The 67,040-nt window shown below is 34.6% G+C and overlaps 4 protein-coding genes across 9 annotated transcripts in view; 3 read left to right on the top strand and 1 right to left on the bottom strand.

Moving 5' to 3' along the window:
- Positions 1-9,844: 9,844 nt before the first annotated feature.
- On the top strand, positions 9,845-13,360 carry LOC132311739 (uncharacterized). Of its 4 annotated transcripts, none has more exons than XM_059809805.1 (5): positions 9,845-10,076; positions 10,290-10,377; positions 10,477-10,637; positions 11,746-12,116; positions 12,248-13,360. In XM_059809805.1, exons 1-5 carry the CDS (start codon positions 10,070-10,072, stop codon positions 13,190-13,192), a joined length of 1,572 nt encoding a protein of 523 aa, XP_059665788.1. In that variant the 5' UTR covers positions 9,845-10,069; the 3' UTR covers positions 13,193-13,360. The 4 variants fall into 4 exon arrangements, with proteins under 4 accessions (XP_059665788.1, XP_059665787.1, XP_059665790.1 ...); XM_059809804.1 differs by having other exon boundaries at positions 9,851-10,076; positions 11,746-12,143; XM_059809807.1 differs by lacking the exon at positions 9,845-10,076 and having other exon boundaries at positions 10,536-10,637; positions 11,746-12,143.
- A 3,859-nt stretch (positions 13,361-17,219) lies between these two features.
- LOC132311738 (uncharacterized) lies at positions 17,220-21,441 on the top strand. 2 transcript variants are annotated; one of them, XM_059809803.1, is made up of 5 exons: positions 17,220-18,157; positions 18,366-18,471; positions 18,598-18,728; positions 19,877-20,274; positions 20,401-21,441. In XM_059809803.1, the coding sequence occupies exons 1-5, from the start codon at positions 17,995-17,997 to the stop codon at positions 21,367-21,369; spliced, it is 1,767 nt and encodes a 588-aa protein (XP_059665786.1). In that variant the 5' UTR covers positions 17,220-17,994; the 3' UTR covers positions 21,370-21,441. The 2 variants fall into 2 exon arrangements, with proteins under 2 accessions (XP_059665786.1, XP_059665785.1); XM_059809802.1 differs by having other exon boundaries at positions 17,221-18,157; positions 18,568-18,728.
- A 25,630-nt stretch (positions 21,442-47,071) lies between these two features.
- Positions 47,072-49,093, bottom strand: LOC132314203 (uncharacterized). The gene is made up of 3 exons (XM_059813094.1): positions 48,975-49,093; positions 47,829-48,863; positions 47,072-47,699 (listed from the first exon to the last, which is right to left on the bottom strand). Exons 1-3 carry the CDS (start codon positions 49,091-49,093, stop codon positions 47,072-47,074), a joined length of 1,782 nt encoding a protein of 593 aa, XP_059669077.1.
- A 15,219-nt stretch (positions 49,094-64,312) lies between these two features.
- Positions 64,313-67,040, top strand: part of LOC132311736 (MATH domain and coiled-coil domain-containing protein At3g58220-like) — a 9,410-nt gene continuing 6,682 nt past the window's right edge. The window contains exons 1-3 of one of the 2 annotated variants that reach the window (XM_059809800.1): positions 64,313-64,539; positions 64,823-64,940; positions 65,029-65,186. In XM_059809800.1, the coding sequence (XP_059665783.1) occupies positions 64,533-64,539; positions 64,823-64,940; positions 65,029-65,186 (283 nt within the window). In that variant the 5' untranslated portion in view covers positions 64,313-64,532. The remainder of the gene's footprint in view (positions 64,540-64,822; positions 64,941-65,028; positions 65,187-67,040) is intronic. The other variant, XM_059809801.1, reaches the window with a different exon arrangement.

The following is a 67,040-nucleotide window of genomic DNA, read 5'->3' as shown; positions in this document are numbered from 1 at the left end:
GGAGGTCGCAGCCCATTGCTCGTATAGTGTGTTTATTCATCAAAAGCGGTCAATCTCAGGCCTTTGATGATGTTCCCAAAGATGAAGAAGCAAACTAATGAGCTCGGGGCCAAAATGGAGCTAAATAGGGCTTAAAGGAAATTTCCAACTCTGGGGGGATCGATCCCCCAGGGTGGGGGATCGATCCCCCAGGATTTGGCAACATTACAGATTTTTTTTTATTGTTTGGGCTTATTTTGTGAACTGTTGGGCTTTAATAGGGTTGTTACTTAAGGCCCAATGAGCCATTAGATTAGGGTTAGTATTTATTTTATTTAGGTGAATATTATAATTTTTATTAAGTTTGATATTATTTTTTATTCTGTACCGTGATATTACGTTCTTTCTGAGGGAAAAAGGAAAAGCTAGGATTTGAAGAACATTTTTACAGAAGCTTTGTCTACAATTGAAAGAAGAAGAAGAAGGAGCCAAAAGATGGAGATGGAGCTTGTTGACACTATGATCATCTTCTCCATGAGCTAGTTCTTCACTTAGGGCTTGGATGAGCCCTAAGTTTATGTAACCTAAACCTTGTTTTTCTTTTCTTGGGGAATTATTAAGTTGTAATTAAATATTTGGCCTTGTGATTTATTTATATATACATGCTTGATTTGACAAATTAGGGCTTGTATTGATTAATTCTTCCATTGAAATCTCCAAGTTGATTGTATGTCTATATATGATTAATTAGGGATTTTATTCTTCATTAGATGTTTGAAAATTAATTCTTCCATTGATTCTATATGAAAATTGCATCTCTATGTGTGATTGATTTAGAATTATACTCTACACTAGATATTTCTTTTAGTTGTGTTTAGTGATGGCCATAGCATGAGACTTAGTTGATACAATTGTAAATTAATTTGATAGATAAAGGCTTAATCTTGATGGGTTGTTCTACAAATTAGCCTATTGTCATTAAGTAATTGTAGTAAAGTAGGCAATTTGTGCTTGATTATGTTAATCCATACTTCTAATTACAATTAGTATTATCCTCTTGATTGATGTGTGCTTTTATCGAATACATTTGTGAATGTGTATGGTGGGTTATGACGTAGTCTTGAATGGGTTCTACACTTTAGTTTAATTGTCATTAGGTAAACAATTCATTCTTGATGTTGATAATCTATGCTTACAATTGTGATTTGTGATGATAATGTGACCACATCTATAATTACACTAATGAATTCCCCATTAATTGAAAGCATATGGTTAATTGCATGAGCTTAGTGGTGAATCCTAACCCTAAGATTCTCTTCATATCTCTTTAATTCTTAGTTTAATTTAATTTAATTTACTTGCATTGTCATTTCTATTTCCATGCTTTCGATTTAACTCTAGTTTAATCACTTCACCAAAAATCTTTTTCTCTCTCTCTCTTTCTCTCTCTCACTCTCTTATGCAATCTCATTAGCACTAAAATCACGTTTAATCCCAACACGTGTTCAATCCCTTGGGTTCGATCCCTACTCGCTTTATACTACATAGTATAAGTGTTTAGTGGTTTTATAAATTTTAAAATATGATGCCCACTTGACATTATTTCTAAACCTAAAGTGTTGTACATTATTTTGTGCACACGCTCGGGTCGCATCATAATTTTGGCACCGTTGCCGGGAACCATTGGTTTAATTGGAGTTAAATTAAATATTGGTTTTCATTTGATTATTTGTATATTCTTTTTATTTTCTTATTTTTCTCTCTCTAATGTGCAATTAGGTATTTGATACAAGAAAGGCGAACATTGGAGCTTAAAGCTATCATTGGAATTTAAAGTTGCTTAAGGACCTTTGTGAGCAATTCTTACCCTAATTGTTCATTTTTCTATACTTGCGAGATAGTCCTTGTTAAGGCTTTCATATTACTTAAATATTTTATCCAAGCATAGGTCCTTGTCGAGGCCATTACTTTCGTTGTTATATACATGAGCCATTGTCGAGGCAATTATTTTATGGTTTTTGGATTGTGAATGTGAATGTGAATGGAGACCTTATTTGATCCAAGTTTGGGGGAAAATTTTACCCATTACCCTTACGCATCTCCATCATATCATGATCCTTATGAGAATGAGTCCAATGCATTTCATGAATCATCATCATATAATGGACTTGATCACTCTTATGACTACTACCCTCCCCCATCATTTTATGAAAAACCATCTACATTACCTTACTCTCCCGGATTTGAAAATAAAATGTTAGCTCTAATTGATGAACTTAATGAAAGGAGACAACTTATTAATTCTCATTCTCATAGGCTAGCCATGCTAGAAACTCAAGATGAGGAAATTGCAAGTACTCTTTCTCGTCAAGAGGAAGAGGAAGAAGAGGCAAGTCAATTAATGACTAATCAAAGTGAGCAAAACATGATAATAGAAGAGGGTGAGGCAAGTGAGCTAGTAACTAATCCTATAGAGCATAAATTAAATTATGAGGACATTCCTTGTAATCTTGAGCATGAAGAAATTGATAACTTAGAGAGTGAGAAGTTGTTGACCACTATAGAGGTAGGAGAGGAAAAGGAGGAACTTGTAAAAGAGAACCTTCATTTTATCATCCCCAACGATCCTCTTGAGGCGTGCCTTTTGAAAATGTATGAAGGATGTGGTTTTAACATCGAAAGCTCCACATATGAAGTGAATTCTCTAATGAACTCCGTAGCTAACTTGGAAAGTAAAGAGATAGTGATCAGTGAGGAAGAGAAAATGAATGAAAAGAGTGCATTTCCTAATAATTCAATTGAGTCTTTGAAAAACGTTGCCTTGCCAAGTGCAAGACTGCCCATTATTGATTTCATTTTCAAGACCATTGATGAAAGGAAACAAATTGCATCTTACATCATTTCTTTTCACGTCATTCTTTTGGGAGATGAATTTGTTGTTATGAGAGAGGATCCACTTGGGAAAATAGACAAACGGATTAATGAGGATGTCTCATATCCGGTTTTTGATTCTTTCGACTAGTGAGTCACCCCACCGTCTTGCTAGAGACGTTAAACACTAGTTTTTCGTAGATTTTCCCGACTTTACTTCTCCCTCATTTCTCTTTATTTTATTTCTTGCTTCTTTGTCTAAATAAAATTTTATTTTATTTTCTTCTTTTACTTTATTTTATTTATTGTACAATTCTACTTTTAGAAAAAAACAAAATAATTTTTTTTTTTTTTGTAATGGGTAGTGTAGGGTGTTTGATTTTATTTTCATTATTATTATTATTATTATTATTATTATTATTATGTATATTTCAATTTGGTGTATTTTATATACTTTATTTTATTTTATCTATATTTTATTTTATTTTATTTATATTTTATTTTAGTGAATATATTCTTTTTAGTTTTGTTTTTAAAAAAATAAAAAATTAAATTAAATTAAAAAAATAGAAAGATCGATTCCCAAAATGGGTGGGAGATCGATCCCATTTTCTTGACAAAGAGCAACAAAAAAATAGGCCAAATGAATTGATCCCCGTCCAAAGGGATCGATCCCATTTTACTTATATTTTCCCCTTCTCATTAAACAGGGACATTTTTTTGCCTAAAATTGTCGATCCCTCGTCAAAGCAGATCGATCGCCCCTTAGCCCTTGAAACCACGAATACATTCTCTTCTCTGTTCCTTAAAATTCTGCTTCTTCTCCCAAAAATCTCTAAACCCAATTTCATCGTCCAACCCTCACGGTTCGTTCTTCTCTACCGCGGCATAAAAGGCTACAAATTCCGGCGCCATTGTTCTGAGTTCGTCTTCGGCGGAGCCATGGGTTTCAGTTGGGTGTGATTGGGGAAGTGGGTGCACCGATTTGATTTGGGTCGTCGTTTTTCAAGCGTCGCAACTGGGTCTTTCGGCGACGCGTCTAGACTGGTGCAGCGATTCCGGTTGGATTGTTGTTCTGCCGGCGACTTTGACTGAGTTTTCCTCTAGCAATTCCGGCTGGATTGTTGTTCTTCCGGCGATTCCGGCTTGGCTTAAATTCCGGCGCCGTTTGAGACTCGCCCTTGCAATTGTTCGTTTTTCCGGCGTCGGATCTGGGTTGTTCTCTACGGCGATCGTGGCTTCATCTCTCCGGCGTTGCGGCTGCTTCTTCTTCAGTGATTCCGGCGTCTGGTTCTTCCAACAGCGATCGCGGCTGGGTCGTTCTCCGGCGATCAAGGCTGTTAGTCTTTCTTCGCGTCGCATCTGTTCGTTTTCTGGCGTCGCGTCCCGGTTGTCTTCTCTGGCGAGCTTGTGGTGTTTAAAAAAAAAAAAAAAAAAAGGAAGGAAAAATACGAGAAAAAAATTAAATAAAAAAAAGGAAAAAAAGAAAAGAAAAAAATTAAATAAATATATATATAAAAAAATTAAATAACATAAAAAATAATAATAATAATAAATATAAAAAAATTAATTTAATAATAAATTAAATAAAAAGAAAAATACATAATAAATAATAATAATAAATATAAATAAATAAATACATAAAAAAAAAAATTTATTCTTCTAAAAAAAAAATTTGAATTCATGTTTTCTTTTGCCAAAAAAAAAAAAAAAACCAGTTGAATTGTTGTTAAAAACAATTGCATTGATAATTTAAAAAAAAAAAAAAAAAATTGAATTGATTTATTTTAAATAAAAAAAAATTTCAGTAGCATTCCGTCTTGCTAGAGACGTTAAACTTAGCCCATTTTTTATTTTTTATTTTGTAGGTTGTATATACATATTCTTTTTCTTTGTTTACTAAAAAAAAAAAACAAAAACTTAATTTTCTTTCCATTTATTATTATGTATATATATATTTATTTTATTTTAGTATATTTTTTTCTTTCTAGTTTAGTATATTTTTCTTTGTGTTAAAAATAAATAAATAAATAAATAAATAAATAACCCACATATTTTTGTGTCAAAAATATGTGTTTCCAGTATGCCCTTCTGATTGGTTAGGAATGTTTTCAGATTTTATCAAGGGTTTCATCTCATATCTCATTGCAATGTATTATATATTATTTTGAATTGTATGAATTGCTTATCCTATGTGATATTTGATGTGAGTTTGCTAGTATGGTTATACAGATAGGTTTTTGCATCCAAGTTTGGGGGAGACATCTTTCCTACTGGATCATTACCCGACTTCATACTCTTTACCATCACGGTATACTCTTTCCATTATTTTTCATTATTCTCATTGCACATTGAGGACAATGTACAGTTTAAGTTTGGGGGTAAAGTCATCATGATTCATTCTATTTAAGTTAAGCTTTAAATGCATGATGAGATTTGAGATGTGTTTGGCAATGATTTCGAACTTTTGTAGTATAATTCCTTTGAAAAGCAAGTTGTTAGGGTCTAATACTTCCTGTATGCTCTTGGATGCCATTTAGGGGTTAATTTTTAATTTTTGATATCATGTTTGCTCTTGTGGTACACATCATCTTGTTGGTTGAAAATGCTTTGAGAGTTGATTCTAGAATTCTACACTTGCACTTGCGCACACTAGCATTCAATTTGTGGGGTACATGCTTAGTTGATTATTGTCTCGGTTTATCCCAATTGAGCTAGTATGCTTTGAAAGCTTTCATTCTTGGTAAAATGACCTTGTAAAGAAAAGAAATAAAAGCACTCACCAAAGGTGAGGAATAAAAAAAAAAAAAAAAAAAAAAAACTGCATTCTTTCAACATGTCAACTGATTAAAAAGGAAGACAAGGAAAGAATGTAAGATGTATGATTAGTTTGACTTCGTAGCCTAACTATTCCGAGTCATTACGCCCTTAGGAGTGTCTTTACACTTAACGCCCTAAGACCATCTGGTTTAGGAGTCGTTGGCTCAACGCTTGTTACATAGGGTGATTAGAGAGCTTAAAGAACTTGGACATTGCACATGGTCATACATAAAATAAAATAAACAAAAAAAAAAAAAAAAAATGTTTGTTTGAATAATAAGGTTCATTCAATGTCTTGATGTCTGGTACTATATTTGTATGCTAGTTTGAGGGTAAGGCTACGCCATTACTTTGATTTGCTAGAATAGCAACACATTTTGATATTGGTTCACTCAAAAAGGATGATAGAATTGATTCAATTTGCATGATTAATTCCTTGATGTGTGGAGGACCATTCTTGCTTACATAATGTTGAAATGTTGAGAATAGCTTAGAAATGGCAGAATTTGCATACTTGAGGTAGTCTACTTTCAACACTTGTTTAATATGTGTCGTTGATTCTCAAGTAAGAAAGAGTTTTTGATGTTTGTGGGTATCATTTCTGAAAACCCTCACGAAACTTCACTCGTCCACTAGGGGTAACCTAGGGGTTTAAAAGGCTTGTTGCATATGCTAAATGCAACCGTGATCCCTACGAAAGTGGTGTTATCTCTATTTGTTTTATTAATTCATAGTTGTATATATGTTTATTTCATTTCCATGCAGTAGTTCATTGCTAGGGACTAGCAATATCTAAGTTTGGGGGCGTGATAAGGGCTTAAATGTTGCACATTTCAGCACCTAAGTTAGGGTATTTCAGTCTTTGCATCTATCTTAATTTCATGTTTTAGTCCTAATTTATGTTTATGTGTATTTCAGGGCAATAAAGTTAAAATGAGCTAAGAACGGTTCATTAAAGCCTTTTTAGAGTCAAGCAAAGATATTCAGAAAAAGCTTAAAAAATGGCAAAAAAGATATCGCAGTCCATTGCTCGTATAGTGTGTTTATTCTTCAAAAGCGATCAATCTCAGGCCTTTGATGATGTTCCCAAAGATGAAGAAGCAAACTAATGAGCTCGGGGCCAAAATGGAGCTAAATAGGGCTTAAAGGAAGTCCTGGGGGATCGATCCCCCAGGACTTGGCAACATTACAGATTTTTTTTTTAATTGTTTGGGCTTATTTTGTGAACTATTGGGCTTTAATAGGATTGTTACTTAAGGCCCAGTGAGCCATTAGATTAGGGTTAGTATTTATTTTATTTAGGTGAATATTATAATTTTTATTAAGTTTGATATTATTTTTTATTCTGTACCGTGATATCACGTTCTCTCTGAGGGAAAAAGGAAAAGCTAGGGTTTGAAGAACATTTTTACAGAGGCTTTGTCTATAATTGAAGGAAGAAGAAGAAGGAGCCAAAAGATGGAGATGGAGCTTGTTGACACCATGATCATCTTCTCCATGAGCTAGTTCTTCACTTAGGGCTTGGATGAGCCCTAAGTTCATGTAACCTAAACCTTTGTTTTTCTTTTCTTGGGGAATTATTAAGTTGTAATTAAATATTTGGCCTTGTGATTTATTTATATATACATGCTTGATTTGACAAATTAGGGCTTGTATTGATTAATTCTTCCATTGAAATCTCCAAGTTGATTGTATGTCTATATATGATTAATTAGGGATTTTATTCTTCATTAGATGTTTGAATATTTATTCTTCCATTGATTCTATATGAAAATTGCATGTCTATGTGTGATTGATTTAGAATTATACTCTACACTAGATACTTCTTTTAGTTGTGTTTAGTGATGGCCATAGCATGAGACTTAGTTGATACAATTGTAAATTAATTTGATAGATAAAGGCTTAATCTTGATGGGTTGTTCTACAAATTAGCTTATTGTTGTTAGGTAATTGTAGTAAAGTAGGCAATTTGTGCTTGATTATGTTAATCCATACTTCTAATTACAATTAGTATTATCCTCTTGATTGATGTGTGCTTTTATCGAATACATTTGTGAATGTGTATGGTGGGTTATGACGTAGTCTTGAATGGGTTCTACACTTTAGTTTAATTGTCATTAGGTAAACAATTCATTCTTGATGTTGATAATCTATGCTTACAATTGTGATTTGTGATGATAATGTGACCACATCTATAATTACACTAATGAATTCCCCATTAATTGAAAGCATATGGTTAATTGCATGAGCTTAGTGGTGAATCCTAACCCTAAGATTCTCTTCATATCTCTTTAATTCTTAGTTTAATTTAATTTAATTTACTTGCATTGTCATTTCTATTTCCATGCTTTCGATTTAACTCTAGTTTAATCACTTCACCAAAAATCTTTTTCTCTCTCTCTCTCTTTCTCTCTCTCTCTCTCTCTTATGCAATCTCATTAGCACTAAAATCAAGTTTAATCCCAACACGTGTTCAATCCCTTGGGTTCGATCCCTACTCACTTCATACTACATAGTATAAGTGTTTAGTGGTTTTATAAATTTTAAAATATGATGCCCACTTGACATTATTTCTAAACCTAAAGTGTTGTGCATTATTTTGTGCACACGCTCGGGTCGCATCAGTTGCTGAGCTTATTGATGGTGCTAGTAACCGGTGGCGTATCGAGGTGCTGCGACAATTTTTTTCTCCAGATGAGCTTTTGCGTATATCTCAGATCTCTTTACATCATGGGCCAATAGAGGATGTTCCAATTTGGAATAGTGATGCCTCAAGAAGGTTTTTGGTTAAGTCCGCTTACCAACTGGCTGTTTCTCTTTATTATCCGAATTTGAGGACTGAAAGAAGGGAGAATAAGCATAGGGTGGCTAGTAAGGTTTGGAGTCAGTTATGGCGTTTAGCTGTGCCTTCTAAGGTTAAGCATTTTATTTGGAAGTACTGCTATGATGCTATCCCTACTGGGGCTGCACTAGTTCTGCGAGGTTGCTTGTCGGATCCAATATACCCGAGGTGTGGGTTGGAGGTCGAGGATATTATCCATATTTTTTCCGGTGCGATCACTCTGTTCAGGTATGGAAGCTCTCTCCTCTTCGCTGAGATTTTTCTTAGCATTATCCTTCTTCTTTTATAGGTTGGTGGGAGAGTCTTTCGAGCGATTCTTTGATTTCCAAGGAGAATAGAGAAGTAGCGGGAGGGTTGTCTGCTTTTTGTTTGTGGATGATTTGGAAGGTTAGAAATAAAGTGGTGTTTGAAAAGGAAGTTTGGGATCCTTTCGTGGTGGCTACTCTAGCTACGAATCAGATGTGGGAATTTCTGGATGTGCATTACAAGTGCCAGGAAATTGATTATTCTATGAGTTGTCTTGGGTCCTCTAATAGATGGATATACCCGTCACCTGGTCTAATTAAATGTAATGTGGATGCTAGTTTTTCAAAATCATCTTTGCGAGGAGGTGGAGGGGCAGTTTTTCGGAGTTCTGATGGATCTGTTTGTCAAGCAGTAATTTTTAAACCGGTCTCTTCATTGTCTGTGAGTGAAGCTAAAGCTTTTGCTTTGTCTCGTGCTGTGTTTTAGGCCAAAATGTTTGATTTTCAACATGTCTGCTTTGAGACGGATGCTAAAATGGTGTTGGAAGCTATTGTGGCTGTGCGATATGGTGATGGGGAGTGCTTTCCTTTGGTGTCTGAGCTACGAAATGAGCTGTATGTTTGTTCTTCATTTTCCTTAGCTCATGTTCGAAGGGAAGGTAATAAGGTGGCGCATGTTCTTGTTGGTCTATTGAGGGGTGATATGGAGGAAGATTTGGTGCGTCATTCGTTCCCAGCATTCATCTCTAGGCTTTTGGCAGTTGATGCGGCTGGTTGCATATGAGGGTTGGCTTGTGTTTTTTTGTTGTTTTTGTGTAGTTGTTGCCTAAAAAAAAAAAGAAATAATAATAATAATAATAATAATAATAATTTTAATCAGAATCGAAATATGAGGTAAATAAAAAATGAATTAAAACATTTAATCTGATATTCCTTTAGCAATCCGAATCTAATAATAATAAGTTAACTTAACCCAACGAAGATGAATTTAATCCATCGAATCAGTTGACATGCCTACACTCAACTTGAAAATATGTGTTTTACACGCGTTGGAGGCAAGATACATAATAGGTATCATCCTTTAAAAAGTAGAGGGCGGTAACTACAGTAAAAGTTAGGACTTTCTTTGTATGCAAAAGGTAAAGCATTAACTTTAAAATAAAATATATAAAATTAAAAAAAAAAAAAAAAAAAAAAAAAAAACTGCTTTTTTCCATAATATTTAGGACCCTCTAGATTCCAACCCACTTTACTTTGTTGTTGAAGTCTCAAATTTTCTCATTCTCATTCTAACACAATCAACCCTCACCCCATGGGAGGTATGACCTTTAATCTAATTTTCAAATTTTAGTTTCAGTTCAGTTTCAATTTAACTAATTCAGGGAAAGTCATGTAGATTATGTGCTTGTATCTGTGTCTGTGTGCAGTAGATTTGAATCATTTGATTCCATTGTAGGGTTTTTATTTTTTTGCCCTTTTAATATTTTATTGTTCTTCTAAAATCATTGCTTGTTGCATCACTGATAATACAGTACGGTTAACATGGGCAATTGAGAACTTTACAAGGCTGAATACCAAGTGGGTATGCTCTGAAAGTTTCTATGTTGGAGGATACAAATGGTAATTTTGATCTCTACCCTCTTTCTAGATTTAGATTTTAATCATTATGGTTGATGTTTAAGTTTGTTGTTTTTTTTTCTTCTGCATTGTGTGAAAAAGGCGTGTAATTATATATCCAAAGGGAAACAATGACGCGGACCATTTGGCGATTTATTTAGGTGTTTCGGATTCAGCAACTTTGCCATATGGGTGGACTAAATACGTAAAATACAACTTGTCTGTGATCAATCATATTGATAACAAGTCTACAGTGACTGAAGGTGTGTTCTTTACAGTTTGATGTAGAAATATCTATATATCTTGTATATATGCAAATGTAATTTCAAACATATATACATATATATATATATATATGTATGTATGTATACACACACATAGGCTTATATGTTGTGCGCAAAAATATTATTTATAGTTGCAGAGTTTGTTCTTTTTGATTGTTTTATGTTAGTAGAGGTAATTCTAATCGGTGTGTTACTAGAGGTAATTCTATATGTAGTTTAACTTACAATTATTGAATGCCACAGTTGTTGAACTAATTAGCATAAGCTTTAGGGTGGACATGTACTTGAAAAGCATATTCAATAATTCAATTATATTATATTATTACTTTAAAATAAATTAAAAAGCCTATATTGAATACTATATTACATAAAAACATTATTTTACTTTAGAAAATAAAATAATTAAATAAAATGAATATTTAGCGATGTCCATGTGTCCTTCTGTTTAGAAATCTGACACGTCAAACGCATGGATACATACTCGTATCCGACACACACACCTGAGTCCAGGTAACATAGATTCTATGTTAAATATTTCAGTGTAAGGGGAAGTGAGGCTGCCGAAATTATATTTGGAAAATATTTGTTTATCAATGTATTTATTTTATTTTTGACACGGTCTTTGAAATTGCTTGAGGTTGAATTTTCTTCTTTCATTCTTTAGAAAGGGGTAGACTTAGGAAATTCTATTGAAAACACACTATTTATTTGGTGCTGGAAAGTGTGAATATGGTATTATGTTCTTTTTTGTTCTCGATGCAGTGCATTCTAGTTTCCTGATGGTGATTATTCATGGTCCCTTTACTATTGATAATGTTGTTGTGTTTCTATCAATGTAGTTATTGGGATTAAGAGGGACATATGTTGAAATTTTAATTGGTAAAGAACTTAATTTTGGTGTTTAAAAATAAAAACATTTTATTTACTTTAAATGCCTAGCAGGTTGATATGGCATGTTACTTCATTGAATAATTGACTGATAAGCCCTTCTTAAAAAATAAAAATAAAATAAAAAAAGGAATATCACTGCAGTTCTAGGTGTAGCCTACAGCCTTTGGTGATAGTTGTGACTGTTTTCTTTATGCAGGCGGTGAAGACCAGTTCCATATACAAGCAAGTAATTGGGGTTATACAAAATTCATGCCTCTTAGTGAACTGTATGACCTTGGTAGAGGTTATATTGTGAACGATACATGTTTAGTTGAAGTTGATTTTCCTAGCTTCCGTTCAGTTGAACTTAAGGTTGATGCGGCAAACACTGCCTCGGTCAAAGGTGAAACTCCCAAGTCTACTTCTCAAGGAAATATTGATGGGAACACTAGACAGACTGCTTCTGGTACCGATACAATCCCGCCTCAGACTGATACCTTGGGCCCTCCTCCTGCCAGTAAATCAGCAACCGAAGCAATCAAGACTTTGGTCCCACCAACCACTCCAATTGTTGAAAAGGAATCAAAGGTTAAATCCCCTCAGTCCAAAGATCCGGTCAGCAGCTATGTTTTGTTTTATTTTTATCTTTGAAAGAAAAAACTTTTTGACCTGATGGAGAGTCGGTTTCTAAAAAGAAATTTTCTTTGTAATCTTTGTAGGAAGTTGAGTTGCCGAGGAGTACTCCAACGAGTGCTCCTCCTGAGTCATCTTCATTTGATGACATTGGTGGAATTTGGCATATCTTAACCAAACCCTTCGCATGGGCTCGACGTGCACTTGTCTGGTCGGGAGAGGCTTACTTATCTTATAGTTTAGGTGCTTTAGCGGTTTTTGGTTTAGTTGCTTGTTGCTTTGTCTGGTTCAATAATACCGCTTACCCTAGTGAGTTTTACGGACCCACTAGACCACAAGCTTCTCAACCTCAAGCATTTACTTTTCTAGTTAGAGATGCCTATATCTCCAAGTTGGTGTCTGCAGTAGAGACTGATGCAATCTTTGACTCCACTACCGAAGGATCGGTCACGACCTCCATTCCTCAATCAACTATTGATGAAGCCAAAAAATTCTTTATAGAGATGCTATCTCGGGACCTATCAGAAATTCCTTATTTGGCCGCACGCCTTACAGAATCCATCAGAGTCTTGTCAGAGTACTGTGACCTTACTCCAGCCCAGCTTGCAGAGTTGAACACCTTTAAGGTTGAGTTTCCAACACTTTTCCAAACTTACCAGACTTCCGATCATTTTTTGAAGGAGGTCGAGGAAAAAATGGCAGAAAAGCAAGGAACAAAGAAGTCTTTGGTTGAGCAAATAAAGATTGATGCATTCGCATTCCAAATGCAGAGGGCTATTCACACGGACTTGATATGGAAGGAGGCCAATCTGCAGGCTGAACTGACAAAGATCTCTGAGAAGAAAAGAAGTGCTGAGAAAGAGATGAAGCTACTGCATGAAAAGATGGTTAATCTAGAACAGTCTAGATCCTCTGTTCTTGAGGAGATCTCAACTCTTGAGACCAAGAAGAGGACTGCGGAGAGCTCTCTGTCATCGTACCAACAAAAATGGACCAAGCTCAGGCGTATATTCATGGAACCAAACAATTAATCTCTTTTATTTGCGAGACGATAAACTTGTTGGGTACAGTGATATTGTTTATATAGGTCCTGTCATTCCATGTTTTTGGATTTTTAACTTATTTTTGGTTTGTTGGAATTGATATTCTGCACTTATTTATGGTGATTATCTTTTGCACTTGAATGCATGCAATCACAACCTGAGAGTCAGATACCCATCTTTCCTTTTTCGTCTCTTTTTTGGTTCAGTAATTTATAAATATCAATTCTTTTCGTAGGGTTGGTTTCTCAAGGTACCAGACATTTACGTACATTGAGGGACTTATATTGAATTTAAATGTGTCTCACAACCCAAAAGAGAGGAGATAATTAAGGATATCCACCAAAAAGACTAATTCAATCCATATTGGGGAGGTGTCATTTCGTCTTTGTGAATCTGGTCCAGCATGAATAGGTTCAAGAGATAAGAGAATTAAGAATAACCGCAAGAAAGACTAATTCAATCCATATAACCTACTATTACAAAACGTGGCCAGAATTTCAATTAAGGGGTGCTACAGTGATCAAATAAATCAAAATGATAAGATGACGATGTATATTGCTCAAATCAAGAGGCAAAAGAAAAAAAAAATTATTACAAAATAAGCTGCAAATCAACGAATCATATAATAAAGATAAATACTTTGACAAATATAAGAACCTATTTGTAATATTTTTATTCAATACAATTGTAGATGAATGAAAAAATTTGGAGAGAAATAAAAAGAATGAAAAAAGAGAAAAAAAAAATTATATACTACATATATCATGCATAAGTGCAAGATGAAGAAGAGAAGAAAAATGAGATTACTTTGAAAAAAAATAAAATAAAATAAAATAAAATTTGATTGAAGAAGAGAAATTTAACTTTGTTTTTGGAAGACTAAAAGAGAAATGAAAAAAATAAAAATAAAAAAAGTTAAGAATTAAAGTCGCACACTCACATGCTCCGCACTCTCACTCTCCACACACTCTGGCTCTCCCTCTAACTCCTACTTTTGTAACTTAGTTCTGTTTGTTTAGATGTAAAATATTTTTCATAAAATATATATATATATTTTATTTTTTGGTGTTTGGTTGTTGTAAAAAATTTATGAAAAAAATATTAAAACTTAATAAAAACAAGTTTTTTGACAAATTATTTTATATGCCCACCTCAACCTCAACCTCAACTTACACATTTGCCAAATACCAAAAAAATAAAAATAAAAATAAATATTTTACGAGCAAGAGATAATATTGAAAATTAAAAGTATGGACGGCATAATATAAAAAAATAAAATAAAAAACATATAGCTCCGCCCCTCATCACCCTTTTCCGGATAAACTTTTGTTGGGATTATCTTTTGCACTTGAATGGATGCATCACAACCTGAGAGTCAGAGACACGTCTTTCCTTTTTCTTCTCTTTTTTGGTTCAGTCATTTATCAATATCAATCCTTTTAATAGGGTTGTGAAGGCACCAGAAATTGCTTTCTATATTAAGAAAAAATCTACTACACTTCACACAATCTTCCTCTTTCCATTTCTCTAACTTCTATTAATAGAAGTGTATATTTGCCCTAACATCCATCTCAACATTTTCTAACTTGGGCTGATATCAAGCGGGCCCTATATTCGGGCCATAGTGGATATTGGTCTGACTTGTATTGCTGAAGAGGTTGGGCCTGGGAATGGCTGATTTGATCTTTGGGCCTGGTGGGTAGTCCTTGAAGTGGATCGACAGCCCAATAATGCTCTTGGCCTAGTGGATCGGCCCTAACGAAGCCCAATCCATTTTCTGCTCCTTTAGGTTGGTTTCTTAAGACGAGACATTTATGTATATCGCCATCCACAAGGGGAACAGGATCTCAATTAAGGGGTAGCGCAGTGTAAAAAAAATATAAATGGCTCAAATCAAGAGGCATAAGAAAAAATCATTACAAAATAATATCCTAAGAGCATCTCCAATGGAGTTTCTAAAATTCGGGTCTCCGAATTTGTCACATCAGCAAATTTCAAGTGCTACATTAGCATTTTCAAGAGCCATGTCAGCGATTTGGAATCTCTAAAGTTTAACTATCGCATGTACTCCAATGATGCATTTTCGTTTTCCAAATAATTTTTTAAATTTAAATTTTTTTTTCTTTTAACTTTTTTCTAAAGACTATATTTCTAACGGCTACATCATATACAAAATTAAAACAATACAATATATATTATTGATTATAATAATTAAAACAATACAATACTTAACAATACAATATTTATTAAGGAAAAATTTTCACTTTTTTTCATTTTTTAAAACTTTTTTGGCCCAAAAAAGCTTTTAAGACACCGTTTGTGTCAGCCAAACAGTGCCCTTAACAGCTCTTTAGTTCAATTATGTTGAGGAAAAAAAAAAAGGAAAAAAGAAAAGAAAAGAAGAAGACCAAAATAACCCAAATAACTGATTTCTAGATAATATTTCAACCAAACACGCCATTCAAATAGTAGTATGGGTTAAGCTACGGTAAGTTGGGCCACAATTAAAAACAAAAAAACACAGGCGGTCCTGCATGACAGGCCCGCGATCGCTAACAGAGTCGCTGTTTTTGGTGACCCATTTGGAGACTCCAAAATAATGGCCCACTTTTCAGCTAGTCCAATGGAGTAACATATCTCTATTTTTTGGCCCAAAATTGCTATAAATTATTTTCATTGGATACAATTAGATGAAAGAACAAAAATATGAAGAAGAGAAATAAAAAGAACAAAAAAGAGAGAAAAATAAAGAAGTATATACTACAAACATAAGTGTAAAAACGAAGAAGAATAATTATTTTGAGAAGTAGGAAAAAAAATATAATAAAAAAATTTTAAAAAAGAAAAGAAAAATGAGATAACGTTGAATTTTTTTATTTTTTATTTTGTAAAGTGGCTAGTGAATTTGTAAACTCTTGATAAATTTTAATTATAAAACTTACTTTATGACATTAATTTAATCACAATAATTTAAATTTTTTATATTTTTATGTGAGAGAGACTATGCTAAGCGGGGCCCAATTTATTTTTTTGACCTAAGTCACACAGAGCGGGAGCGAAAGTGTCAAAATCTAAATTTTTTTAGAATTAGGTTTAAATAACATTATATTAGGTAATGACATATATATTTAATATATTTTTATTTATTTAGATCCATATACAAATATATTTATGATTATTTATTCCATTAATGATATGTAATAAATAAGTTAACTTTTCTCACTAATAGATGGCGTGATTTATTTGTAATATTTTTTAATTGGAAAGTTTTTTAATAGTAAATTTTCAAACATATATATATATATATATATATATATATATCAACGCCATAGTCCCACACTGAAATTTAAGTAATTAATGTATATTGGTGTTCTATATCATTGACACTCTAACAGTAAATTCGTATGGAAATCCCGAATTTGAAAGAATTGTGTGACTAAACTCAAAACTTTAGTGTCAACCCTCACCATCTTATATATTAATTATTTTCCACTCTATCTAACTTTACGACTATATATGTAAGTGAATATAATTTTAATCCAACTCAAAATGTAAGCTAAATAAAAAATAAATTAAAATATTTAATCTAATAATTCGTTAACTAATACAATATCGTTGACATGCCTACGTTGGACTTGAAAATATGTGTGTTTTACACGTGTGGAGGCAAGATATGTAGCGGGTATAATCCTTTCAAAGTGGAGGGCGGTGCCCACAGTAAAAAGTTGGGACTTTCTTTGTATGCAAAAGGTACAGCATTAACTGTTAAAAAAATATATATATGGTAAAGCAATAAAAAAAATATTTACATTAAAAAAAAATATACAAATTACATAAATCACCCATCAGGTTTTTAATTTATACTTGAAGATAGAATGTGGACCAGCAACCCTTGTAATTTCGTTGACCTATCAGTATCGCATATCCTTCAATCGCGATGCGTCAAACAGTGGGGATCAAAAAGGTTTTAGACTGAAATTACATAATCAGCCGAACAAAAGAACCCGTCTGCCTAATTGAATCACGTGACCCCACTTTTCCTCTTTCATGGACATCACATTTCGTCTCTCTCTAGTTTCTGTCTGTAACAACAATGGAGTCCCGAGTTCTCTCCGGCGCCAACACAATCTCTCTCCATCGATTTCTATCTCCTCTGCAATGCTTCCACCAATCGCCGCCATCTCCACCAATCGCCGCCACCACTATTCTACACAGACCTCCCCTGAGGTATTCAATCATTCCACTCAACGCTCAAATTCATCTATATTTCTACAAACATATGTGTGTGTATATATATATGTGTGGTTCAACTTATTCTTTCCGTTTTTGTATTTTAATCTTGTGGCTCTGCTTGCTAGTGGGGATGTGTTGGCTTTAGTTTTGTTCTCTGCAATCGGAAGTTTCAGTCATGGTGGTAAACCGGATATCTCTCTCACTCTCAATATAATAATACAGCAGTGGACTGGGTGTGGTGGACCGGAGACGGCGGTGGTGGGTGGTGGTTCGCTCGAGACTCGTCCACTAATCTAGAAATCAACTTCAATCTGGTTGGCTATGATTTCGAATCAGGGATTTTTTTTTTTTTTTTTTTTGCAACAATGCATTAATCTGGTTCCATCATTGTCTTCAAAAATTACTTATCTATATATATATATATATATATATATATATGTATATATTAGATGTATATGCATAGATCTACATCCTATGTGTGAGAGGAGTTAGAAAAGAGAAGGAGACAGTTTTTTCCCACCGATCAAAATGAGCTGCAAGTACAAGTACAAGGAAAAATGGTTTTATGCATTAGGAGGGGCAAAAAAGTAAAAAAAAAAAAAAAAACTGCTTTTTTCCATAATATTCAGGACCCTCTAGATTCCAACCCACTTTACTTTGCTGTTGAAGTCTCAAATTTTCTCGTTCTCATTCTAACAGTCAACCCTCACCCCATGGAAGGTAATACCTTTAATCTAATTTTCAAATTTTAGTTTCAGTTCAGTTTCAATATTAACTAATTCAGGGAAAGTCATGTAGATTATGTGTCTGTGTCTGTGTCTGTGTCAGTGTGTAGTAGATTTAAATCATTTGATTCCATTGTAGGGTTTTGATTTGTTGTCCTTTTAATATTTTATTGTTCTTCTAAAATCTTTGCTTGTTGCATCAGCAAAAACTGGTAATACAGTACGCTTAAGATGGACGATTGAGAAATTTACAAGGCTGAATACCAAGAGGGTATACTCTGAAAGTTTCTATGTTGGAGGATACAAATGGTAATTTTGATCTCTTCCCTCTTTCTAGATTTAGATTTTCATAATTATGGTTGATGTTTAAGTTTTTTTTTTTCCCTACTGCATTGTGTGAAAAAGGCATGTAATTATATATCCAAAGGGAAACAGGGATGCAGACCATTTGGGGATCTATTTAGATGTTGCGGATTCAGAAACTTTGCCATTTGGGTGGACTAAATACGTAAAATACAACTTCTCTGTGATCAATCATATTGATAACAAGTCCACAGTGAATAAAGGTGTGTTCTTTACAGTTTAATTTACAAATATCTATATATCTTGAATATATGCAAATGTAATTTCAAACATATATATATATGTATGCACACACATAGGCTTATATGTTGTGGGGAAAAATACTATTTATAGTTGCAGAATTTGTTCTTTTTGATGGTTTTATGTTACTAGAGGTTATTCTAATTGGTGTGTTACTAGATGTAATTCTATACGTAGTTTAACTTACAATTATTGAATGCCACAGGTATTCTAATTAGCATAAGCTTTAGGGTGGACATCTACTTGAAAAACATATTCAATCATTCAATTATATTATATTAGTACTTTAAAATAAATTTAAAAGCCTGTATTGAACACTATATTAGATAAAACATTACTTTACTCTAGAAAATAAAATAATGAAATAAAATGAATATTTAGCAGTGTCCATGTGTCTTAGAGATCTGACACGTCAAACACATGGATGCATGCCCGTATCCAACACACACACCCGAGTCCAGGTAACATAGATTATATGTTAAATATTTCGGTGTAAGGGGAAGTAAGGCTGCGGAAATTATATTTGGAAAATATTTGTTTATCAATGTGTTTATGACATGGTCTTTGAAATTGCTTGAGGTTGAATTTTCTTCTTTCATTCTTTTTCATTTTTCAGAACACGCTATTTATTTGGTGCTGGAAAGTGTGAATTTGGTATTATGTTCTTTTTTGTTCTCTGATGCAGTGCATTCTAGTTTCCTGATGGTGATTATTCATGCTCCGATCCCTTTACTATTGATAATGTTGTTGTGTTTCTATCATTGTTGTTATTGGGATAAAGAGGGACATATTGTTGAAATTTTAATTGGTAAAGTACTTAATTTTGGTGTTTAAAAATAAAAACATTGTATTTACTTTAAATGCCTAGCAGGTTGATATGGGATGGTCCTTCATTGAATAATTGACTGATAAGCCCTTCTTAAAAAAAAAAAAAAATGGAATATCCTTTCTTATTGTTTCCTGAAAAAAGCACTTTCAAAACCATAGCTGTACTAGTCTGTAGGATTTATATACTAAAAATATTGGTCTGTGCCTAGGTGGTGAGGTCCACTGCAGTTCTAGTTGTAGCCTACAGCCTTTGGTGATAGTTGTGACTGTTTTCTTTATGCAGGCTGTGAGCACCAGTTCCATTTACAACAAAATAATTGGGGTATCTCAAATTTCATGCCTCTTAGTGAACTGTATGACCTTGGTAGAGGTTATATTGTGAACGATACATGTGTAGTTGAAGTTGATTTTCCTGGCTTGCGTTCAGTTGAACTTAAGGTTGATGCGGCAAAGACTGCCTCGGCCAAAGGTGAAACTCCCAAGTCTACTTCTCAAGGGGATATTGATAGGAACACTAGACAGACTGCTTCTGGTACCGATACAATCCCGCCTCAAACTGATACCTTGGACCCTCCTCCTGCCAGTAAATCAGCAACCGAAGCAATCAAGACTTTGGTCCCCCAAACCACTCCAATTGTTGAAACGGAATCAAAGGTTAAATCCCCTCAGGCCAAAGATCCGGTCAGCAACTTTTTCTCCGGACTAGATCAACAATGTTTTGTTTTATTTTTTTCTTTGAAAGAAAAAACTTTTTGACCTGATGGAGAGTTGGTTTCTAAAAAGAAATTTTCTTTGTAATCTTTGTAGGAAGTTGAGTTGCCGAGGAGTACTCCAACGAGTGCTCCTCCTGAGTCATCTTCATTTGATGACATTGGTGGAATTTGGCATATCTTAACCAAACCCTTCGCATGGGCTCGATGCACACTTGTCTGGTCGGGAGAGGCTTACTTATCTTATAGGTTAGGTGCTTTAGCGGTTTTTGGTTTCATTGCTTGTTGCTTTGTCGGTTTCATTGCTTGTTGCTTTGTCTGGTTCAATAATCCCGCTTATCCTAGTGAGTTTTACGGACCCACTGGACCAGCAACTTCTCAAGCTCAAGCATTTACTTTTCTAGTCAGAGATGCCTGTATCTCCAAGTTAGTGTATGCAGCAGAGACTGATGCAATCTTTGACTCCACTACTGAAGGATCGGTCACGACCTCCATTCCTCAATTAACTATTGATGAAGCCAAAAATATCTTTATAGAGATGCTATCTCGGGACCTATCAGAAATTCCTTATTTGGCCGCACGCCTTACAGAATCCATCAGAGTCTTGTCACAGTGCTGTGACCTTACTCCAGCCCAGCTTGCAGAGTTGAACACCTTTAAGGTTGAGTTTCCAACACTTCTCCAAACTTACCAGACTTCCAATCATACTTTGAAGGAGGTTGAGGAAAAAATGGCAGAAAAGCAAGGAACAAAGAAGTCTTTGGTTGAGAAAATAAAGATTGATACATTTGCATTCCAAATGCAGAGGGCTATTCACACGGATTTGATATCGAAGGAGGCCAATCTGCAGGCTGACCTGACAAAGATCTCTGAGAAGAAGAGAAGTGCTGAGAAAGAGTTGAAGCAACTGCATGAAAAGATGGTTAATCTAGAACAGTCTAGATCCTCTGTTCTTGAGGAGATCTCAACTCTTGAGTCTGAGAAGAAGACTGCAGAGATCTCTTTGTCGTCGGTCCAACAAAAGTGGACTAAGCTTAGGAACATATTCATGGAACCAAACAATTAATCTCTTCTATTTGCGAGGCGATAAACATTTGTTGGGTACTTTGATATTGTCTATATAGGTTCTTTCATTTCATGTTTTTGGATATTCAACTTATATTTGGTCTGTTGGATTTATATTATGTACTTATTTCTGGTGATTATCTTTTGGACTTAATGCATGCATCACAACCTGAGAGTCAAGACACACATCTTTCCTTTTTCTTCTCTTTTTTGGTCCAGTCATTTATCAATTTCAATTCATTTCATAGGGTTGGTTTTTAAGGTACAAGAGATTTTTGTATATTGGATAGACTCTACCACCATCCAGGGCCGGCCCTGGCCCAAGCCGATCGCCTAGGGCCTCCTCAACATTTAGAGGGCTTCAAGATTTTTAGGCCCTTTAGTGATAGGTTCAAAAAAAAATAAAAATAAAATTAGGCCCCTTACCATGATTGATAGGCCCAAATAAAAAGAAAAAACCTAAGCCCCTTTCCATAAGTGACAGGCCCAAAAAAAAACTTTGAGCCCTTCAATTAAACAAATTCACAACCGGCCCTTAAAAACTTGGTGATTAAATTCGAAATTGAATATGGCCCTTTACTACTTTATGTGTACGTTAGTGTGTCTATATTAGTTATTAAAGTACCTCACATTTAAGTTCACTTAGGGCCTCTTAAGATTTTGTCAATCTGAGGACCGCCACCATCCACAAGAAAAAATCATTACAAAATAATATCCTAACCAAGGTAATATTTTCATTGGATACAGTTGTGGATGAAAGAAAAAAAAAAATATGAAGAAGAGAAATAGAAAGACCAAAAAGAGAGAAAAATAAAGAAGTTATATACTATAAACATAAGTGCAAAATGTAGAAGAAGAATTATTTTGAGAAGTATGGAAAAAAAAAAAAAAATGAAGAAAAATGAAAAAAAAAAAAAAAAAAAATTTGATTGAAAAAGGGAAATTTAACCTTTAATTTGAAAAGTAAAAGAGAAATAAAAGAAAAAGTTAAGAGCTTAGTCACACAAGTACCACATCAAAGTTGACCATATTCGGATATTATTGAAATTGATGTTGGATTCATTTTATTATACATGAAATTGGGAGGGAGAATGTAATAATTCAAAATATATGAAAGATACATGTAATAACCACCAACTAAAGGATTGTTAAATGTAATTTACCCAATTTATTTGAGAATATATGAACGCATTTTTATTTTGATTCTCATATAACTTCCTCACATAAAATGTCATTTTGTATGTCCATGTGCTTTGATCTAGAACAACTTGGATTCTAAACTAAAATTCTTACTCTGCAGCCAATAAAAATGAAATAAGAATTGAATTTGATGGGATTTTAAAATCTAAAATTTGGTTCCATAAAATTGAATTGGAGTTTATGAAATTTATTTTAGCCAAACTTACACTTTACTCAATTTGACTACTGATTTAGTATCTCAATTTTTTTTTTTTTTAATAGAGAATTTATTTTAAATTCACTCCAATTCCTAATTTCAGTAAAGATTTAATTCCATTAGTGAATACAAAACAATGTTCCTTGAAGATTCTCCTTTTTTTTCATATAAAACAAAATATTAGTATAACCTTTGGGGAAGGAGTTTAGGGCCATTTTGGTTGAAAAGAAATGGAAAGAAAAAAATAAATAAAAAAATAGAGGGGTATTATTTTTGGTGTTTGGTAGGAATATATTAATGCTTCGTTTAGTAGGAATAAAGGAAAAGGGGTGGATGGAAGACAGAAAAAGAGAAACAAACTTCTTTTACTTGGTAGAAAGGAGGCAGGGAGAGGAGAAAAGATGATGGATGAGTCTGATGAGTCATCCTTTTCTCTTCACAAATTTTCTTTCCCTAAGGCTTCGTTTAGATACACAAGATAGAAACGAAAGGAAATGATTATAAGAGAAAAGAAAAGAAAAGAAAAGAAAGGAAATGATAGCTATAATTTATATTCATGTTTGGATAGATAGGAGAGAAAAGAAATAAATAGATAATATTTTTGTTTAGATAACACAGAGGAGATAAAAGAAAGGAAAATAATAATTAAAATTGCTATTTTACCCTTTTTATGGGGTAAGTAGGACAAATCATTTCAGCCACCCCAAATGCCTCCATCTCTGTTGTAATGGGTTTTGTTTTAATTTTTTTTTTCTTTCCAAATCAACTAACCAAGTTTGTAATTTATAAGCCCATGGTCCATGAATCATTTCAGCCTCCCCAATGCCTCCATCTCTATTCTCATTACTCCCCCTCCCCCCCTATCTCTCTCTCTCTCTCTCTCTCTGCAACTGCTAACTTGTAAGTTGTATGTAATGGGTTTTTTTTTTTTTTTTTTTTTTCTCTAAATCAACTAACCATGGCCACCAGAATATATATATATATATATATATATATATATATATATATTTAGGGCAAATCATTTCATCCTCCCCAATTGCCTCTATCTCTATTCTCGTTCTCAACTCTGAACCTGCCCTCTCTCTCTCCCTCTGCAACTGCAAACTACAAAATCTACAAGAATCAGAAGTTCAAAACCCATATATTTCAGTATGTCTATTTGTCAAAGGGTATGTATATATATATATATATGTGTGTGTGTGTATATATATATATACATACATACAAATATATATATATATATATAAAGAAAGCAAATCATTTCAGCCTCCATCTCTCTCCCGTTCTCAACTCTATATTTGTATATATGTGTGTGTGTGTATATATATATACATACATACAAATATATATATATATATATATATATATATATAAAGAAAGCAAATCATTTCAGCCTTCATCTCTCTCTCGTTCTCAACTCTGAACTTGCCCTATCTCTCTCTCTCTCTCTCTGCAACTGCAAATTGAAAATATACAAGGCTAATTTTGTCTTTCTCATAAATTATACTGAAATTGTTTCCTTTCCCTTCAAATCTTTTCAAAATTGGAAGAATTTGATTATTCTGTATTGGGAAGGATTTGGAGGGATAGGCTATCCCTCCAAATCCTTCCCAATCCTTTCTTTTCTCTTCTATTCCCTCCATCCAAACACACCTATTCATATCCTTCCCTTTCTTTTCTCTCCAAATCCCTCTAAATCCTTCAATCCAAACGAGGCCTAAATATAGACAAAGGAAGAAAGACAATGCTTTCATAAATATTTTTAAATCACAATCCTTTTATTATTAATAGAAATTTATCTTTCCTTCTTTTCTAACAAACAAAATAATGTATTATTAGTGGTAAAGATTGAATTAACTTGACTTCAATTATTAAAACAATAATTACATACTAACAATGACTTTATTACTGGTAAAGATTGAATTTACTTTACTTCTATTTCTATTATTGTTTTCCAAGGTAATCAAATAAATAATACTAGTAGTTTGGAAGGTCTAACTAATTGAAAACTCTCCCTCTATATTATTAGTATACAAATTTTGAGGGAGATAAGTATAATTTGACAAATAAGAGGAGAGATCAGTGTATGTTGATGAAACCTCAAGGGAGGTCTGTAATTATCCCAAAATAAAAATGATAAAATTGTTTAATGAAAAAGAGTTACCTAAAATATTGAACCTATTCAGAAAACAATTTTAAAAAATCCAAATTCTAGATTCATTCAAACTTAATACCACTAAAAACACTTATAATAGTTACCGAATACATCTAAACGAAAAACATGTTAGGGTTTCGTGGTGGCGCGAGTATTTTACCTAACAAAAAACAAAAAGCATCTTTGGAGTTCAATCTTCTCCCTCTAGTTTCCAAAACACTATACGTCCACCACATAATCCCTCAACCCATGAAAGGTATTGCCTCTAAAGTAGAACAAATTTACCAGAAGTCATTTACGTATATGTGTTTGAAGTGTTTTGTTTGTATATGTGTATGTGTGTACGATAAATATGATTCAATTAGGGTCAGTTTGGTAGAGTGGAAATGGGAGGAAAGGGAAGGGAAGGTGATGGTGGGTGATTAAAAAATTGTGTTTGGGTAAAATGGGTGGAAGGAAAGGAGAGTAGAGGGAATGGTTTGGAGGGTTATGTATAGCTTTGTACAGTAATTTGTTTATCCTCCCAAAAATGGGGGAAAATGGAGGGAAAGGGAAGGCAATGGCTGATGGAAGAGTTGTGAAGCCCATTTTACCCTCAAAATTACACAAGTTTGCAAAACAATATACATACAAGTTAGTAGTTGCAGAGAGAATGAGAGACGGCGGGCCAGTGGCTGACGTTGAACCCAAACGGGAACAGCGGCGATGGAAACTGAAAGATATGGGTTTTGATTTTCTGAACAATCTGAAGTGATATACCGATCCGGGTATTGAACTTTTGATTCTTACAGACAGATAGAGAAACTGAAATATATGGGTTTTGAACTTCTGATTGTTGTAGTACAGAGAGAGAGAGAAACTAAAATATATGGTTTTGAACTTCTAATTGTTGTAGTGCAGAGAGAGAGAGGGCAAGTTCAGAGTTAAGAACGAGAATAGAGATGAAGGCGAGATTAGAGAGGCTGAAATGATTTGCCCAATTTTTTTTTCTTTTCTTTTCTTGTTATAAGAGTATATGTGTGTATATATATATATATATATATATATATATATATATATGTAACAACCCACTCCACCACATGGTATGATATTGTCCGCTTTGGGCTTGAGCTCGCACGGTTTTGCTCTTGAGTTTCACCTCAAAAGGTCTCATACCAATTGGAGTGACACACCTACATATAAACACTTCACCTTTCCTTTACCCAGTCGATATGGGACTGCGCACCCGTAGCTCTCCAATGTGGTAGCCTGACAGTGTCTCGCACCCTCCCACGGCACACTTGCCCACAAGGTCATCACAATCCACCCCCCTTGGAAGCCCGATGTCCCCGTCGGCACACTTCCGGCTAAGTCAGGCTTTGATAACATTTGTAACGACCCACTCCACCACATGGTATGATATTGTCCGCTTTGGGCCTGAGCCCGCACAGTTTTGCTCTTGGACTTCACCTCAAAAGGTCTCATACTAATTGGAATGACTAGGGATGGCAACGGGGCCGGGTTTAGGTGGGTGTACCCTCCCCCGCCCCCACAACCATTTAAAAATCTCGCCCTCGACCCCGCCCAAAACCGCAAAAACGAGGGTACTTTCCACCCCATCCCCGTAGCCATTTAACATTTTTACTCCGCTGGTACCCGCCCCACCCCTTTTAAGACATAATTTATTTATTATTGAAATAGATTTGTTCTTTTTTTTTTTTCTTTTTTTCCCTCATATTCAATTATTCACCATTATAAATTTTCTTTTAATCAAATTCATTTTTTACTTTAATATTATTATATAGGGTACTTAATATATAGTGAGAAATATATATACTAATAAAATAAGTGTACTTAAGTAATTTGCCTATCTAAACGGGGCGGGGTGGTGTGGGGCGACCTCCCCCCGCCCCCGCACCAAATCCGCACAGATTTTTATTACATCAAACCATTCCCGCCCAAATAAGCAAAACAGTCCCTCAAAACCGCCAAAAATGGTGCAGGGTGGGGCGGGTAACCGCGGGGGAGGGTCAAATTGCTATCCCTAGGAGTGACACACCTACATATAAGCACTTTACATTTCCTTTACCTAGGCGATGTGGGACTGTGCACCCGTAACTCGCCAGTGTGGTAGCCTAACAGTGTCTCGCATCCGCCCACGGCACACCCGCCCATAAGGTCATCACAATATATATATATATATATATATATATATATATAAGGGCATAATAGTCAATTTATTAAAATAATTTCATTTCCTTTCTTCTCTTGACTTTTCCCAAACATGATTATTATCCTTCCCTTTCTTTCTCTTTCCTTCACAACTAATGTTATTCTTCCCCTTCAAACCCACCATACCAAACATACCTTAGGGTTTTGATAATTCTTGCAATAAATTTCTCTTATTTTTTGCTAGAAAAAAGAAAGAAAGATGATCCACTATCTCAACAGTTCACATGGAAGATTGAGAACTTTTCGAAGCTGAGTACCAAGAAGTTATACTCTGAAACCTTCCATGTTGGACGATACAAATAGTAGTTTTGATCTTTACCCTCTTTCTAGATTTAGATTTTGAACGTTATGGTTGATTTTTACTAGTTTTTTTATTTATTTTTTTTCCTGCATTGTGAAAGGCGGGTGCTTATATTTCCAGAGGGGAACGGTGTGGACCATTTGTCCATGTATTTAGATGTTGCGGATTCAGCAGCTTTGCCATCTGGGTGGAGTATGTAATACCCCCGGATTTCCGAATGCGGGTTGGCCAGGCCCACGCTCGAATACTCGAGGATATCAAAACAAATTGATAATAAACGAACACAGAGTATAAAAGAATAAAGAAGAATAAATAAAATGCTGACAAGAAACTAAAATGATAATCTAATAATAAACCTCAAAATATATTTCCATTAATTAATAAACTCTTTTGATATAATTGATCCTCCAAAATACAATTCGGGAATCTATACTGTGTGGACCCCTAGAAAATCCAAAATAAACAAATAACAGCAATAACTGTCTAAATCAGGAAACTGAATCATAAAGGAACTCCTATGTAGCATCGGAAGAATGAAGTAGACTGATCCCCGCTCAGCACGAACAACCTCTACTCCTGACGAACACCTGAAAAATAATGGTGGGTTAGGCCCATAAACAAGTTCTACTCTACTACAGTCCAAACAGAGATCCGATACACGTATACATCCTAGTCAATCCAACAGTAACTAGTAGTCCGTATACGTAATACCCCTAATTTTAAAAAAGGATATTCCTGGTATTTAATGGTATTTAATTTATTATTTAAGTGCATTTTATTTGATGATTATGTGTCATTATTTTTTTTTTATTAGGTGCTTAATTGTTTTCTTTTGTGGTGATTTAATTTATTTAAATGATATTTATTTTTAGTTATTTGATTGGAATTACTTGTTAGTGTTTTACTTATTTAATTGGCATTAATGGTTTAAGTGTAATTGGTTTAGTTATTTGATTGGAATTACTCGTTAGTGTTTTAATTATTTAATTGGCATTAATGGTTTAAGTGTAATTGGTTTAGTTATTTGATTGGAATTACTTGTTAGTGTTTTAATTATTTAATTGGTATTAATGATTTAAGTGTAATTGGTTTAATTATTCTATGTGTGTCTTATTTTATGTGTGTCTTATTTGGTTTAATTGGGTTTACTAATTATTATTTTGTTCAATTAGATTATTTGTTAAGTATTTAATGGTGAATAGGGTAGTTAGGTAAATACATCTAACTAGGGTTTTAATTACAGTATAAATTAGGGTTTTATATTATAGCCGTCGTAGGTTTCTACGTTAATTGGATGGGCCGGTTAGGATTGTGAGTTGGACTTAAATGAACCTAGGGTTTAGGAAAACTCTATAAGTATAAGGTAGACGTCTGTGTAGGGTTTTTTTAAACAAAGTACACATTTTGTGGAAGTGGAGAAGGAAAAACGCAGTTTTTCACATTCTGCCAAGGTTTGATCAAAACTCCGATCCCTCTTCGTCCGTGGTCCGATCGAGCTGAATTTTGGAGGAAAGGTTCACGACTCAGTGACACACAATCTGAATGGTGGAGATCAGAGTTTGACCTCGGGAACAGTGATTCGTACTCGTGAACAGTAACTGGGTCGCACAGGTTTTTTTTCCATTCTGCCCAGATTTCATCAAACATCCGATCCCGCTTCGTCAGTGGTCCGATCGAGCTGAAATTTGGAGGATAGGTTCATGACTCAGTGTCGTACAATCTGAATAGTGGAGATCAGATTTTGAGTTCGGGAATAGTGTTTCGTACCCGTGAACAGTAACCGGGTTTTGGAACTCGCCGGGAATTTTTAAGAAGACGACATTGAAACTTTGAACAAAAGTTTCTGAGGCAAGATTCTATCCTTACTCTTTCCCTTCGGCTTCATACTCTTTGCACTCTTAAATGATTTCAGGATTAATGAAGATTAAACCAAACTAAAATGATATCTGTTTTGCTATGAAACTGGTAGTTACAGTAGTGTTGTATGCTTGTTCAACCTAGACTAAGCATGTTTGTGGATGCATTGTGGTTCTGTGGTTCACGTTTTTCCTTACCACTGCTAGTATAAATTATTGGAAGGATGGGTCTAGATGATAGCTATCTTAACTTCTGTAATAGCAACTGTTGGAACTTAAATACTAGGAGGATTTGAGTTTAACACTAGATCGGTTTTGTGGAACACTATAATTTGAGCATGTCTACATACATACTGTGAATATTGTTTTGATACTTACATTATCACAGTTAGTATCAACTGTGGAGGTTAGGATTTTGTGACACATACCCTACATATCTGTATGTCATTTGTAAGGTGTTAAATGGAAGTTTTAATTAATTCTGTCTTTATATCAGACTAAAGGGAGCAACTTAAATTGGGCATGTATATGTTGTTGTTGTGACCCTGTTTATCAATGCTTATTTTATCATTGCTAACATTGAATGTTGGATGTTAGAATTTAGTTGATATATACTTGATTTATTGGTATTATTGACTACTGGAGTATTGGAAAGTAGGCACCGGTATGGGACGGTGGCATACTAAGGATGGGTTTGGTTTTTAAAACAATACCATTGCCCACCTATTTGGAATAAGGATGGGATTAACTAAAAGTTAAGTCCCGTGGATTTGTATTGTCATGGCAACTACTTGTTGAGCGGCAATACCAGGGATTTTGGATGGATTTTATATATGTACTGTTATGGTGCCTCGGTATGAGCTTGAGCCTCAGGACCGATGGCTAGGGAGCGTATATGCATCGGGATGTGTAGCTGGCTACGATGGTTGGAGGTGTACCCTGTTTGGGTATAGGTACATATGCCCACTTCGTGTGCGTTTTAGCATGTTACCTCTATTCAGGTTGAGACCGGCCTGTAGTCCAGTGAAAGTCCTTTAGTGTGACTATATATATATTTACGGACTATTAGCTATTGTTGAATTGTTTAGGATGTACATGCGTATCGGGCCTCTGTTTGGATTGTAGTAGTATAGAACTTGCGCGTGGGCCTGACCCACTTCTATTTTTCAGGTACACGACAGTTCCAGGCTTAGACGTGTTCGTGCTGAGCAGAGGTCTCTATTCACTCTTCCGACGATGTAGGGCTCTCTCTATAGTTTTATTTCTGGACGTTTATTACAGTTGTTCTATCTTCCGTTTGGATGTTTAATAGGGGTCCACTAGAGATGGATTCCCAAGTTGTAAACTGATGGAGTTTTGGAATTTGGGTTTAATGGATTTTAATAATTATAATATTTTGCGAATTTTATTTTTAGTTCCTTCCAGCTTTAATTTCATTTCTTAATTTATTTTGTATTCCGTGTTCATTATAAAATATTAATTGTTTGGTATTCCCTCGGGTTTGGGCCTGGGCCTGATCAACCCGTGTCTCGGATCCGAGGGGTATCACAGTATATATATATACACACACTAAAGGAACCTCACTAGATTATAGGGTTGTCTCAACTTGAATAATAGACAACATGCAAAATGCACATATAGTGGGCATGAGTACCTAGACCTACCAGGGTACACAACTATACTATATCTAGCTACACATCCCTGGCGATATACGCACCCTAACCACTGATCCTGAGACTCAAGCTCATATCATGGCACCATACTTATATATATAAAATCTAGTAACCATCCTATTTAGTTTAAATTAATCCTCCATATGTCATTCAACTTGTTCAGCTGACCTGACTTGAATATAAGTAGGACTTAACATTTTAGTTAATCCATTCCCTTATATAATAAATTAATCCTCCATAAGTCATTCAACTTGTTCAGCTGACCTGACTTGAATATAAATAGGACTTAACATTTTAGTTAATCTATTCCCTTATATAAAATAGGTAGGACTTAACTGATAAGTTAATCCGTCCCTAGAATGCCACTGTCCCATACCGGTACATTAAACCACACAATCCAACAATTAATGTAACAATTAAGAAAATACATAAAATAATCCAGAAATAACTATAATAATATGATATCAAGTTATCACAAAATAGGAAGACTTATTATTTATATAAGCTTCATATATCATATGTCATACATAAACCGAATCTTATACATATGATGATATTTTATTATACCGTCAAATAAATATTCTCCATATCCAATTCATCCTACACATTTAATCTCAATTGCTAAAACATATTAAAAGATTAAATTCATTCGTTTGTTTAAAACATTCAAATAGTAAGCATCATTATGATTGAATATATTTAAATTTATTTAAACACAAACCTAGTTCCTATTTAATGTTCAGGAATCCTAGGCATGTTTCTACGTTCCATCATTCCACAGATATGAAAAAATAAATAATGTAAACATATAAAAATTCACACAGGAAATCAAATCAAAATCAAGTATTTATCAATTCATAACACAAGAACAGATATAAACCAATTTCATAAAACCTATGTTCTAATCCAATTAAACATGCATAATTATTTAATTTTATGTGTTTAATAAATCTTGGAATTTTCGAGGCATGCATAGAAACACGAATCAAAGGGAAAGAGATAGAAGAAGAACTTGTCTTAAACTTTCGGATCAAAAGTTAAACTTCTTCTTCCTTGATCTTCTCTCTATAGGGTTTCTTTCCTCCTTCTCTCATTTTCCTCCTTCTCTTTTTAACTCTCTCCCTCTAGAATATATCACGTGAATATTTCTAACCCCCTTTTACAACCTATAGTTATATATTTATATGTTAAATAAAATAACCCTAACCATTTTCCCAATCCAAGTCAACTTAAAAAAAATAAATATTAAAATATTAAAAAGGTAAGTAAAATATGTTACGTATATAATTTATGTATATCTTTATTAAATAAATAAATTATACACATCCCATTATTTATTAATCGATTATCCAATAATACTTAAGTTACCATAATATTATAAAGTAACTTAAAATATAACACGTATCAAATCTATGTATATTTTTATTATTTAATTATAAAACATATACATAAGATTAAATATTACTACCCAAATTACCATAAAAGTAATTAATAAATTACTTTCCCTTTTATATATATTAAAAAGGTAAGTAAAATATGTTACGTATATAATTTATGTATATGTTTATTAAATAAATAAATTATACACATTCCATTATTTATTAATAGATTATCCAATAATACTTAAGTTACCATAGTATTATAAAGTAACTTAAAACATAACACGTATCAAATTTACGTATATTTTTATTATTTAAATATAAAACATATACATCAGATTAAATATTACTACCCAAGTTACCATAAAAGTAATTAATAAATTACTTTCCTTTTTATATATGTATATAATATATATCTATATATATACATACACAACAATCCATGGGTAATAATCCACACACATCCAATCTCCTATCCAAGTAGTCAATGGAACCCAATTGGTTGACCCATTACTACTAACCATAACCATAAAAGAAAAATAAAATAAAATAATAAAAGAAAAGAAAACATTTAATTTACAATTAATCAAAACACCATTTAAGCACTTAATTTAATTAAACAATTAACACATAAACAAATACAAATAATACATAGACACATAATCAAATAATTAAGAAATATCTAATTCAATTAAACACATAAGTAATTAGTCAAATAATCAATTAAATAATTAACAATACAATTAAAACAAATAAATAAATACTGAGACTATCCTTTTAAAATTAGGAGTATTACATTCTTCCCCCCTAACAAAAGGAATTCCGTCATCGGAATTCGCCTTTACTTTCTTCCATTATGCTTGAAAACTGTGAGCGAAATACATCATTATATTCCCAAGTAGACGCAGCCTTACTATAAGGGCTCCACTTAACTCCAATATACCAAGTTGTATACAGAGTTCCTATAATTTAAGAAACACAATAACCATACGATGTGTAGGTTGTAACAACGTAATCCTCCCATGTCGATAAAAGAATGATCTACATACCTCCAAGTACTATAGAATATACGCACAAACTCCTATACACCCAGCGCTAATAATTTGGTAACTCTAATTCAGAGGTGACTGTCTCAATTGCGAAACACAATCCTCTAAAAGTCAATGTAATAAGTAAAATTGACATTTCTCCAAAAATCACCGTTCTTCCAAACATGGAAAACAGAATGAGCAAACTACTCCTTGATAGAAAACTCTAGTATACGAGTTCAACTATTTACAACATCTCACTGTCGCCTCCCAACCGCGCGCAGTTCAGTACAAAGGGAAGTATCTCTTTTCGACATATTTTTAAATGAAGTCAAGGTCTGATTATACAACCCTTACTTCTATTTCCAACCAACAAATGAGATGTATGCATTGTGAAAGATACAAAACCTCCAAAGTTGTCACACTAACCTCCTTGTGCCAACAATATCACAGATAAAATTCCGACAAGTGAAGTAAACACTTCCAACTGTCCATGAAAATCTAGGATATACGCCTCAAACATATCATTTATGGTCTAATTTAATCTCTCAATTAATTCCTCCGTCTATAGATATGAAGTAGAGCTGCTGCTCCAAAATCTTCATAAAGCTCCTTCGAAATAGCACTTTGCATCCACTAATATGGACCTCCACATGTTATAATACTACTATCACTGAACTATAGAACTACTATGAAGTTCTAAAATAAGCATCACTCAAATTTATGTCCTCAAGCGATCTTTCACACTCTACCACTCGTATTCCATATGAAAAATTGAAATTCCAAATCAATGTCGATCCTTCCCACCGATCGTCACTCCTATTTAATTTAACTTCCATATTTGTTATAGGAAGTGGCTAAAGATTCCTACGATATCTTATGATCAACTTTCCACCTTTGTAGTAGGTTTTATACTTAGGGCAATTATATATGCATCCTTATCCGTATCTGTTCACCAAAATCGACATTTGATGTCATGATGTACCTTCTAATCGTCTGAGCACACTGAGAAAAATTATAAACTTTTCAGCTCAGTCGCCCGATCGTCATATCACTATTTACAGAAACTACTAAATCTTCCTCGAGTACCTTAAACTCCATTTGAGTAAGGTAATACCGTCTCTAAGGTCAACTCCAATATTCAAAGTTGACATTTTCAACTATCGTAGTACTAACAAGTGTTATTATTACACTTGCTATAAATGCATCTGATAACTCAACAACTAACCGAAAGATTTAAATATTCTATCATTTGTTGAGAGCATCCATTTACATCATTGCTTCCACCAGACGGAACTTAATATAAAGTGTGAATCACCACTGTAATCTATCTAAACCGTCTCGTGATCCATTCTATTCGTATGAACTGAAGTCCTACCAGTTTGAAATAGACAAGAATCAAACTGACCTAATGTATCAGTCAACCAATATCCCATCCAGAATCCTGACCCTTGTGTAAAATCAGAAATCCCTCAACTAAATCCGTAAAATGCTCTCTCGTTTCCACTTTAGTATAGGAAATGGCTTCAAAGGATCTAGTGATCTTTGATGGTCTATCTTTACTATCTAATAAATATTAGACGTGGAGATAAATCACTATGTCCCTTCTCCTGCCTATCGTGAAGTATCATGTTTCCACCAAGATGAAGAACTAAAAGTTATGAAACTCAGTCCGTGCATCCACCATCCAATTTGTCTATAGAAAGTACTGCTAGTCTGGTACCACCAGCTTTCATCTGTACCCAACGTTTAAATTGAAACATTTTCAAAAGCGAATTCTGTAACTAAATCTATCCACCACTTATCCGTGATAAACTTGCCGATATTGAAAATCAATCGGTAGTTATATTTATCAATAGTCAACTATGACTTAACTCAACAAAAGTCAACAAACTATGACCTTTCCATACATACCATGCACCTCATCTTTATATAAGTGTTTGGTCTTACCATCTTGTCTTTGACACATCCTGCTTCTTTAAGACAAGTTAATGACAATCCGACTTCTTTGTCTAATTTCAAAAGAATATGAAATCTTTCCATCCTCTACATAAGTCATCAATTTCCTTGTAACAGCTAATTGTTGCAAATTGTGACTAAAAAAAAAAAATTCCATATTATTTATGGAAAGGAAGAGACTTAGTTTCCTCCTCCTTGTGCAACACCGGCAAATTCCTCCTAATGACAAACCCTCTTGAATAAATTCTTGATTAAGAATTTACTGATGAATATTTATTCAGTCTCCTATCCTTACTCGGTGTCATTCCAATAAGTACTTAATCCAATACTAAATCCTCCTTCCGACTTGGTAACAACTTCTAAAATTTTCAAGAAGAAGTTCAGCAAATCCTGCACCTCAGATAATTCATCGTGGTATTACAATGATCTTTATTTACCACCATCTCACGCATCCCAAAATATTAACAACCACCATTATCATGAAGTTACAATATGACACAAATCCATACCTAGAGTAAAATAAATCAAACTAATCATACTAGATTATTTGACTCACAGTGATGGTTTAACTATCCCATCCCAAACAATATACTAGAATGACGCATGTCCAGGTCTAATAGATTGGCTAGAATTATGAGTATCTACCATATCGTACGACCGCATGCTCACAAATCTAGCGTAAATAATGCTATTACTCCATATTATTAAAACAATAATTGGCTGATCACACACTTATGTCCCCAACTAAACAACATACCAAATCCTGAGTAATTAACAAAAATAAAATATAAAAAAAAACAAAAAAAAAAAAACACGTATGATAAACACAATAAAACAAAATATATTCCTACTTAGGACATCGTTCTTTCTAGAAAAGAAAGTCTCATTTGAAATCAACCTTACTAGATTGTTTCAAAATTTCATTTTATAGTTTCGTAAATATTCATCCAACCTCGAAACATATCATTTAAAACATAGCTTAAAAACATTAATGTTTGCCTAAGCAAATACCAAGGGCTTAACCCTCATCCTTCTTATATGCGAAATGTAAACTATCAAATTTGGCTTTTTAAAGCGAATTAGAACGTCACAACATAATACCAATGCCCTCTTGTATGTGATTTAAAAATTATGTATTTCATTCTGATAAGAACACATCCGATCCCCAAACTCCTGAACAATACTTCTTATATACCTTTTTTAGAGATGATAAGAAAACTTAATTATTTGTAGATTGATCAGCCCCAATTCTACTAATAATATTCGTTATACTACTAGCAATTCAGATCACCTCGCGCGATCATCCATCTTCAAGATTTAGTACCCTCTCTATTGGATGCACATAAATCTCCTCCATTAGGATCCTCTTCGGCTCCTACTCCTCGTTTATTTCCTTTTTGAGATCAACTGAAGTCGTGTTGGCCTCGATATGCGGTGACTAATCACATGCACCTAAATCATTCATTGGCTTATACTTTTAAAGTAATGCCAAACGAACCTAAACCATCGACCCCTAACTCTGCCTTCTGGCAACAAAATCGATAACGTACTCCTTTACTTCTTTGGGTCTTTACCACTTTCGTCTTAAACCCATCATTTTCCCAGTGCTAACCATTCTATGACTATAGAATATAATTGACATCAGCTCTTCCTAACAAACCGTAAATAGAGTACAACGAATCCTAATATGGGCTCTAAGTTTTAAGAGACACAACGCGGAAGTCACATAACGAAAGACACTCCTAAGAACACGTGAACCTGGAGTGCTCTGATACCAATTGTGATACCCCCGGATTTTTGAGCCAGGCCCATGCCCGAATACCCGAGGATATCAAAACAAATTGATAATAAACGAACACAGAGTATAAAAGAATAAAGAAGAATAAATAAAATGCTGACAAGAAACTAAAATAATAATCTAATAATAAACCTCAGAATATATTTCCATTAATTAATAAACTCTTCTGATACAACTAATCCTCTAAAATACAACTCGGAATCCATATTGTGTGGACCCCTAGAATATCCAAACTAAACAAATGACAGCAATAACTGTTTAAATCAGGAAACTGAATCATAAAGGAACTCTTATGTAGCATCGGAAGAATGAAGTAGACTGATCCCCGCTCAGCACGAACAACCTCTACTCCTGACGAACACCTGAAAAATAATGGTGGGTCAGGCCCACAAATAAGTTCTACTCTACTACAGTCCAAGTAGAGATTCGATACACCTATACATCCTAGTCAATCCAATAGTAACTAGTAGTCCGTATATATATATATATACACACTAAAGAAACCTTACTAGACTATAGGGTTGTCTCAACCTGAATAGTAGGCAACATGCAAAACGCACATATAGTGGGCATGAGTACCTAGACCTACCAGGGTACACAATTACACTATATCTAGCTACACATCCCTGGCGATATACGCACCCTAACCACTGATCCTGAGACTCAAGCTCATATCATGGCACCATACTTATATATATAAAATCTAGTAACCATCCTATTCAGTTTAAATTAATCCTCCATAAGTCATTCAACTTGTTTAGCTGACCTGACTTGAATATAAGTAGGACTTAACATTTTAGTTAATCCATTCCCTTATATAATAAATTAATCCTCCATAAGTCATTCAACTTGTTCAATTGACCTTTAACTTGTTCAGTTGACCTGACTTGAATATAAGTAGGACTTAACATTTTAGTTAATCTATTCCCTTATATAAAATAGGTAGGACTTAACTGATAAGTTAATCCGTCTCTAGAATGCCACTGCCCCATACCGGTGCATTAAACCACACAATCCAACAATTAATGTAACGATTAAAGAAATATATCAAACAATCCAGAAATAACTATGATAATATGATATCAAGTTATCACAAAATGGGAATGACTTATTATTTATTTAAGCTTCCTATATCATATGTCCTACATAAACTGAATCTTATACATATGATGATATTTTATTATACCGTCAAATAAACATTTTACATATCCAATTCATCATACACATTTAATCTCAATTACTAAAACATATTAAAAGATTAAATTTGTTCGTTTGTTTAAAACATTCAAATAGCAAGCATCATTATGATTGAGTCTATTTAAATTTATTTAAACCCAAACCTAGTTCCTATTTAATGTTCAGGAATCCTAGGCATGTTTCTACGTTCCATCATTCCACAGATATGAAAAAATACATAATGTAAACATATAAAAATTCACACCGGAAATCAAATCAAAATCATGCATTTATCAATTCATAACACAAGAACAGATATGAACCAATTTCATAAAACATATGTTCTAATCCAATTAAACATGCATAATTATTTAATTTTATGTGTTTAATAAATCTTGAAATTTCCTAGGCATGCATAGAAAAACGAATCAAAGGGAAAGAAATAGAAAAAGAACTTGCCTTAAACTTTTGAATCGAAAGTTAAACTTCTTCTTCCTTGATCTTCTCTCTACAGGGTTTTTTTTCTCCTTCCTTCATTTTTCTCCTTCCCTCTTTAACTCTCTCTCTCTAGAATATATCACGTGAATATTTCTAACCCCCTTTTACAACCTATAGTTATATATTTATAGGTTAAATAAAATAACCCTAACCCTTTTCCCAATCCAAGTCAACTTTAAAAAAATAAATGTTAAAATATTAAAAAGGTAAGTAAAATATGTTACATATATAATTTATGTATATCTTTATTAAATAAATAAATTATACACATCCCATTATTTATTAATCGATTATCCAATAATACTTAAGTTACCATAATATTATAAAGTAACTTAAAACATAACACGTATCAAATCTATGTATATTTTTATTATTTAAAAACAAAGCATATACATAAGATTAAATATCACTACCCAAGTTACCATAAAAGTAATTAATAAATTACTTTCCCTTTTATATATATTAAAAAGGTAAGTAAAATATGTTACGTATATAATTTATGTATATGTTTATTAAATAAATAAATTATACACATTCCATTATTTATTAATGGATTATACAATAATACTTAAGTTACCATAATATTATAAAATAACTTAAAATATAACACGTATCAAATCTATGTATATTTTTATTATTTAAATATAAAACATATATATTAGATTAAATATTACTACCCAAATTACCATAAAAGTAATTAATAAATTACTTTCCTTTTTATATATGTATATAATATATATCTATATATATACATACACAACAATCCATGGGTAATAATCCACACACATCCAACCTCCTATCCAAGTAGTCCATGTGACTCATTGGTTGACCTATTACTACTAACCATAACCATAAAAGAAAAATAAAATAAAATAATAAAAGAAAAGAAAACATTTAATTTACAATTAATCAAAACACCATTTAAGCACATAATCTAATTAAACAATTAACACATAGACAAATACAATTAATAAATAAATACATAATCAAATAATTAAGAAATACCTAATTCAATTAAACACATAAGTAATTAGTCAAATAATCAATTAAATAATTAACAATACAATTAAAATAAATAAATAAATACCGAGACTATCCTTTTAAAATTAGGGGTATTACAAAGTAGATATGCACAATTCAGCTTATTTGTGATCAGTCATTGTTGATGATAGATTTTGTGCAACCCGGATCTGATCTAACTTCCTGAATAAAGAGAAGAAAAAATGATCCTACAAACACCGGTGTGTTACCGGTAGAGTAGGCTCCGACGAACAAGTCAGTGTGAGAAGTAATCTCTCTGGAGAAATCAAGAAATTAAATTAGGATTTATTGTGTATCTCTAAACGTCGATTAGCCCCCTCTATTTATAGGGCTTAGGTCTGGATGTTGCGTAAAGTTTCCGTCATCTTAATCCTTATCGTAATCTGTAGGCCTAATCCTTATCGTATTTTGTAATCTTTATTCGTAATCTGTAATCCTTATTTTAGCCTGTAATCCTTATCTTAGTCTGTAATCCTTATCTTAGTCTGTAGACCCTATCTCAATCTTATGAGATAGCGTGTTACTTTAACAATCTTCCCCTATCCACGGGTATTTAAATTATACATAAATCAGTTGCCCCCCGTTTCGGAGGATTGCTTGTTAAACCACCGGAACGTTAATTCCCAAATATTACATAATAACAGATAGTTAGAATTGTAGAACCATTCACCCCGTATTTCTACAATAACTTGGCTTGATTATGAGATAGTAGAGCCTTGTCCATTAACTTGACTTAGATTGCCACTTCGCAAAGACAGTCGGGGGTCGAGTTGATCCACGGGTTGAGCTGCTCGCGGGGGTCTAGGGGGAAGCGCCCCCAGGAATTTTTTTTTTTTTTTTTTAGGACCGTAGTTGCCTTTAAAATATTTGTCGTAGTGCCACATTGGCAGGACCATAGATGTCCTCGAAATATTTGTTATAGTGCCACATTGGCATGACCGTAGATGTCTTTGAAATATTTGTCGTAGTGCCACATTGGCAGGACCGTAGATATGGCAAGCTACAGCCTACCTCTCGGCACATAGGTAACTCATGTAAGGCTACCAACGTGGTTGTCCTATTAGAGGATTGACTCTTAATCCTATTCTACCTTGTAAAAGTAAATTCTTATGCACAATAGCCCGATGGGAGCTGCTTGTCCCTCACGAAGCAGATTTCTATTAGGAATCCACCATAAATATTTTCCTTATCTGTTTCCACTCTTCTGCTATAAATCGAGATGGTTTGAGTAGAAGTCATTAGAATTCATTCAAATTACTTCCATCTTCCAGAAAGCCAAGTAGTACCAGTCGTAGTGATGTGGTAAGTTCCATGCCCTTGTTTTCTTCCTTCTTTTATTTAATTCATTGTTGCTTCTTCCTCCAACTGAGTATACCAATACCAAAGTTAGAAAATTTTATAGGTCACTGTGAAGTTAGGCTCTTGCATGCAGTAGTGTGTGTTACTGCTAGTATGTTTCACCCAGAATCCAACACTATGTCAGACAAGGAACACCACCAGTCTGATTCGGCTCCGTCAGAGACACATCTGGTACAGGATATAGCAAGCTCCCTTGCCTCACAAGATCTAGATCGAATCAGGCAAACTTATTCCATTCCAGATAGTGTTGCTCTCAGACTTCCTCACTTGATGATAGAGCATCCTCCTTTTACCCAACTGAGATTTGTTTCTATGAGTCTGCTTTCATTGCCGAATTGCGTTTTCCAATCCCTCTTTTTATTAGGGAACTGCTGCGTCACCCTAATCTTGCTCCGACTCAACTCTCCCCGAATGCCTGGAGAACAATGATGGGTTATTTAGTTCTGTGGCGAGCTTGTTGTAATACCTTGCTCACTATCCAGGAGTTTCTTCATTGCAACATTCCCAAAAGGGGTGACTGGCTGCACTTTTCCCCACGGGATAGAATTCTTATTTCTGGAAATTCCCTTAAGCACAAGCCATGGAAAAGCCATTTCTTTTTCGTTTCTGGTGATGGCTGGGAGTTCTTTCCTGATGAAAGTGCTTTCCTGTGAATAGGGACTTCTATTCCTCGTGCGTGGTGTAATCAGGATTCCACCGGTAAGTTGTCCATAATGATACCCTCTTATGTTTTAAAACTCAAAATAAATTTTTTTTGAGTTATTAACAGAGTTGTTGTCCTTTCAGGCGTTAAAGAGATTGCCATTTCATATGATGATCTCCAGCGAATAAAGAAAACCTTTAACCAATCAGTGAGGGACTGGTCTTCACTCGTGACACCTCATACTTTGTTTACCCGTGGGATTGGTCCTCAGCCAGTTGGCAAGTCCTCTGTAACTATATCCTAAAAACTTAATAAGAGGCTTCTAGCTCAGTTCCAAAAAGGCTCAAGTGACTTTCCACCTACTTCCACCGCCAAGAGGAAAAAAGAGAAGCCTACTATTATAACACAAAGAGTCTTACCTATTTTAGCTGTTTCTCCACATGTATCCCACTCACAATTCCCTCATTAGCTTGTGGATGAGACTAGGCCATTCCTTACTGAAGCAGGGGTACTCCCTTCAGATCCCTACTTTTCAGCAGCATCTGTTTTAGGCAATGCTCAACTTGTTTTTAAGAAGATAAGTGAGTCTTTGTCGAAGGAGGATATGATGTATTTGAATTCTCGCCCTCCAACTGAGATTGTAGACCGGCTATGCATGATCTCGCACGGGTTAACTCTCGCACAATCCTCTGTTTTTATTTAGCTTTTCTTTTCCTCTTCATTATAAGTTTTTGTTCCCACGTGTGTACAAGTGAATACACACGTGTATTACTTGTCGTGTCTAGCTGTAACAGGAGGGGAACATTACACCAATATGTTGGCTTCTACTCGCTCCCAACACCAAGTCGATTTACAATTGGAGCGTAATAAACATGAGGCCGCGCTACAAGCAATGAGTGCTAAGTTAGAAACAGAACGAGCTTGTCATGCATCTTATGTGCAAAAGCTCGACAAGGAGATGTCCTAGAAACTGATGATGGAAAGATCCAATGCAGTGGATGAGTTTAAAGCCTCACCAACCTTTAAGGAGATTATGTCGAAGGCCTACTTTGATGGCTTTGAAGATTTTCGGAATTGTGCTGCTTCTGAATTTGCAGACCAAGACTTCTCCGTCATTCAACTGGATGAAGCGAATGACTCTGAATAAAATAAATGTGTAGCCATTCATTTATTTGCTCCTATGTTTCTCTTTGTGCTTGAAACTTCTCTTTCTTTGCAATCAGTTTCCATTTATATTTGTAGGGTTGATGAGTAGGATGGACAGTTATGTTTTGCCATTGCGATTGCCGCATTATGTTATTCTATTGACATCTTTGGTCGGCTCATCCCTTTAATAAGGAAAGTAGATTAAGACGAGTTTTACTCAGCTCGTCTATATAATAAAGTAAGTAGATGAATACGAGCTTCACTCAGCTCACTCTTTAATAGGGGAAGTAGATGAATACGAGCTTCATCCAGCTCACCCTTTAACAAGGGAAGTAGATCACTATGAGCTTCACCCAGCTTACCCTTTAACAAGGGAAGTAGATTACTATGAGCTTCATCTAGCTCACCCTGTAACAAGGGAAGTAGATTACTATGAGTTTCACCAAGCTCGCCCTTTAACAAAGGAAGTAGATTACTATGAGCTTCACTCAGCTCACCCATTTAACATGAATATCTTAACATATCAAAATGATAATAAATTATTTGAAACAACTGATCCAAGTAGGGAATACTTTATTAAAGCTAAAGTTGATAACAAGGCTATTTAAGACATTCATTCGTAGAGAATGAGATAATTATTGAAACTACAAGTATTAGCAAAAACAAATACTAAATTAAGAGTAAACTGAAATTGTTCACTGATAATATTTCTTTAGATGCTCAACATTCCATGGGTGAGGCAGTGGCTTTCCCTTTAAGTCCTTCAACTAGTATGTTTCTGGTCGCTGACATCGCGTAACTTTGTAAGACCCTTCCCATTTGGGACCCAGTTTCCCTGTGGTTGAATCCTTAGACGCTTGAGTAACTTTGCGGAGTACTAAATCTCCTACTGAGAACCTCCTAGGCTTGACCCGAGCATTGTAATACTTGGAAACCTTCTGTTGATAGGCAGCCATCCTAATCTGGGCTTGGTCTCTCATTTCTTCAATTAGGTCCAAATTTGCTTCCAACTCCCTTTCGTTCTGCTTGGGCTAGTAGTGCTCCGTCCTAAAGCTTGTTAGGCCAATCTCTACAGGTACTACTGCCTCACTTCCAAACACTAAAAGAAAAGGGGTTTCCCCTGTGGGAGTCCTTGTAGTAGTACGGTAAGCCCACAGTACACTCGGCAGCTGCTCAGGCCACAGTCCCTTTGCAGCGTCAAGTCGAGTCTTGATCATCTGAAGGATTGTTCTATTAGTGACTTCGGCCTGTCCATTTGCCTGGGGATGTCCTGGCGATGAGAAATGAATTTGAATCTCGAGCTCAGAACAAAAATTTTTGAAGTCAGAGTTGTCGAACTGTTTTGCATTGTCTGTGACAATCACTCTAGGAATCTCAAATCTGCAAACTATTGATTTCCACACGAACTTCCTTATATTGTTCTCTGTGATCTTAGCCAAAGGCTTAGCTTCTACCCATTTAGTAAAGTAATCGACCATAATAATGGCATACTTAGTCTGCCCTTTGCCCTTGACGAGAGGGCCAATCAAGTCCATTCCCCATTAAGCAAATGGCCATGGTCTTAACATGGGAGTCATATCCTCTGACGGTTGTCTCGGGATGTTGGCAAATCGTTGACACTTGTCGCACTTTTTAACGAAGTCAAGTGCATCTTTCTACATGGTGGGCCAATAGTATCCTTATCGGATGGCTTTGTTAGCAAGTGACCTACCCCCAGCATGATTTCCACAAACTCCTAAGTGCATCTCCCTCAAAATGTAGTCAACTTCCTCGCTAGAAATGCATCGTAAATACGGCATGGAGAAGCTTCTCTTGTAAAGCACCCCTTTGATAAACGTATACTTAGCTGCCCGTATCTTGACCTTTCGAGCTTCTACTCGGTCTGTTGGTAGCACCCCATCCTCGATATATCTAATGATAGGATCTGCCCATTCCACACTCAATATCGCTTGTTGCACTTCAATTTGTCTCTCCTGAGATATAGATGGTTCATCCAAATATTCCAGTGGTATAGTCTTATTGAGCTCAGGTTCCAATGCAGTAGCTAGCCAGGCTAAGGCGTCTGCTTTCCCGTTCTCTTCTCGTGCTATTTGATGAATTGAGAATCTTTGGAAGTGATTCTTTAATTCCTCCACCTTTTGTAGGTAACTCTTCATCTTCTCGTCCCGTGCCTCATATTCTGCTCGAACTTGTCCAGCGACCAGCTAGGAGTCGGTGTACACCTTTAGCTTAACCCCTAGGGCATTTGCCACTTTTAATCCTGCTATCAAGGTTTCGTATTCTACCTCGTTGTTGGTTGCTTTGAAACCAAACCGAAGTGCGTACTGTATACTTTCTCCCTCTGGGGAAACAAGAACTAGCCCGGCTCCGCTAGCCTAAATATTAGATGACCCATCCATGAACAAGTCCCAGACTACCTCTAGGCCATCTGCTCACTTGAACCTGGTTCTGTAAAAAATTGGGGTTGTTTCTCCTCTTCTTGAGGGGTAAACTCAGCTAAGAAATTAGCTAACACCTGAGCCTTTACTGCTGTTCTTGGCTTGTACTGAATGTTGAACTCTCCTAACTTTACTGACCACTTCATCAGTCGACCAGAGCTTTCTGGCTTGTGTAGGACCTGTCGAAGGGGTTGATCTGTTAGGACCACTATCGTATGCGCTTGAAAGTATGGTCTCAGTTTTCTGGCGGACACAATTAAAGCAAAGGCCAACTGTTCCATCCTTGGATATCTTTCCTTTGCACCCTTAAGTGCTCTGCTCACGAAGTATACTGGCCTTTGGACCCCTTCTTCTTCTTGTATCAGAGCTGAACTGATAGCTGTCGTGGAGACTGCAAGGTATATGTATAGTTCCTCTCCCGGTATGGTTCGAGACAGTAGTAGGGGAGAACTAAGGTATTGCTTTAGTTTTTTGAACGCCTGCTCACACTCTGGGGTCTATTCAAAAGCCTTTCTTAGTACACGAAAGAAAGGTAGACACCTGTCAGTTGACCGAAAGATTAGCTTACTCAAGGCAGCAATCTTCCGTGTTAGTCGTTGTAGATCCTTGGTTGATCTTAGCGATCTCATGTCAATGACTGCTTGGATCTTCTCTGAATTGGCCTCAATTCCTCTTCTGCTTACCATATATCCCAAGAACTTTCCTGAGGAAACCCCAAAGGCACACTTGCTGGGGTTGAGTTTCATCTTATGCCTCCTAAGTACCTCGAAGGTCTCCTGTAGGTCAGTCAAATACTCTTTAGCTTTTAAGATTTTCACCAACATGTCATCAACATATACCTCCATGTTTATACCAATTTAGTGCTTAAACATTGCATTCACTAGCCTCTGGTATGTTGCACCAGCGTTTTTTAGCCCAAAAGGCATTACTTTGTAACAGTAAAAACCTCTATCAGTGAGGAAGGCCATTTTTTCTCTATCTGAGGTGTACATAGATATCTGGTTGTATCCAGAATATATATCCATGAAACTTAGTAGTTCGTGTTCAACCGTTCCCTCAATGAGCATATCGATTCTTGGGAGAGGAAAGCTGTCCTTCGGGTAAGCTTTGTTAAGGTCGGTGAAATCCATACATAGCCTCCACTTTCCATTTGCCTTCTTCACTAAGACCACATTTGCCAGCCAGTCGGGGTAGTACACCTCTTGAATAAAGTCGACTTTTAAGAGCTTTTCCACCTCTTCTGATATAGCCTGATTCTTCTCTGGAGCGAAAGTCCTCCTCTTTTATCTGACAGGTTTGAAGTTAGGATTTACATTTAGGCGGTGCTCCATGATAGTGGGGTTTATACCCGGCATGTCTTCATGCGCCTATGCAAATACGTCTCGATTTTTCCTGAGGAATTGAGTAAGTTCATCTTTGATACTCGGGGGGAGTAAAGACCCTATACTCACTTTCTTCTCGGGCTCACCATCACCAAGGATGACCTCTTCTAGCTCTTCTGTAGGTTCCGCTTTATGAAAGTCTGGCCTACCTTTCCCTTCCAGCCCTTCAATCGTAAGTGCCTCTTGCGATTTTGTTTTTTTGAGAGAGGCGACATAACATTCTTGAGCCATTGTTTGGCCCCTCTTAGCTTTCCCATACCATACTCAGTTGGGAAACGCATCAGGAGATGGTAAGTGGAAGTGATTGCTTTCATGGCATTCAATGTTGTCCTCCCCAGGATAATATTGTATGATGATGGGCAGTCCACCACTACAAAGTCCACCATTATAGTGACCTGCTTTGGATTGGCTCCTGCAGTGACTGAAAGGGTAACTGCCCCCAGTGGATATACTTTGTCGCCTGAAAATCCCACCAATGGTGACTTCATGGGTCGGAGCTTCTCTCAGCCAATATTTAATTTGTCGTACACCCCCAATAAATAGTATGTCAGCCGAGCTACCTTTGTCTATCAGTATTCGTCGAACAGTGAAATTAGCGACGACCATGGAAACCACCAGAGGTTCATTATGGGGCTGGTGAATCCCCATGTCATCTTCTTTAGAAAAGGTTATAACTGACTCCTCAACTCGTGGTAATTTTGTTAGAGGACTTGTTACTCTAACTTCATTCACCTCTGAAAAACTCCGAATTCTCCTGGCATGAGCCTTCCAAGCCGAACTCGTTTCCCCACCACCAGCGAAGCCACCTGATATAACTCTGATCTCACCCATTGGTTGGTGTTGAGGAGGGCGATCATCTCGGCCCTCTCGGACTGGGTTAGAGCCTCTTTTTCTATTCCCAGTCATAAATTTGCGTAAATAACCCTTACGAACAAGGTTCTCGATCTAGTTTTTGAAGTCGAAACAATCTTTTGTGTTTTGTCCATGGTCCCGGTGGAACCTACAGTATTTATCTAGAGACCTCTTTGTTGGATCAGCTTTTAGCTTTAGCGGCCAATTCAATGATGTGTCATCTTGAATCTGCAGAAAGACCTGCTCTACAGATGTATTTAGGGGGGTGTCGTTGTTATACCTGCCTGGGCTCACTGGACGGCGAGACGATCTGTTAGCCTGGCTGTTTGAGAATTTCTTGTACTTCGATTCCCTTTCCTCCTTAGTGCTAGGTGCTGGCCTCTTTTTATCCGACTTCTTATCTTCACCATCTTTGTTTTTTCGTGCATTCATAGTATCCTCAGCGTTCATGTGCTTCCGTGCTCTAACCATTAACTCTATCATGCTCGTAGGGGCTTCATTTGAAAAGGAAAATAGGAATTTAGATGTCTGTAGTCCTCCTATAAAGGCTGTGAGGGCAACCTTGTCGTCCACCTCTTCTACCTGCAGCATTTCAGTGTTAAAACGACTTATGTAATCACGGAGAGGCTCTCCATTCTGCTGCTTTACATTCAGTAAATGTGTTGCTGGTTTCCTATGCCTCTGCCCAGCGATGACGTGTCCTATGAATTGTTTGCTCAACTCTTCAAAGTTTTCAATAGAGCCTGGTTTTAATTTATTGAACCAGAGACGAGCCCAACCCTTTAGTGTGGTAGGGAAAGCCCTGCACATAATCTCATCTGGTACGGCTTGTAAATACATAAGAGCTTTGTAGGTCTCCAAATGGTCGAGAGGGTCCCACGTCCCATCGAAGCTCTCAAGGGTTGGCATCTTAAATTTGCTAAGTAGAGGATAACTCATAACAGCTGGGCTAAAAGCTAGGATGGTTTTGTGTACCATATCGTTCACTGCAGCCTGGCCCTTCCCTTTCATCGCTTGCATGATGTCGTCAACTCTAGCTTTCAGATCCTGAATCTCTAGATCAAAATGAGTGGCGTCCTCAGTCTTATCACCAACATAACTAAAAGTATCTCCACGGAGCCTAGTGGTATTCCGTTCAGGGGACCGATGGTGATGGCTCCTCTGTTGACCCCCTATTTGACTAAGCTCAACATCGTTGTTAACCCTACAGGAGTCATTGTTGGGTACTTCACTATTTTTCTCCTCGTTGGGGGCGGCTAAGCGTTGCAGAATTATCGCATTTTGTTGGATTAAAGTTTGAACCTGTTATTCCAACGCTGCGACTCGTTCCTGATCGTTTGGGACGACGGGGGGTTGCCCCATCGAGTCCCCTTCATCAGAAGCCTGCAACGCTTCGTCCTCACCAGCAGCCAGACCAGATCGCAATCGAACCATGCTTTGTTTAGAGAACAAAAATATATTCCCACAGACGGCGCCAACTATTGATGATGGATTCTGCGCAACCCGGATCTGATCTGACTTCTTGAATAAAGAGAAGAAAAAATGATCCTACAAACATTGGTGTGTTACCGGTAGAGTAAGCTCCGACGAACAAGTCAGTGTGAAAAGTAATCTCTCTGGAGAAATCAAGAAATTGAATTAAGATTTATTGCGTACCTCTAAACGTCGATTAGCCCCTTCTATTTATAGGGCTTAGGTCAGGATGTTACGTAGAGTTTCCGTCATCTTAATCCTTATCGTAATCTGTAGGCCTAATCCTTATCGTATTTTGTAATCTGTATTCGTAATCTATATTCGTAATCTGTAATCCTTATCTTAGCTTATAATCCTTATTTTAGTCTGTATTCCTTATCTTAGTCTGTAAAGCCTATCTCAATCTTATGAGATAGCGCGTTACTTTAACAATCTTCCCCTATCCACGGATATTTAAATTATACATCCATCAGTCATATTGATAACAAATTCACATTGAAGAAAGGTGTGTTCTTCACAACATTTATGTTGTTTAATTTATAGATATCTGTTTATCTCTTTATATACGTCTATATCTCTAATATGCTTACAGTATATATCACACCTTTATGCGCATAAAACACACCCAAAGTATGCAATTAGGCAAATAAGTCCTACCTTACACATATTTTATTTTATTTATTTATTTATTTATTCGGTAATTAAGTAATTCTCACAAAAGAAAGAGTAGGTACAAAAAATGAGGGCATTTCCGCAGCCCAAACATTACAAACAATTGTCCACTAATGTGGCCCAAAGAACGCAACTAGAAGCCCAAACAAAGACTAAACCCACGTATGAACAAAATATTTCCTTACACATTTATGGTAGACTTTATCCAAATGGTCATTATTGAAACACTTTACTAATTATTTAAAAATACATAAATTTGTGAAATGATGAAAAAAGACAATGACATTTGAACTCACGTGCCAAAACCACTTAGTCGCATTTCACCTCCCCCATTTGCATTGCATTAGACACACGCCACGCAACCTTTGAGAGAAATGGAAAGACAAGAACACAACACAGCAATCACGATTGTTTCACAATTTCATGATAAGAACATCATGGCAATGTAGTTTCGGGTGGTTCTTGCCGGGGATAAATGAACTTGTGTCGTGTTTTCTTGACACGAATCCGGGTCTGGAGATTATGAATTCCAAAGGTTTTAAGAAGGGGTTTAAAGGAGAGTATGAGGAGTTCTGTTATAGGGAATTAAAGGAGAGTACGAGGGGTTCTTTTATAGGGAATTAAAGCCTAGGTTGCAGAACCTTGTGCTGGAGGACTCTGCTGTTTCAGGCTTTTATTGAAAAATTAGGACTCTTCTGGTCGAGGGAGGACTCTGTTGCAGAACCTTATGCATGAGAGTATGATGAGTTACTGTTAGGAGGTAAAACCTAGATGAATGTTCAGATTTTTATTGATAAATTAGGAATTAAAGGTGTTGCTTTTCCCCTAAACGATAAGATACTAATCTGTCTCTTGTAAAATACGCAATGTAGGATATTTGGGTTTTTCCTTGTCTTTGCAAAAATTAGAAACATAGTAACGATGAGGACAGTAAAGCATCTTCTTGAGACCACACATGTTTTTGTTGTTTCTATATCAGCATTTTTCAATGACGTTGCACGGAGAAGAACTTATGAAGCCTAGTTGTGGCTGTTCAAGTAGTGCTCTCTAAATTTAATAATTCATAGGCAATCTTAGTAAAAATATTAATCCCGATGATTGATTTTAAATTTCAACATTCACTAGTTGAGAATGTTGTTTGGTAGCATACAGGGAGAATTTTTTAAAAAATGTGCGTATAACACCCCTTTATTATGAGAATATATATAATACACACCCTTTAGGTATTTTCAGAAAGCTAAAAGGACAAAAAGCTAAAAGGACAAAACAAGTATTAAAGCATTACTTTATGTCAAAGAACTGCAAAAAATAGTTTGAGGGGTGTTTCTGCACATTTTTTAAAGAATAGGGATAATAGCACACTTTTTAAAATTAGAGGTGAAAGTGATATGCGGAGCACACTTTAAGGGTGTTTTCCACACTTAACCCTTACAAACATACATGTGTGTTCCCTTGTTTATCTTCATTATTCTTTTGCCATTTCATTACATTGGGTCCCTTTTTAAATATTTGGTAGTTAGTGTCTTTTTTCTTTTATTCCTTATTATTCTTCTTATTTTTTCCCAAAATTTTAAAATGTGCATTGATGCTACCCCGTTCTAAGTTTTATACATTTTACCCTTATTATTATTATTTTTTTATCTTCATCATATCATATCCTCGATAATTTCTTTTTTGTTTGTTTATGACTTATTAACTTCACCTATTATTTTAAAGGAAATAATCCTCTTATTATTATTTTTTTCTTGAATAATTAGTAAAAAAACATTTATTGTTTTTTAATCAACCTGTGTGAGATAAACACTGCATGATACCTTACATGACAAATCTTAATGAAGTTAGTGTGGTCATGATGAAACCACAACAACAAAGAAATATATTTCTACTATATACTATGTATGATAAACATCATGTTGTGATTGGTAGATATCATTTATACGGTTGTAACATTAAATTTTCACTTATTACAATAAAAAATAACAAATAACAAATAATCATATATATATATATATATTATAATATTATATTATATGAAACAAACATTACTTTCTAAAAAAATAAGGCCCATATAGTCACCCATGTTGCATCGAAAAAATCATATAGCAAGAACAAGCCACAGATGTGCCTTTCTGAAAAAATAAGGCCCATATGTTTACATGCCTATGTACATGTAAATAAGTAAATTTATGTGGTACACACAGAATCGTGAGGACACTACATTGATCTCACCGATTTAATAATGTTTTCCTATATTCTAATTTTTGCCTTTTAATTATGTTCGTACTTGTTCTTAATATTTTATAACCATTTAATTTGATTCATCCTAACTATTATATTTTCTTTCCAAGCTAAAAAAAAGTTATAAGCTAGCGTCGGAGGTTCACTGGTCACATGTCATCAAGAGGCAATCATTGTTGGCCAAAAAGGATACTCAACCTTCTTTACAAATCGAGGATGCCAAAGAAAAAGAGGAAATAGGTCAGAATAAGGCATTGTTATGTTAGCCTTTTTGGTAGTGCTGCAAATGAACCGAGCCGAGTCAAGTCGAATTTTGGGTTACTCGGGCTCGGCCGAGCTTGGTCTAACTAGGCTCGGGCTCGGCTCGGCTCGGCAGAAAATCAATGAGCTCGGGCTTGACTTAGCTCGGGATCGGTTGCATCGCCAACCATCGTTGATTCAAGAAATCACGACCTTTTCCATGAAATTCGATCCCCATCTCGGACCAGAGAGAAATCAAACCTTGAATCGATGAAATCTTATCTCCATCTCCAACAAGAAAGAAATCCATTCGCACTTCAAGAAAGAAAAAAAATAAAAAAACTAAAAAAAATTCAAAATGAAACAAAACTTCTAAAGTTTTATCCCTGATCTACACTATTGTTCCACTACTCAACCAGTCGACCTTAAGATGCATTAGAGAGAGATGAGCTTTGTGTTGCGTGATGGGGACTGCCGACAAGATCATTCGGAAGTGAAGAGAACATGCCATTGTACACTTCTGCTTCTAGGGCATCCTCATCTCTTTTTAGCTTTAGCAAATCAATGACTAAGATGGATTCTATATTAATGGCTGATATTCAATCTTATTTGGATTATGGGCTAACTAATTACAAGGCCCTGGGCCTTATTAATGAAATGGTGTGAATTGGACCAATGGACTATAAACATTTTAAAATACAGAATATGGGCTCAACATTTTATATGTAGAATAATATAAAATTGGCCTTTAACTTGACGAGTTTGTTCACGAGCCTAACGAGCCGAGCTTAGGGTTACTCAAGTTCGGCTCGTTTACTAAACAAGCCTGAAAATTGAGCTCAAGCTCGGCTCATTTACTAAACGAACGAGCCCGAGCTGAGCTTTTAACGAGCTGAGCCTGAACTGTTTATGAACGGCTCGATTCATTTGCAGCCCTACTTTTTGGCTATTATTTTGAAATAGCAAGAAGGAAGGAAAGAAATTTTGTAAAAATAAAAGGCTATTTTATTAGGGAAAATTATAGAAAAGTGGACTTTTGGGGTTTATTTACTTAGAGATGGAGTCAAAGTCAACGCTTTTCAAAGCCATGGTCTTTAACCAAAGTCTGATGTGGACATGGATTTGCATTGTTCATTTCCTTAAATGCCCCTTACTGTTTAACTGAAATCCCTTAACAACCCCTTCTAATAACTTTATTTTCTGAGGTACTATATTTGTACTTTGGGTCCTACTTTTGTACCACTTTTTATGCATATGGGTACCAATATGTACACAACATTTTTTATTTCTACATTAATGGCGTTGTAGAGTTGGTGACACGATATACTATGTTACATGGGTGTTGCATCGAATGAAGCTGCAGTTCGTTTAGGTACCACATTTGTGCACATATTTACCACTTTTGTGCAACTTGGTACCATTTTTTGTATAAGTTGGAACCATATATATTTGTCACTGGCTATCCGTTTAGGTATCACATTTGTGCACGTATGTACCACTTTTGTGCAACTTGGAACCAGTTTTTGTATAAGTTGGAATCATATTTTGTGCAAGTTGGAATCATTTTTTGTGCAACTTGATACCATTTTTTGTATAAGTTGGAACCATATTTGTCACTGACTATGCGTTTAAGTGCCATATTTGTGCACGTATGTACCACTTTCGTGCAACTAGGTGCCATTTTTTGTATAAGTTGGAACCATATTTTCTGCACAACATTTTTACTACTGATGATTAATAGGAGAACTAATATTTTGATAACCTGTTAGTAGGAGTCTCACTATGACAACCAGTGATCAAAATTTACACACCTTTTTGATAACCGGTTGTTGAAAGATGTAGTATTACATTTGTACAAGAAAGAATCACTTTTATACAAATTGGGTACCACGTTTTCTACACGTGGGTACCACTTTTGTAAAAGGAGGGTAGTTAAGGAATTTTAGTTGAACAATCATTTATGAAAATGAATAGTGCAAATTTACGTTCAAATCAGACTTTGGTCAAATTGTTTTGAAAAGTATTGACTCTGACTCTATATCTAGATACTCCTAAAAGTCCACTTTTCTGGTAATTGTTAACAACTATTTACTAAAAAAGCTTAAGCCGCTATTACTTAACAAAAAAAAAAAAAAAAAAACTTAAGTTGCTGAGAGGGTATAAACTTAAATATGTAAATCCTTCAACCCGCCTCCTCACATGTGGTCTTTTTTTGGTCCAATACACGTTTTTTAATTTTTTTTAATTAGGGTGACGGTGAAGTTGTACTTAAGACTTTTGGCTCTGATATCATGTTAACAACTATTTACTGCAAAAGATTAAGTTGTTAGAAATGGTGTAATTTAAATATATAAATACTTCAACAAGAACTAATTGATAAGAATTATGAAAAACAAAAAAACTAATTGATAAGAATATAGTCCAAGACTTATTCTATCCTGATCAATTTATTTTAAATTCAAAACGTACAAGATAGAAGACAAGTTTGAATTAATTTCTAACACTGCCCCTTAATTCAAACTGTCAGATAATAACTGAAACAGCCATTACGGTCTTCAAATTTCCTCCATGATCATAGCTGTTCTTTCCTTTTAATTTTTTGGCAACATTGTTTTTTCCACTCCCAATAATGGTAGAAGCACCTCTTTTTGTTCTGTATGAAATTTCAAGCTTCTCTTTCACTTGTTGATTCTTTGCCTTCTGTACTCCTTGTGCTTTTTTGGGGGTTGTTTTTGTCGTGCATGGTGCAACAAATTCTTCCTCCTTCTAATAATTCCTGAGCTTAGAAAAATCAAGAGGAAACATTTTGTTTTCAGACATTTTTGAAGAGAATATTAATTTCTTATTCCCTTTGTTGTATAACATGCATCTATCATCTTCAAAACTGACTGAATATCCTTTTTTTTAATTAGTTGCCTCAAACAGAAAATTTTTTGAGCCAAACCTGGTACATACAGAACCTCATCAATCAACTTCTGACCAAATGTGGTTTCAATTGCAACTACTCCTTTGCCTTGAACTGGCACTTTTTTGTCGTTTCCATGCGCACCTAAGATCTCATAGATTCATCAATTATTTATAAAAATAGATTTATCTCCGGTCATATGGTTCCTACAACCACTATGCAATTCTCTCTTCCTGAACCTTTTTTTTAATTCTTTTCTAATTTCAGTTCCGGTTGATCATTGACTGCTCGGATACCACTCTGTTAGCCTTTTTGACTATTGTATTGAAATAGCAGGAAGGAAGGTGAGAATTTATGTAAAAATATATGCATTGAATTCTGAATACAAGGCTTCCTTAAATAGACATTGAAGAGGAATAATCGACAAGAAGATAGTCCAAGACTTATCCTATCCTAACCAATTTCTTTTAAATTCAAAAAGTACTGGATAGAATACAAAATTGAATTAATTTCTAACACGTTAATTACAGCTAATTAACTGCCACTCAGACATATAGCAAGAATCTCAATCCTGCAGCCTTTTATATGGTTAATGCATAAATTGTCTCTAATGAAATGCAATCATCAGTTGAATGGCATGAAAATGTGTTCTTAATTTTTAAGTTTTCAGGCTAGAATTTGCCTAAAGGTAAGGTATATTGGAGAAAAAACTGATTTTGTTGTTGCGTTCGACTGTAGTCACTGGAAGATGATTTTGGTTGAGGGGAATTAAGGTTTTGGAAATTATATTTGGAAAAGTCTATTTGTTTATCTTTGGAAAATAAAGTTTCAACAATTTATTTATTTCGTTTATGACGTTGTCTTTGAAGTTGCTTGATGTGAGATTTCCTCTTTCATTTTTCACAAAGGGGTAGGTTTAGGAAATTCTATTGAAAACACACCATTTATTTGGTGCTGGAAAGTGTGAATTTGGTATTATGTTCTTTTTTGTTCTCAATGCTGCGCATTATATAGTTTCCCGATGGTGATTATTCTTGCTCCCTTTACTATTAATAATGTTGATATGTTTCTATCATTATTGTTGCTGTTGTTATTGGGATTATGAGGGAAGATTGTTGAAATTTCAATGGTAAAGTACTTAATTTTGGTGTTGAAATATGTAAACATTTAATTTATGTTAAATGCTTGCAGGTTGATATGGGATAGACTGGATAGTATTTCATTAGATAATCAACCACATAATTGATTGATGCTGATAATTTTAAACGGATAAATTTTTTGTGCAATTACATCTACCCAAAAAAAGAAAGTAAAACGTAATATCCTTTCTTATTGTTTCCTGAAAAAAGTGTCGTCTTTTTAAAATATGTGTTATATTTGGTAATAGTTTTGACTGTTTTCATTATGCAGACACTGGACACCAGTTCAATGCACAAGAAAAGTGATTGGGGTTTCACTTCATTCATGCCTGTTAGTCAACTGCATCACCATGGTAGAGGTTATCTTGTGAACGATACATGCGTGATTGAAGCTTTTGTGACCACTTCCCAATCAGCTGATTCTTCATTTGATGATATGGATGCCTATACCTCCAAGTTGGTCTCTGTATTAGAGAGACTGATGCACCCTTTGACTCCGCTACTGGAGGATCGGTCGTAGCCTCCATTCCTCAATCAACTATTGATGAAGCCAAAAAATTCTTTATAAAGATGCTATCTCGGGACGTATCAGAAATTCCTGATTTTGCTGCACACCTTACAGAATCCATCCGTGTCTTTTCAGACTGCTGTGACCTTACTCCTGCCCAGCTTGCAGAATTGAACACCCTTAAGGTTGAGTTTCCAACACTTCTCAAAACTTTGACTTCCAACAATTCTTTGAAGGAGGTTGAGGAAAAAATGGCAGAAAAGCAAGGGACAAAGAAGTCTTTGGTTGAGAAAGTAAAGATTAATGCATCTGCATTCCAAATGCAGAGGGCTATTCACAAGGACTTGATCGCGAAGGAGGCCGAGCTTCAACTAGAACTGGTAAAGATCTCTGAGAAGAAGAAAAGTGCTGAGAAAGAGAACAAGCAACTACACGAAAAAATAGTTAATCTAGAACAGTCTAGATCCTCTGTTCTTGAGGAGATCTCAACTCTTGAAACCAAGAAGAAGACTCCAGAGAGCTCTCTGTCACCGTTCCAACAAAAATGGACCGAGCTCAGGCGCGTATTCATGCAACCAAACAATTAATCTCTTTTTACCTATTTGACGATAAACTGCTGTTGGTGTACAGTTTATATTCGTCTCTATAGGCCCGTCGAATTCTACCTTTTATATCATGTTTTTGGATGTTGAACTTATTTTTGAGGGCTTTTAAGTAATTTTATCTTAATAGTCAAACTTTACTGTTGTCAGTTTCAGGGGTACAATGTGAGTACTTTTGAAAGTTGAGGGACTTAATTGTAACAATTGATAGTTGAGGGGGTATATTTTGCAACAAGTCAATTGTCATATGAATACAGTAACAATTATTTATATAGAAAAACTAATTTACAAAAATCAACGAAATTGAATGAGTTTGGAACATATAAATGTAAATATGAATTTATATATGTATTTAAATGCCAAAATCTACGTCCAAATCTAAGTGGAATCTTTTACAAACTTAGTAAACCATTTTGTTAAATGATTCAAATAAAATCTGAATCCAATAAAATAGGTCTCCTATTGGATCAAAGTTAAATCTAACCAATGATATATTTTACATTCAAATCAACCTTGATCTAAAATGGATTTGGAGATACCTACGATGATATATTTATTTTAGAGATGGATATTTGCACTCTACTTTTAAAGGAAAATAATTATTTTTTCTCAAATACCACAATTACATTTTTAGTTATAGAAATATATATCTGTCTCACTCAATCTCTCCCCAATTTAACCTTTGGGGTCACTTACCTCTCTCAATTATTTCCCTGCTTTGTATTAATTATCTGTTGTCTCTTAGTTAGGATTTAATATTTTTCTTTGTATGTAACAATTAAATATTAGCATAAGAAGCAAGTAAGAACTATCAAAACTTCAACATCATCGATGCGAATGATGATAGTAATTTTTTCTTTTATTTTTCTTTTCGTATTTTTTTTTTAGTTTAATTTCAATTTTTTTCCTTCATGTGATTTTTAAAAATTAATTAGAAATGTAATTAAATCTTGAAGTTTTCTTGTTGATGAGAAAAACCCTAATTGTTTCGACAAATGAGAAAAGCCCTAACTATATCAACAATAAAATTTCAAAAGAGAGAGATGGATATTATGTTAAAACCTACATCCATATAAATCAGCTACCAAACATTTTATTCTTTTTTTTTTCCTTGGGGTAATTTTTTTTTTAAAAATATTAACAATATATAATATTAATTAAAGACAAAAAAAAAAAAAAAAAATCATTCACTGCAACACTAAGTCACGTAATTTTTCTAAACGGGTGTCGCTTTGCACGGCTCCAGCTCTTACGCTCCGCGCGCTCTTGCTATTGTTTCCTTCCACTTGACTTAAAATTTGCCACTCTCACAACAACATAATTCTTCAAGAAAAATACTTTATAGAAGGAAAAAATTTCAGTATCATTTAAGTTGTTGGATTTCATAAAAAGACTAAAATTGAAAATAGCCAATAAAACAGTTTTTGGTTTTTAAAGCTTTCAAAAGTCAAAACCACCTTGTTTTAGATAAAGAAGACTCCTAAAAATAGGGTATAACAGAATTAAATAAAAAAGAAAAAAGAAAGGGAAAAAAAAAAAAAAAAACCAACTGCAAACACGTCTTGAAAGGGAAAAAAAAAAAAAAAACCAACTGCAAACACGTCTTTTTATTTCTTGCTCCTTTCCCTCTCTGATTGAGCTACCGGGTAAGTTACGGAAAGAGAATAATCCGTCTTCCATAAATAAATATTCTTGATCCCTTCTCTTCAGGGGTATTCAAATAATCCGTCACTCTAATCCGTCACTCCGCCGCTAAACTGAACCGATCCGATCCGATCTATGCAGTTCAGTTTGGTTTTCTAGTGTCGTGGTTCGGTGATGGATTGAAAAATTAGTAATCCATAGTAACCGAATCGGTTAACAGATTAAGTGGTGAAAAAACCGAACCGATCCGTAAATCGATCTGTGGCCAATCCGTAGAACTAATATACATATATTATATAACTTATATAGTATACAATATATGCAGAATACATTATTGGTGTTTTTGTTTTTTTTAATAATTAAGTTTTCAAAAGTTTTATTGTTTTATGAACCCAAGATGCTTTATTGCTTACACTTTTTAGTTTTTATATTCCTTTCATTTGCATGCGTCTCTGACCTCCCATCAAGTCTCATCTGAACCCACAAACCCACTAATCTGCTCACAATCTCTTAGGGTGGTTAGATAGAAATAGATGGTCAGAAAGTGAAAGTGAAAGTGAAAGAAAGTGAAGTGAAGGAAAAGAAAATTAAGTTTACATGGTGCAGTGAAAATTTTTTAAGGTTGTTAGTTTGGATAGAATGAAAGAGAAAAGAAAATGATTGTACTTGACAAAATTGCCCTTATAATTTTAAATACTAAAAATATAAATAAATTTGAGTAAAATTAATTCATGCATCAAATTTTGTTGTTGATAATAATATTCTGAACTTGTATGAGACACCAATCACTTGAATTACTTTAGTCAAATATATATATATATATATATATATGATTTAGACATTACAATTTATATAGTAATTGTAAGGACTTTGATGAAATCGAATAAGATTAGAATTATTCCACTATATGTTTGTTTATATTAGAATAACCAATACCAATAGAATTTTACATATAACAACCAAAAAAAAAAAAAAAAAAGGAATTTAAAATATAACTTCACAACTTTCCCGATAAACAAAATTTTTCGCTTGTTTTATACAGGAATCGTTTTAGAGAAAATTAACTACTTTCGGGAATCCCAGTTTCCTGAAAACTTTCCGTTTCATCCTAAACAAACGCACAAAAAGTTTAAATATTTTTCGATTCTTTTCCTTTCTTGCTAGTTCTATCTAACCAAACGAACTCTTATGGAACCCAGATAAGTAAGCATATCCAAATTATATCGGCCGATCATTTCCTCTTCATCTCCATCTAATTTCTAATGAGTTCATAAGTTTTTTTTTATTATTTTCTTCTATAAATTTTTGTTGTTCTCTTCTGGAAAAAAAATCTTAATTGCTCCATCTCGTCACTTAGTTTCAGTTATACCTTGTCATTTTCATAACCCATTTGTTAATATGTATAGTCTTTAGAAATTCATGCATGACTAAGACGAAAATTAGTATTTCGAAACAGAGTTGACAATAAAAAATTCTCTTTTTCCTTTTAAATTCATGCGTGACTAAGACGGATATTGTATTTTGCCGCTAATTTCAGTTTTCTAAGTTGTGTTCTGTCAAGCCCAATTCATGGAAACCGAACCGAATCAATCCATTATTTCATAGATCAGTTTGGTTTAGATTGAGATTCCCTACGGATCGGTTCGGTTTCAGATTTAGCGAATTCGTGAGGATCGGATTAGTTTGAATTTTATCAAAAATTGAACCAATCCGATCCGTGACCAGCCTTACTTCTCTTTCTTTAAGTTTTGGAGAGAGAAAATTCCTTCTGTAAATAAATATTATTGACAGAAGTTTTTTTTTTAATAATAATAATAATAAGACGTCGGATAATAGGCAAAAGTGCGAAATACTCCTAATCTTTCAGCAAATGAGCAAAATACCCCTCTTGAACAATAAAAGTGAGCAAATCACTCATAGTAGATTTGACCCCTTCTGTTGGTCAGAATCCACTTTCCGGTCTGACCTGGCTGTGCAATTACATAAATACCCTATTTAATTAGCATTTTAAAAAAACCAAAAAAAAAAAAAATGCATATTGGACATTTCCCTAAATACCCTTGCAGACTCAAACGGATGGTTTCCAAATTGCAGAGTACAATAGTATAGTTGTTAGGCTTATTAGATGTTGATTATATGTTTAGTTCACTTGTTTTCGATCTATTCTTCAATTTAGTCTGTTAACAAATAAAATTTTGGACCCTTATGATTTTTTGGCACTACAATCCATTCGGAATGCCCTGGAAGACATGCCTAGATTCGACTTTTTCTCCACGTGGGATTTCACGGCGGAGCCATACAACTTCGCTGACATGTATTACAACAGCGACAAGGTCATCGCTTTGAAGCTCGGTGACCCGAGGGCCTGTTTACTGCTCTGACCGAGTTCATCGTCGTCCCGGATCGGATCATCGACGCTCGGCCTGGACTTTATCTCAATTGAATAACTTACGGGCTCTTGCCGTCAGCAAGAATTTCATCTTCGGCGAGGTTCCGGCGACCCTATGTCAGCTTCGTGCTCTGCGAACCCTCGATCTCAATTACAATTTTTGCTTAACTTATCGAACTCACTCATAGCCGCCATCAATTTTTGATTCTCCGTTTTTCAAATTGCCCTGAAATTGTAAATGGCAATTTTATATATTTATTTTGGTTGGATTTTAGAAGTTGATGTTGGTTGCCTGTTTTAGACTACAGCGTAAGAAAAAGGTTTGATCTTCAAACATGAACTTTTGATTGGAAGTCTTTTTTAGTTCCATCTTATTTTCTTATCTTCCTCTCAAGTTTAATTGAATATATATATACACACATTACCATATTGATGTACGTATATAAACTACTTTAAAAAAAAATTAACTTAGACTAATTTTTATTTTAGATTTCACAAAATCTAATTTCATGCTAATTTTAACGGGTCTTAGAAAATGCCATTATAATTGTGTTGTATTTAATTTTGATTAAATTAATATTACTTTGATAAATTGATTTGACAATTTCTTATTGTTCTAAGAAATATACATAGGGATCTAGGACTTTCTAATTACAGCAATATTCAATTTTTTTTTTTTTAATCAATTGAAAGGCACAAAGGCCAAGCCAAAGTGGCAATAAAGAGGCATAAGCCAAGTCAAATAAAGGCAAAACAAGAAAAATAAAGAACAGACTCTAGATTTATTGAGAAAGAGCCATCGCTCTAGAACGGAAACCACCAAGGGAGAAGAGCAACAACTATAGTGATCAAAGGCTAGGCCATCATTAAGCCAACAGTTCCAAAGCTACATCCACAAGGCGTCTCCACACACCCAACCCCGCACAAGATCAAATCAAGCTGAGGAAACAAAAATTGATCTAGATCAGAGATCTAGCCGAAGGAAAAATAACGAATTCACCCTATCGAGCCGGAAACAAACCAAATAAGAGCAAATCTAGCCACACAAAAACAAAAAAACGACGTAAAAATCACCCATAAGGTGAACTTATTGAGACACGTCAAGATTATTAACCTGTCGGAGGCAAGCAAGGGCACCTCCCCACTCCCATGGAAGGGAGCAGGGAGCAACACGGAATGGGGACGAGCGGTTGAGAGAAAGGTAGAGAGAGGACAGAGGAAAAGTAGAGGCGGCTAAGAGAGTAATTTTGGCTTCAAATATTCAAATATCATTCAAGCCAACAATTAGCATGCAATTTTTAGTCTTTAAAAATTATTTTAGAATAAAACAATACATGAATCAGCATACAATTTTTATAAATTGCTATATGAGTGAAGCCTATGCCTTTGTAGTCTCTGTCCACCATTATTCAGATTCCAGTAATTTCATGTTTCAAATGACTATTATAATATATATATATAGCAATACATATATATTAATTGACCTGAGAGAGAGCATAAGGACGAAATATTTTTCATTTGGTATAAAGAGGGTCAAAGGTGGGTACAACGGTCATCATGAGGGTAATTCTGAAATTAAAGGTTATAATTGAATTAGGTGCAAAAGCATATGACCGGAAAGTGAATCCGGTGTTTGGAGGGGAGCAAACTGTTCAATTTCAGAACTATTACGGGTGATTTGCTCATTTTTATTGTTTAGGGGTATTTTGCTCATTTGTTAAAAGTTCACACTTTTGCCTAAAAAAATATAATACCATAATGTTTTAAGGGAGGGGGTCCTCCTTCCATAAGAAAAAGAAAAACGAAACAAAACAAAATTTCAGTTAATTGAGGAGTCCTCCAGGAGAAAAACAAAAGATACCATAATAAGTAGAGGTGTTTTTTTTTTTTTTTTTTTTTTTTGCCCTATTGACAGGTTAATTGAGCTCATGAGGATAGTTTTATAAATGGAAAATCTCATTCCTCAATCCAATTCCACTTAACATAGGGGTCAAAATTTCACCTTAAAGAACACACTATTATATTTTTTCATACCATCCCTATTAATGTTAATTTGTTTTCCCAACTTGGAGCATGCCCTCTTCTCAGTGATGCAAAAATTAATTACTACATAAAGTAAACCACCTTAATTGCTTCTTTTGTCCTCCTGGATTTGTGTTCTTGTAATTGTGTGAGAATCCTATTGCCAGTATTTTGCATTTAATGTGTCATGTAAGTCTAAGGAGGATAATTGGTTTATTGTTGCGTTAAACTATCATTTTTTAAAGAAAGTTTATAGTGTAAATGGTAATTGTGATATAATAAAATAAAGAATGATGAATTTATTAGAGATTTTTAAAATATATATATATATATATATATATATATATATATATATATATATTTAGGTAAAATATTTTTTTACTTTTACTTTGTTGGTGTTTGATAAAGATATACGTTGAGATTTATGTCAAATTTATCGGGCAGGGCATGTAAAATAACTTGCCGAAAATTAATTAATAAATTATTTTTGTTAAATTTTAATATTTTTTTGTTCGTAAATATTTTACTACAATAAAAATAAAAATAAAAAATATTTTTTAAAAAATGTTTTAATTCCAAACAAACTGACCTCAAAGGAAAAAGAAAAGTGAATCACAAATGTATAAAAGTGAAGTATGAATATCGCCTCCCATGTTTTATATTCAAATCAACTTGATCTAAAATGGATATGGGAGATACCATTGATCTAAATTGTCTAATTTTTCTTGTAATATATATTATATTATCAAGGTCGGTAACATAACTGTATTAAATCCTTACTTTTTTCAGACAGAGCAAATTGGCCCAAAAGGAAAATTTTACTTCTTAATGGAGATGGAATCTTCAGCGGGAGCAGAAGAAGATAAGAAAGAAGAAAACCCACAATCTTGATGTTTTTAAAGTTCCTCTTTTTCAAAAAAGTTGGGACTTTCTCTGTATGAGAAAAATAAAGCATTTTTTTCAACACACATTACTTTCGTGTTCTAAGTCTCAAAATTTCTCTAATTTTCGTTCTAACATATATAATCAATTCCTCACCCCATGGAAGGTATTGCCTTTAATCTAATCGTCAAATTCTACATTTAGTTCAGTGTCGGTAGAACTAATTCACCCAAAGTCATGTAGATCAAGTGTTGGTATATATGCCTGTGTATAGTAGATTTGATTCAATTGTGAGCTTTTGATTTTCTTTTGTTGTTCTTCAAAAATCATTGTTTGTTGCACCAGCAGAAACCGCTAATACAGTAGAGATGCTCAGTCAGTTGATGATTGTTTTCAAATTTGTACTGATGTTTTGATTCTTGCAATGAATTTCTCTTAATTTTTGCTAGAAAAAAGAAAGAAAGACGATCCACCATCCACACGGTTCACATGGACGATTGAGAACTTTTCGAAGCTGAATACCAAGAAGCTATACTCTGAAAGTTTCTATGTTGGAGGATACAAATGGTAATTTTGATCTCTACCCTCTTTCTAGATTTAGATTTTGATCCTTATGTTGATTTTTTTTTTTTTTTTTCTGCATTGTGTTGGAAAGGCGGGTGCTTATATTCCCAAAGGGGAACAATGTGGACCATTTCTCAATGTATTTAGATGTTGCGGATTCAGCAACTTTGCCATATGGGTGGAGCATAGACGCAAATTTCAGCTTATGTGTGATCAATGGTATTCATAACAGTTTTACCGTGAAGAAAGGTGTGTTCTTTATGGCATTTATGCATTTTAATTTACAAATATCTATACAGAAAAAAATCAATCTTTGTGATAAATCAGTTTATATTTTTAGGTTGTTAGTTCTATTTTGTCCGTTGATCAAATTTAATTATGTGTTTTTAGCAACTTTGCTGGTATATTGATCACATAGTTGTTACTCGTATATTTGTAAGTTGATCGAATTAATCATGTGGTGGATATTGTTTTATAAATCAATAGGTTTCTGGCAAGTAATGAAGTTGCCTTAACATGTGAAAACTGAAGATTAATGTTTTAGGGTTTTGAATTTTGTCCGTCAGCATCCTTGCAAATAATATTTAGTTTCCTCACAATTTCCTCATTAGTCCACAGAGGGTTGATTAATGATTAATGATCAATGAGTCAATAACCTCTAACACTGACTTTTTTTTTTACTTCTTTTTCTTTTTTTCTCACTTAAAAGAAACAACTTAGAGGATAATAAGTAGTTTTGCTTTATACTAAATTATCAACAGTTAATCATTTGTTTACAAAAATAATAGTACTTTGTATAGAAAAACTAATTTATGCTTTAATGGTAGACACAATGTAAAAAAATCATAGGGTATGAAATTGAATGAGTTTGGAGCTTATGAATGTAATTATGAACTTATATACATATTTAAATGGAAAAATCTACATCCAAATCTAAGTAAATTCTTTTATAAACATAGTAAACGTTCCATGTAAATCATAAATAATTGAAATAAAATCTGAATAAAATAGGTCTCCAACTGGCTCAAAAGTTAAATCTGATCTACCCATGATATACTTTATATTCAAATCGACCTTGATCTAAAATGAATATGGAGATACTATACACGTGAAAATGTTGCTAAGAAACCTTACCAGAAAAAAGAAAATTTGATGTAGGACAACATTTGTTGGTCCACCCACAAGGAAAATTGGTATTGGTGGGACCCACCACATGAAATATGGAAAGAAAGAAAAAGTAGTGTTTCGTGTAGAGATATATCTAAAATGGATATATATGCGTACGTGACGTGTGTGTGGGTATTGTGCTATAACGTGAATGAAAGCAAAGACAAACGAAATAAAGACAAAAAGGGAAAACAATGATGTAAGCACTAGATTGGAATAGGAAAACTAAATAGTGGACACAAAACCAAGTACTCCCTCCGTCCCAAATTGTTGGAGTGTTTGATGGGTGCATTTAATGTGTTTGTGTAAAAATGCCAGAAGTGAGGCATGTAGGTGTTGTGATAGGTTGGCTCTTGAATTGGCGCTCGTCTTTGGAATTTGAAGTAAGAAAAAGGTATTTGATACATTTATTTTTCTGTCGGTTGTAACTCCCTATAAAAGGGTGTTAGTTTGAAGAGAAAACACCGAATTAAATGAAGAATTGAGAGAACTATTGCAACTCTTTTGAGTTTGAAGCTTATGCTTCGTCGTTATCTCAGTGTGAGATTTATCTTGAGCTTGGTATCAGAACGTTGATTCTACCTTGTTGTAATGGCGAATGATGGTAATGGCAGCAACCGCTCTGGCAAAGAGCACGGAGTGCATGCCTATGGGCAGCCATACATGCTGAAGAACAGTGGTCTGGATGGATTGGATGTTGCATGAGATCCAATAGGCAATTGTTGGGCTTGGGGTTGGCGGCAACCAGGATGGTGATCCTGTCCAGATTTGCGCCGAAGATGTTCATCACCACCGACCGAATATGGGTAGCCTTCTTATACATCCACATGAGCCTCCGGCCTATGCAGAGTATTCCAGTGATGGGGAGTTTGGAGGATTTGGAATGGATCGACGTGATCGAGCTAAGCCCGATGAAATTTGCTACTTATGGGCCAC

The sequence above is a fragment of the Cornus florida genome, unplaced genomic scaffold, assembly GCF_030987335.1.
Source record: "Cornus florida cultivar Cherokee Brave unplaced genomic scaffold, ASM3098733v1 CherokeeBrave_3.0.0_Hap2_Chr06, whole genome shotgun sequence".
NCBI classification, from domain to species: domain Eukaryota; kingdom Viridiplantae; phylum Streptophyta; class Magnoliopsida; order Cornales; family Cornaceae; genus Cornus; species Cornus florida.
The sequence above is the reverse complement of the archived record's forward strand: the minus strand, read 5'-3'. Positions and strand labels throughout refer to the sequence as shown.

What these genes read in the sequence shown, in the direction of transcription:
- LOC132311739 (XM_059809804.1), top strand. An exon ending in TATGTTGGAGGATACAAATG is followed by an intron (nt 10,378 to 10,476) that starts GTAATTTTGATC and finishes TGTGTGAAAAAG; the next exon opens with GCGTGTAATTATATATCCAA. An exon ending in CAAGTCTACAGTGACTGAAG is followed by an intron (nt 10,638 to 11,745) that starts GTGTGTTCTTTA and finishes TTCTTTATGCAG; the next exon opens with GCGGTGAAGACCAGTTCCAT.
- LOC132311738 (XM_059809802.1), top strand. Translation starts at nt 17,995, where the DNA reads ATGGTTTTATGCATTAGGAGGGGCAAAAAAGTAAAAAAAAAAAAAAAA. An exon ending in CAACCCTCACCCCATGGAAG is followed by an intron (nt 18,158 to 18,365) that starts GTAATACCTTTA and finishes TTGTTGCATCAG; the next exon opens with CAAAAACTGGTAATACAGTA. An exon ending in CCCCTCAGGCCAAAGATCCG is followed by an intron (nt 20,275 to 20,400) that starts GTCAGCAACTTT and finishes TAATCTTTGTAG; the next exon opens with GAAGTTGAGTTGCCGAGGAG.
- LOC132314203 (XM_059813094.1), bottom strand. Translation starts at nt 49,093, where the DNA reads ATGGTTCGATTGCGATCTGGTCTGGCTGCTGGTGAGGACGAAGCGTTG. An exon ending in GATCAGGAACGAGTCGCAGC is followed by an intron (nt 48,864 to 48,974) that starts GTTGGAATAACA and finishes TGACTCCTGTAG; the next exon opens with GGTTAACAACGATGTTGAGC. An exon ending in AAAGCTGATCCAACAAAGAG is followed by an intron (nt 47,700 to 47,828) that starts GTCTCTAGATAA and finishes GACTGGGAATAG; the next exon opens with AAAAAGAGGCTCTAACCCAG.